This window comes from Hibiscus syriacus, unplaced genomic scaffold (genome assembly GCF_006381635.1).
Source record: "Hibiscus syriacus cultivar Baekdansim isolate YM2019G1 unplaced genomic scaffold, ASM638163v2 tig00011761_pilon, whole genome shotgun sequence".
NCBI lineage: Eukaryota > Viridiplantae > Streptophyta > Magnoliopsida > Malvales > Malvaceae > Hibiscus > Hibiscus syriacus.
The window spans coordinates 1016090-1088178 of record NW_024062256.1 but is presented as its reverse complement, the minus strand read 5'-3'; the positions used below and the strand labels follow the sequence as shown (position 1 = coordinate 1088178).

The following is a 72089-nucleotide window of genomic DNA, read 5'->3' as shown; positions in this document are numbered from 1 at the left end:
GTCTTGGACCCTCCATTCCAGTTTATGCTGTTCTTAATGATTGGATAAGGCATACAGATGGGAAGTTAAGTTTCCTCGGGTTTGTGAAGTTGTCGCACTGTCCGTCAAGTCAAGCCCTCTCGAAGCCACAATAAGGTCGCTGGTAGATGTTGATGACTCTAGACACTAACAAAGTCGTGTCGGTCGAATATTCGAATGCATTTGAATGTGATGTAAAACCGGTGCAGTGTAAAACCTGATATCGGCATCGGTTTTAAAGTTGGGAGATTGGGGAGGTATTCTTCCTTTCTACAGCCAGGCCTGAGATTATGAGGCCTGCCAATTCTTTGATGAGTTTGAAAGTTGTGGGAAAATTGGAAAATCAACAAAGATATTATCACTATGTAGAATATAGATATGTATTTAATTGAGCTTTGCCTGAATGGGTTAAATACATTTGCTTATTTGATTATTCTAGTGATGGTGTGTATTTTTCAAGATAAAATTAATTTTAAGATAATAAATGTGGGATATTTTTGAAGGCTGCCCGATTTTTGAAAGCTCATCTCCCATTACCATCGATTAGTTGAATAAAACATTTGTTTAAGTTTACTAACCACTTGACTAATCACTTGATAAACTTAGACACGACTGATATTGTGCTGAGCCAACCAAGATTGATATTGTTTTTGGAGGAAAAAAAATAGCCAATTTGGCCGACAGTCATCATTGTATATATTGAAGTGACGGAATTTTTTATTTAAAGAATCATAAACATTCAAATTCGTTTCTATGAAGCAAATTAATTGGAAGATGAATGCAACTCCATATTAGATGTATTGAATAATCATATTATGGTCCTAAGGAATACAAATTGTATTCAAATGTCTACTTTTGATTTTCTTACAATGATATAATGTGAAGAAAAATGCGATTTTGAAGTTTTTTTTTCTATATTAATCTTTTATATATATATATATATAATAGATTATTTCCTTTTCTTTTTTTCTACCAACCTTTTAGAATTTTGGTTGGAAACAATGCACCACAACCTAATGATTATAGTATAGAAGAGGCTTCCCCTCTCCCATGATCCATGCTTTGTGCTAACACATTCCAACTTTGCTGAGATTATATAAAACCGTTTAATTTAAGATTAAAAAATAATAAATAATGAGCGAAATCGAAAATATTAAAAAATAAATAATTTAGATTGCGTTCAATAAAAATGTTATACTTTTATTACATTTTCAATTATGTTTATTTCCTGTTGTTTCTTTACCAAGTTTGGCAGTTGTTCCTTAATCAACCACAATTCGTCTACATCCACATCCAATGGCTGATGTGGCACGTGTGCCATGAAACATAAATGACATGTCATCCACGTATAGTTTAAATGATATTTAATTTATTATAATGTTATTTATAAATACAAAAAAAATATAAAATTATATATATACCATAAAATTTATAGAAAATCAATTTAAATTGAAATTAACTAACATTATAATATTATAAATAATTATATTAAATTTCTTTTGATTAATATTTAAATTTGAATAGTGACTTACACAAATATATTTGATTCAACTTCATTAAAAAAATTAAATAAAATTTAAATAATAGAATAATACTTGTATATCCGACTAATTTAATTTTTCACTCGATTTGATTCAATCAATGTATATTATTGTACATTAAATTATTTTTATTTAAAATATTTTTATTAAATAAAAAGATATTACATTTATAATACAAGTATGAGGACTCAAACTCAGACGAAGTATAACATTATGATCGATTATCAGCATTTAAAATGTTTATATTACATGCTAATATAGCTTGTCAAATATATATACATATATAATTGTTCATTCTTTATTTACAGAAAAAAAGTGAAAATTCACCTTAAAAAATAGATAAAAAATATTATTGATCAATACCATTAATAATGATTAGTTGAATCCATCTAATAATTTTTCCGATTCCATAAACCTTGATCATGGACGTTTGAAAGATACAATACCCCTGGAAAAGTCATGTATTCCCAAGCATCCAAGAAGGCTCTGCCTGTATGGCAAAAATGTCTTCCTCCTTATCTCCTCCGACACGGCCCGGTTCGCCTTGTAATGCAATTCGTGAGCTGAAACCCGCCCCCTCCGTCTCGAACTCGACCCCACACTCTCCGTCGACCGGAAGCTTAAATTGTTTACATCCTCCGCGACTTTCTTAGACAACAAAACATCATATTTTCTGAAGCAATCATTACTCGTCGTTGCTCTCCCTTCCGATGCACTTCTGAGCAACAATAGATCTTTCAACTTCCACTTCCAGTTGCCTTTGGAGAAAGAAATAGAGGACAGGATCGAAGAGACATAGGATTTGGGATTCTCCTGCTCGAACGTGGCGTCATCGGGTGCTCTAAAAGGAGACAACGATCTGCTTTTCTTGTGAACGTAGTTGTAGCTTGATGATGATGATGAAGAACAAGCGGAGGATCGATCCCTTCCTCGCTGCTTCGGTTCTACTGGTACCGATCCTTTACGAGACTTGCCGATGGGTGTTTCTAATGGATCGAAGTCGTTCAAAGGCCGAACCTTTCCACCTTGGAAGAGCTCATCGGCTGACAACGAACTTTTCTCTAGCTGCCCACTAAACTCGAACTCGAAATCTTCATCGTCGGATTTTCGATGGAAACCTTTTGTTTTAGGGATACCAGGCTTTCCTCCCATTGAAAGGAACCGCAGCTGAAGCACGAGTGGGACTTGGGGGAGCACTGAAGAAGAAGCTACTGCCAAAGCGTTGAGGACTGGAAGGAGCAGTCATGTAGGGAGACGAGCATGCACTGTCGAAATTGAAGTTCACCGCCGCCGTAGGCACCTGCACCACCACTTCCATGGCTTCTTAGTAAAGGTAGAAATGGAGGGTTTTTATAAGGAAGAATTATGGGGGAAGGTGAGAGGAAGAAGAGGGTGTAAATTTTGGCAACTTGTCCGATGGGAAAATTTGGTAACGGTTCCCGAGAGAGCCGCCTCTATAAGTCTATCTGGTGTTACATAAAATTATTGTATTCTCGTGTTGGACGTTTTGAATATAAATCTCCTGTCCCTATCTATGCCTCTTTCTTTTAACTTTTTGACACCTGTTTTCCTTATTAAATTATTTTAAGCCTTATTTGATTTAGCATTAATGATTTTACGTTTCTCCTTCTTTTGTTTATATAAGTATCATTTATATATATATATATTTAATAATGTTAACTAATAAAATATAAAATATAAAGATACTATTTTTATAATTTATTTCTATACAAGACAAAATAGAATAAAACATTTTTATTATTACAATAACTAAGATTAAAAATACAATTTTTATTTTAGTACGTAATCTGGATACTAATATAAATAAAATACTTCTAAGTGGGAAAAGTTTAGGGTTCAGGGTTTTCTTGTATAGACATATAAGTTATAAAAATAATATTTTTCATATTTAATAATTTTTTATTAACAATATTTTAATCTTTATGTAATTGAATTTTGAAAAGATTTCTTACAATCTATTATAAGTGACAATTAATAAAAAAAATAACGCAAATAAAATATATTATATTTAAAATATATTTATAAATTATAAAATAAATTGATCTCTTGATTTGATTTTTTTATTTAGTATTACTTTCTTTTATTTCTTATACAATTAGAATTTTAAATAATTTTATAATATAAATTATACTTTAATATAAATAATAGAAGGAAAAACCTAAAAATCACAAATGTTAAAACAAGAAAGGCTTAAAATAATTTAATAAGGAAAACAGGTGTCAAAAAATTAGACAAAGAGGCAGCAATAGAGGTAAGCAGAGGGCGCAGGAGATTTTTATTCTGAAGGTTTAGTTGGTTTTACTTGTAACCGTTCATTTTGTACCCTTGTGCTTAATTTTCCATTTTTTTTTAGTTTTGACTAAATTTAGGAATATTTTAAGTTCAAGATAATGCAATCTTTGGTTTTGTCGGTTTATATGAATTTATACATGATAATTTTTCAAAAATTATGCATGATACTTGATGATGTATTAATATTTTTAAAATTTTAATTAGAAGGTTGAGAAAATTTGTATGATATGTTTGTAAGCTATGATGTTACTAATAGAATAAATTTAATTAAAATGATTATTTACATTAGACATCAAGTAGAAGTTATTGAAGAACATTAGGTAAATTATCTATCTAGTTACCTATTTATTCTCGTGGTTTCGTTTGTCACCAGTAATATTTTTTCAAAATCACACTTAAAGTTACGTTTTGGTCACTCATCTTTAAAAAATAAAAAAAAAGCTATTCTCGTGATAATGTTTTTTATCTTGTCCAATAATGATGTGACATTACCTTATGGTGATACATCAATAATTTTGTTTATTTTAAACGACGGGCGTCCAAAACATAACCGAAATATAACACTAGATATAATTTTTAAAAAATATTTGTCATAACGTCTCCCTCGGGGATCTATTAGACTTAAAAAAATTATTTCAGGAAAGGCGATGAAATTCAATTTGAAAAACAATTTAATTTTGGAGTCGCCACCAACCTTTAAGTTAGGTTGGTTGGAAACCTTAAACGAAAAAATGGTATGCGTTTTACCAAATATTCATTTTTAAGAGTTTGAAAGACGATTACGTGTGGGGAAGGATGAGCACCCCCACAACGCCCAAATTTTGGTACCTAAACAAGTATATGTTGTTTAAATATTAAGAATTACAAACTCAAAAATATATTTAAATTGCGATCCTTCTATTCATTTGACTTTATTCAAAAAGTGTTAATTTTCGGATAACGAATGACTTTTTGTGTGAACAACTTTTGGGAATGCACTTCCCTTGTAATTAGAAGACTTTCCCTTATATTCTTCTCACAAAAAGACATTATTTCACATTTTTCACAAAAATAAAATAAACAAAATAGAAGTGAAAAGAGATGAAAAATAATCAAAATAAATAAAAGTGGAACAAAGAAAATTATTGAATATAACAAAAACATTTATGCGAAAAATCCTCGTAAAGACACCTTCTCTTGTAGTTGGGAGATGTCTTCGTAGATTTCTCTCACAATAAAATTTTCCCATTTTTCGTATATTAGAGAACAATGATGATTTATAAAAAAAACAAGGTGGAAATAATAATATAAAAATGCACATGCAGAACAAAGAAATAAATTTCATACAAAGAATGCTTACAACAACTACATAATTTATATACATGCATAACAAAGTTACCAATTTTGGACTAAAATAGATATGTATACAAATATGATATGCTTAAGATATAAATTAACCATACTTGATACCATAAAGGATTAAAATAAAAACTAGCAAACGTTACAAACCATAATAAACTGCCAAAAATAAGCATTTAAGGGACTAAAATGATTAACAGAAATTTAAGAACTGAACATCAAATAAAAAAATCCAGAGCCAAGAACAAATATTAAACAGTACATATACTAGAAATGCAAATAACCTAAAAATAATATTAGGGACCAAAATGAAATGAATAGAAACATAAAGGACCAACAATAATTAAACCAAATGCCCAAACATTGACTAAAATAAAAGATTTACAAATGTCATGGCTAAATTCAAACGTCAAAGAAAATATCATATCACATGAAATCAATGACTAAAATGAAACAATTACAAACATTGTGGCCACACTCAAACATTAACAAAAAAATATAAGATATATAACAGGACCAAATATAAATAATGAATATAAGTGCTCGAAATAAAATAATATAAAGATTCATTAATGACTCAAATAAAATACTACAAACCAAGAGGGGTCTAAACTATAATTAGCCCTTCATAGAACTCATTGAGAACCCCCCAATAACTGCTAACCTTCATTTGTTTTCATTTTAAAAGAGAGAAGAGAGAGAGAGCTCTAAAACTCTCTTAACTCTCATCAGAAGAGAAAAATGCCGTCCCCATTGGTGCACCCACGCGGGCTCACCCTCAACCTAAATCCCAAACTATCTCAACCTAAAAGTGACCTAACCCCATAGATCTACTACTTACTTTCGAAAAGAAATAGAATATTCGTTCGACCGGGCCACGGTCCCAAACAAGTAAAAATTCCCCTCTCTATTTTTCTTTTTCTTATTTGATTTTTGGGGTTTGAATGGGTAGCTTTTTCTCTTATCACTCTTTTTTATTTTCTCTCTCAAACCCCAATGGTTCCCGTATCCCTCTCTCATCTTTATCTTCTTTCTTTATGTCTCTCTCTGACTTTGTGATGGATCTCTATTTGTTGATAATTCCATCGAAGAGATAGCTTGTGGCAGGCTCGATTTCCCTCGGGATATCACTGCTAGCAAATAGATGATAACTTTGATTTTTATTGTTTTTCCTTTTACCCCCATTTTCATGTAAGGACTGTTGAGGATGGTGGTCACTGTTAGGTGCAGGTAGGACAGTCGGGCAGCAGTGGATACTGCTAGGGTTCAGACCCTATACATCATCAAAAACTGTTGGATCTGGATAGATCCAACGGCTGAATCCAGATCCAACGACTGAAATAAGGCGGCTTTGGAAGTTTCCTGACACCCTAATGTGCTTAGGATTTCGGTTGGGTCAGGTCGGTCGGATCGGCTCTATTTGGGTCTTGTAAATGGGTCGGTTCGGGTTGAGTTCTGGGTCTTGTAAATGGGTCGGTTGAGCTGTTAAAACTGGGCTCTTGTTAGGTAAATTCTGGGTTTGACTTGTGGGTTGTCGAGTGTGTGTGTTGTATTTGGGTATTGATGATGGTCATTTGGGTCTTGTAAATGGGTCGGTTCGGGTTGAGTTCTGGGTCTTGTAATGGGCGGTTGAGCTGTTAAAACTGGGCTCTTGTTAGGTAATTCTGGGTTTGACTTGTGGGTTGTCGAGTGTTGTGTTGTTGTATTTGGGTATTGATGATGGTCATCAGGTTTGTAAATGGGCCCCATTTTTGGCCTACAAAAAAGTAATTAAATAATATATTAAAAAATAATACTAATAATAATAATAACAATATAATAATTAATATTAATATTTAATTTTTGTAGACCCGAACAAAAATAAGTTTATAATATTAATTAACAAAAATAAAAATTGAACTTAAAAAATAGATGAGTGATCAAATACGTAGTTTACCCAAGAACATTTTAATCTCTTTCTAGCATTATAGGGACAAAAAAATGGAAATCCGACGTATCAGCTAACTCATTTCATACCAATATGAACTTATATGATAGAACATTTCAGACCTTAAAATTTGCAGGTCTATTCAGCAACTCATCTAGAACACGAGGAAATATCAAATAAGATGGCTCAATCTCTGCATTATCTTCGTTGTCCAGTTTTCGACATTAGGGTTTCTATTTCTTCTTGTGGTTGGACCAGTAGCCAGGGTTCAATAAAGACAACCAACCCAGACCTTAATTTCTATTTATTAAAGTCCATAATAATGTTTTTCTTATAAAAAAATTGTAGCTCACTAAAGCTTAATTGCTAAATATATATCACAAAAGGATAATGAAAATACTTTTTAATTAATTCAAACGATGACGTAAAAAAAACGACAACTGAAGTAGGAAAAAAATCAATTCCAAACCCACTGAAATTCAAGTTGGAAAAATTCACCTAAGAAATAAAGAAATGAAGATATATCTGTTAACTATTTATAACCTCTCTCGTAAAATTATATCCGATAAGAATATTTGTATAAGTTTTTTTTCTAAAACTCTTTTTTAAACATCAAAGAACGATTAAAGTGTTAATTACGACACTTCTAACCCTTTCCTGTTTTATATGTTAGAATAAATCCCCAAAAAATTTCATCCCGATGTATACGTGTTAACTAAAGAACTCTTAGATAAAAACTCCTCACCAAGGAAGGATGAGGAGAGATAAATGAGAACAATCGCCTTCTTAAAATTTTAAATTATTATGTATTTAGATATTTCTTTGAATTTTCTATTGATAATTCATTTTTGTCCCTTCAAAATTTTAGAGGTTTGTATTACCTTACAAATTTTAGAATTTCATTCCTTAACATAAAATTCAACGTATGCGACTATATCCTCAAACCTAACTTTTATCTCATCATCAAAACACTCATCTACAATATTCAATTAAGCCTAAAACCATAGGGCTACACCATTCATATCCCTCAATACATAAAGTTTCATTGGGACTTGATGTTCACAACAAATACTTAACCCATCATCAGTCAGTCTTTCTATCAGCATCGTCAATTATACCTAACTAAACCCATAAACCATATCAATTCCATACCACTATCACCATCTTTTGTAGCGTTTGGGAGAGTTCTATTTTCCCAGAAAACTGTTGAAAAATCATTAAAAGAAAGAATGGAATTTCAATTTGACAGCTTTCGTCACCGAAAACAACGTTGATGCTGATCCAACTCTTATGCGATGGATTTGAGCGAAATGAAAATGTTGGTCCACCTCCTTCTGTGATGGAATCGAACGAAATGTTGGTGATGATCTACCTTATTCTGTGATAGAATAGAGCAAAAAGTTGATGTTGATCCAAATTCTTATGCGATGGATTTGAGCAAAATGAAAATGTTGATCCCTCTCCTTCTGTGATGGAATCGAACGAAATGTTGGTGCTAATCTACCTCATTCTGTGATAGAATCGAGCAAAAAGTTTATGCTAATCCAACTCCTTACGAGATGGATTTGAGCAAAATGAAAATGTTGATCCACCTTCTCTGTGATGGAATAGAACGAAATGTTGGTGCTGATCTACATCATTTTGTGATATAATCGAGCAAAAAGTTGATGTTGATCTACCTCATTCTGTGATAGAATCGAGCAAACGTTGATGCTGATCCAACTTCTTATGCGATGGATTTGAGTAAAATGAAAATTTGATCCACCTCCTTCTGTGATAGAATTGAACGAAATATTCTCTCTCTCAAATTCTTGTTGCAACCATAAATATGAATTTGATGCCCTTTTCTTTTGAAACTTGTCTACTTTATCAGCGTTGCTTTTTCGAGTTTCTTTACTAACTGAAGTAAGAATGGTTTTGTTTTTCGACATATGCCTTCTTGTCTCTATTACCTTCCCTTGATACTTTGAGCAAAGTTCATCCTCAATATATTCTTGATTTGAAACAGGTTATCCAACATGATCGAGTCTTTGGTCATGCCCTAATGTGGGTATTTATGAAGTTGTCATTGCCAAAACTCTTTATTTCAAACTTGCTCAAACAAGTGACCAATATATCTAACACAGGAATGCTCTAAACATTTATTAAAACTCGAGATATTAAAAAAATCTCAAAAAAATACTTGCTCGGCAGTTGCCTGCTTCTTGGTTGGTTATTGATGATGTCATAAACAAGTGAAAAGTTTTATTCTTGAGTCTTCTGATCTGTCGAACTTCATGGTTACAAGGGTTGGAGAATGTCTGTAACACCCCCAACCCGTACTCGACCCGGATACGAATATGAGGTGTCACATTGACTTTTCAAAACGTTTACTCTTAAAAAATCATGGAAAATATAAACTTTCATTAAAATAAAAGTGAAATAATTTACATAAGTATAATAAAAAATATTTACAGAATCCATCAGAGCATATGTGATTTAAACTTTAATTACATGCCAACATAATTAATATAACAAAATGACATATTGTTTGAATCACTTATGATCTGATCTCTTTAAAGATATGCTGCCTTGATAGATCCTAACTCTGACCTTCCTGCTTCTTGGTACTACGTGTGAAACACTCACATGCAAAGTCAGAGACTTAATGAGACATATAATACAATAATGCAATACTTAAATCATTAACATGCAATCCAATAATATTAAAGTGTAATGATAATCATTATCTATCTAATTAACTAGAACATACATGGACATGCATTTAAATAATCATAACATGTCACATTATTCAATATCATTTCATATTATATCTTTTATTAGCCCATGTACATTACTGAGAACATAAGGTAAGTGAGTGCATTGAGGTTGTGCACAAATGCTGTCACTACAGCTCGTATAAATTTGCACTGAGTGCCATATAAAATTGTCCTGAAGGACCTCGTAGAATTGTCCCCAAGGACCACATATATATTCCGAAGGACCTCGTAGAACCCTCGACTCTTGGCATGCCAATTATACACACAACTCTCATATCACATAACATGGACTTTATTACTTATATGTTTCACATGTTCACATAGTCAACCAAATCATCCCATACATGTACTCATATAACTCATATCATTTCTCAGGTAATCCCATAGGTCCTATTTCATAACATATATCACTTGTGAATATAACTACTTATATCGTATCATGTGGCTTATGTTTTGTTCTCTTATGTTCACATAGATCACGTAACATATATCATAACATATAAACATATTCCACTTATGCATGTACTCATAATAATCATGACATCTATATGTTTATAACTATAGAACCATGAAATCAACTTAGGAAATAGACTTATCACAAGTCATATTTCCATAAAATACTATCTAATATAATATGCACTCACCTTAACCTCACTTAGTCCAATCAACTCCTATAACTCGTTTTCTTTCTCTCGATCGATCTTAACTCTTTGACGGTTCCTAAACTTGCTTATGTACGATATCTACACAAATGTACATTTGATACAAATATTAGAATTCTAAACATTATGAATCGATCATCAATAACCTAAGCTAAAAGAAGTACTTAATTCACATTTTACTTTGGAATAGTATCGGTACCCAAGGTATGGTACCGATACTCCCTTATTGTGGTATTGATACTATACTGCAGTATCAATACCTTTTTTCGGTTATGGAATTCCTTCTAAAAATGGTATCGGTACTTACATAATGGTATCGGTACTACTCCTTCGGTATTGATACCCCTTGAATAAATTATCAACTTTTAGCTTATGGTATCGATACTGTTCATACAGTATCGATACCCTTACCCCAAATATCATCCATTTTCTCTTTGAAGTATTGGTACTGGATGAACAGAACCAATACCCCCTGCCCATAATTCATTCTTTTAACCCGAAAATTTACCAACACCTACTTAAACCTTTCATTTTGAACTACTTTCAAACCATTAAACTCAACTACACTTACTTAAACCATCTTATATCCATATAACACATCATCATCTTCAATATCTCATCATAACTCTTACAATCAAGAATCTTACTAAATTTTCAACATGTTCTTTCATTTTTAACACTTTATACTTCTTAATCTAACTGATGACAAGTCAAATTAATCTCAAAACCCATTTACTAACTCATTTTCACAATTTTAATTAACAACCTCTTATATTAAATCCTCCATAACTTCCTCATCTTTAGTTTAAGAAAACTTAGTTTTCCTTAAGCTTAAGTATTACCTAAAGAATCTAAACCAAGCTTATTTTAATAAATAATCAACTGATACGAAATTCTCCTTGTCAAATGGGGTTCATGGCTAAATGAGGAAGAAAGATGAAGAGTTCTCTGGAAATCTTTTTCTCCTCCTCTCCTTGACTCTACGTGTTTATAAAATGCCCATGATAAATTTTTAATTCATTTACTTGTAAAATGACCATTTTGCCCTTTCATTCATCATTCTTTGCTATTCAGTCCTACATAAAGATATTCCACTTAAGTCCCTAAACTTTTTTATTTATCTAATTTGGTCACAAAATTCTAAAATTTTATAATTTGATCACTAATCTAGTGTTTGGGATGTTACAATGTTCCCTTGCTCTTATATTTTATTCGAGGCAAAATAAACCTCATCACCTTCAAGGATCTCTTTCATTCTTGAGAAATCATCTTGTTTATATGCCCTAATCAAAGTATATTGAAAAATATCTGATGGGGATCGAATAGTTTTCTCATGAATTTAGCTCGTATAACTTCTCTTGTCATACACACTTACAAATGAATACGTGTATCAAGATTTTGGGATACTTTCAGATTTCTTGCAATTTAAAAGATTAGTTCAAAGTAATACCAATAAATCTTTTGTTTTCTTTTGAACTATGTTGATCTACTTATAAGATGCTTGTGAATGAAAAAAAAGAGGCTCGAAAATGAGAAAATTGGAAATTTTACAAAGTCGTGGAAACTATGGAAATGATAAAAAATCAAGAAATAAAGTCAGATGCCTCAAGCATCATTAACATGAACGTTCCTGAATAAATCGATTTGATATGATTTGGAGTACTGATGTAAGCTTCTGTTGAGAAAATCTCAAATGTTGCCAAAATGTATATATGTGAAGCTCCTCTTAAAATATCAGACTCTCTAAATTATTCAAATGGATACATTCCCGAAGCGTAGAGGTGAGTTTGTGTCGAAAGGACTTCAGATGTTGCCAAAATGTTTGCAGCTGTAAAGCTTATCTCAAAGTACCGAACTCTTGAGAGAATTTTATTTGCCTTTTGAACTATGTTGATCTACTTATAAGATGCTTGTGAATGAACAAAAATAGGGCTAAAAATGATAAAATTGGATTTTTTACAAAGTCATGGCAGCCATGGAAAGGATAAAAAATCGAGAAATAAAGTCAGATGCCTCAAGCATAATTAACATGAATGTTCCTAAATAAATCGACTTGATATGATTTGGAGCACTGAGGTAAGCTTCTGTTGAGAAGTTCTCAAATGTTGCCAAAATGTATGTAGATGTGAAGCTCCTCTCAAAATATCAAGCTCTCTAAATTAATCAACTGGATACATTTCCGAAGCGTAGAGGTGAGTTTGTGTCTAAAGGACTTCAGATGCTACCAAACTGTTTGCAGCTGTAAAGTTTATCCCAAAGTACCGAACTCTTGAGAGGATTTTTTTGACGGATGCTTATTATCAAAATGCTTTTGAGCTCCCTTTTCAGGTTTTCAACTCAAATCATTCCTTTGGTCTCAGGACGCCCTTTGCGAGTTTTCATCTTGAACCCCCTTTCAATTTTTTTCAATTTTTTTCTTTCTTCAAAAGAGTTAAATGATAACCATTTCAACTGATAAACGAAGCCAAAATCAAGCCATTGGAGAAGAGGACTATGGCTAGTTAACAACCATTCACATTTATAAATAACATTGGCAGAACCCCAAAAGGTTCAAAACAGGTCTACTTCAAAGACAACTTAAATAAGTCTTAAGTTGGCTAATTGCAAAAGCCTACACGAGATGATGGTCTAATTTGTCAAGACAATTCGTCTAATTTTTATTAGGGATTTGTCTTGATATTTTTAAATAATTGAACATCCCTTATCTTTTCTAATTAAATATAATTGGTTTATTCTCTTTATTTATTGGTTGAATCAAATTATTTTAATATTGAGTTCTTAGGAAAAATATTATATTCTTTTCATTTCAGTTGGAAAGAGAAATATTCGTCCTAAAGTATTTGGGGAGAAGAAACATTGTGGATAATACTTTGCTGGCCCATGAATTAGTTAAGGGTTATGCCTGTAAATCCTTGTCTCGGAGATGTGCTATTAAGGTGGACTTAAAAAAAGCAATTGATAGTCTTGATTAGGGCTTTGTGCTTGCTGTTTTGGAACTGTTGGGCTGCTAGAAAGATTTCGAGCTTGGATACGGGTGTGCCTAAATGCACCTCGTTTCTTGATTTCTTTTAATGGCTCACCGGTTAGCCTTTTTAAAGGCGTGAGAGGGGTTAGTAAGCATGTAAATGAATCGCACGTTCAACGAATCATTCGTAAATCGTTCGGCGGGAAGTTCGTTTATATTCTTTTATTTATTAAATGAACGAACATGAACAAGATTTTATGTTCGTTTAATTAAATGAACAAACACGAACAAAAGGCTCGTTCGTTCATTTATGTTCGTGAATAGTTGATAATCATTTCTTTAGGTTTGTTCATTTATGTTTGTTTGTTTATGTTCGCTTGTTTATGTTCTCCAGACTCGTTTGAAATATAAAAGACTTAATAAATTTTAATTTTACTCATTAATATTTGTAAACTCAATTAATTTTAAACCCAAATAAAAAGTACTTAAATCAATTAAAAAATAAATCCTAAAATTATTTGAAAAGAAAAAAATCCTCTCAAATATAAACCCAGTTAATTTTATGTTTGTTCCTTTTATGTTAGTTTACATTTCGTTCATTTGTGTTTGTTTACGTTCGTTTATATTTGTTCGTTTATCATTCAAGCGAATGAACATGAAAGAACACAGACTAGCTAAATTTATTAAAAAATGAACACGAACAAAAAATTTTGTTCGTTTAGCTATTCGTGTTCTTTCGTTTGTTCGGTTAAAGTTAAACGAACGAACATGAACATTCCTAGTTCGTGATCGTTTACAGGTCTAGGGGTTAGGCAGGGTGACCCTTAGTCCCCGTACTTCCTCGTGCTGGCGATGAATGTGTTTAAGCTCTTGGACTTCGCTGTGAAAAATGACATTTTCCAATTCCACCCATAGTGTAAAAGAGTTACTTTGACCCAACTTTATTTTTGCAAACGACCTTCTCAAGGGATCGATCGATTCGGTGATGGGCGTCCATTATGTGTTGGAGCGGGTTTATGAGATGTTCGACTTGAGACTGAATGGTGGCAAATGTGAAGTTCATACAATCGGAGTCTCCAACGAGGAACTACGCAGAATTGAAGATGATTGTCGTAACATTTTTTGGTTGATTGTTGTTGATTTTTTTATGTTTTTCGATTGATACATGTTATATGGGGAGGAAACTTTTGTCCCCTTTCTTCTCTCGTGTGCCTCTTCCAAACGGTTGACAGATTCCATTTTTCCTGGCAATGCTCGTATGATGGAGGCCCAATGGTCCTTAGGGTGACATGGAGAAATCTGTTAGGGCTCATGTATGCGTGGATTGCTTGGGTGGTGGCCCTACTGAGATGGCCGACGTGCACGTGAGGCGGTGCTGTCATGGAGGCTCAGAAGCGAAGGGGACGACCGGTGCTTGCAGGCGCGCGCATGAAGGAGTACAAAAGCCTCCGCGTGAAGGCCACACGCGACAACTGTACCCACCTCCTTGGAACCTTCTGGAAGGCGACTGAAGATGGGATTAGGGTTTTCTGATAACCCTAAGCTCCTTCCTCCAATCTGATTCGTTGGATCTTCAGCACTCAGATCCAATGGTTGCTTCTCTCTTGACGTTGACAAACTCTAAACGCTGATCATCTTGCACCGTTAGATCTGGCTCAGATCTAAAGGCTTCAGCTTTGGCGTCTCCCAAGGGAAAAGTTAGAAACCCTAGCTCTACTTGATTAACATACACGGGCTGCTGCTGGTGGGTCTTTGTTTTGGGTTACTTTGTAATGTTGAGCTCCTGTGTATTAACATTTGGGCTGATCTTGTATAATCTACAAAACAAAAATAAATAAATAAATAAAACTATTAATGTTCCATTTTTATTTAATTACTATATATCTTATAATTAATATTATATATATAATAGCTTTATAACTATATCCTAATTGAAACATGTATATCTACAATTTAATTATTATAAAAAAATATTAAATAATAATTAATGTTAATCTCTAACCCTATACCTATATGTAATTATAATATAAAAACCTAAAAGTTTATATTTAATAAATATAATTAACAAAAATTCTAATTAATAATAATAAGTAATAAAATGTAAATAAAAATAGTAATAAATTAAATTAATATAATATGAAATTGAAATAAAACATTTAGAAAAAGACTGTCGAAAATTAATGTCTACAACTACCCCTCTTTGTCCATTGGTGTGAAGGCATGAATAGGTCGAAGACAAAAAGAGAAGCAATTTTCGTTCTGTTCTATCTTTTGCTTTGAAATTCAATGTTGTCTCAAGCAAAACTGGAAACGATCTTATCTCAAAGGAGATTGAAATTTTTATTTCAAGGTTCGTATCTTGAGAGAAATAATCTCAAGGAAGATTATATTTTATAGAGACATAATTTTAAAATTCTTGTTTCAAGAGAGATAAATTTTCTTTCCTTATTTCTGAGTAAAACATATCAAAAGTTGTATTTCAAGTGAAATAAATCTCAAACGAGATGATTTTTTTAAGAAAAAATGATTTTCAAGTGAGAAACTTTTTGTTTCGATAGAAACTATATCAAAGTTTGTCTTTCGAATGAAACTATCGCAAGTGAGACGAAATTTGTTTTTAAGAAAACGATCTCAAATGAGACAAAATTTGTTTTAAAAAAATAATCTCAAGTGATATTGAATTTGTTCTCAAGCATGTCTGTGAAAATGGACTAATTGTAAATAATAAGAGCTTTTGTCTCGAATGAAACTTGTTCTATGATATTCATCTTTAGGATCAACACCCTTTGCATTTTGCATTTGCATCTTTTTATTAATTTGTTTTCTTGTCATTTTGTTATCTTATATGCCCTAATTTGTTTCCTTGTGTTTTCTTTTTATTTTTTGCATCACGTGATCATAGTATAATAAAAAAGTGTTAATTTGTGAGTGGGCTTCAAAGTAAAAGGTTTTCATGATGAATAAGGGGTTTTGCGATCAAAGTAGTAGGAAACGTCATATTGAAGAAGCTCCAAGGAAAATAAGAGGTAATCCATTCAGAGGTAACATGTTAGATATATCAGAACGGGCTATCATCGATGATGAGCAAAAAGAAATACAAGAGATGAGAGAATAAATGTCCAGGATGATGGATAAAATAGTTGCTTTAACTAGAGAAAAAGGGTTTTCTTCTTGAGAAAGGAGAGAGCTCGATGAAAATAATCCTGTCATGTTAGATGCGGTTAAAAATTAGCATTAATTATTATTTAAAGGTTTGCGTCTTTTGGTTAAATATCTTGGGATTCCTCTAGTTACGAGGAAACTTTTAAAAAGGATTGAATTAGTTTGATTAAGAGTGTGAAGGAAAGGGTTAGAGCATTGGTCGAATATAAGGCTTAGTTTTGCGGGCAGATTACAACTGATCTGCTTAGTTCTATTTGATATCTCCACTTTTTGGTGTAGACAACTTGCTTTGCCAAAAGTGGTGGTGAAGTGAGTTAACAAATTTTTATACATTTTTTTAAGAAAATAATGTGGCTGCTTCGGGAGTCAGAGTAGGGTGAAATCAAATTTGTGCTCCTAAATTGAAAAATGGCATTGGGTCAAAGGACTTGACTTGTTAGAACAAAGTTTGCTTCTTCCAATTATTGAGGAAGTTGCTTGCGGACGAGGGATCGTTGTGGGTTACATGAGTTAAGGTGTACTTTTAAGAGTGTCGATGTGTGGAATTTCGAACAAGGGGGCTGGTGAGTTGGTGTTTAAGAAGATACTAGGGGTGTTTGGCAAATAACTGATAGCTAAAGTTGATAGTTAATTCCAATAGCTGGCTTGACCAACTGATTTGAGTTGCCGATCTGAAAAACTGATTTGATTAACTGTTTATATATAAGTGTGTGGTAAAATTTAACCGATATGGATAAAATGATAAATAAATGTATGATACATTTAGTTGTTAAGTACATATATGTTTTATAATAATTTAGCCTTTATTGGGGTGAAATTATTATGATAAAATGCTTTTGACAAGGAATTAAAAGTTCCTTAAAAAACTAGTGAATAATTTTGATATATTTATTAAATTTAATATTTACAAATATTAATATTGTGAAATTGATACATACTACTAACTTTGTATTAAATATCAACACTACATTTTTTCTTTCATGTTTTGCTATATTTTCTTAACTAAAATATATTTGAGAATCTACAACTAAAAAATAAAATAATAAAATAAAATTTCAGCTTAAATATATTAGCATGAAGACTATTTCATTATATTAGGTTTTATGGTAAGACATAATTATGGAAAAAATAAGATCAAATATATTATTTAACCATCTTATTTTGCAATCAGCTCTTCCAAACCACTAGATTTATCAACGTTTTCATTTTCAGCTTATTTGCACAATAATCTCTTTCAAAAAGGTGTTTACCAAACACTAAAAATGAAGGATTTTACTACCAATAAGCTATTTATACTCGAATAAACTAAAAGTTCAAAAAGCTATTTGCCAAATATCCCATACTGTTTAGAGAGGAAGCAGCTTGAACCTTTGGTGTGGTGGGAGAATGAAGGGTTCTTGACTTGTGAGATTTGGGATGAAGTTGGAACAAAAAAGGACAAGATCGTATGACACAAGCTTGTGTGGTTCTAGGTACACGTTTCGAGGCATGCTATTATGGTGTGGATGATCTTCTTACATATAGTTGTCCACCTGTGACTGACTGATGCATATTGGACTTCCGGTGTCGGGTGATCTTACAAAAATCAAAATTTATAGCAATAGAAAGTAGACGACTATGACTCGCAAAACAACATAAAATTCAATCTTTTGATTTGCTCAAAAATGGAAAAAAATTAATGATTAAGCTCACCCTCTTTCATTGTTTGTGAGTTTTCAAACAAATAAAATAACATGAAAAAAAAATAAATGCTTCCCGAGCACACCCAAAAGAAAGAAATAAAGAGCACACAACAAAATCTAAAGTTGTAAATGACATATCAATACAGTTCTAAAACAACTCCAAGGTTTAAAAATAATAAATCCAGCAACAAATTTCTTTATCCTGTTAAAGTAGCAAACAAAACCCCATCCTGCTTAAATTATAAATCTGATGGAAAATAAACTTCACCTGATAGTTCATATTAGATAGCCACCCGTAATCGTCAATATATGCTTTGATCCATCTGTTACGCCCCCTGTCAAGATGCACCAGGAATAGTAGCTGCAGCAGCAGCATACGTGCTCGGATCCTGATTTGACGGCATACCATACCCGTAACCATAACCACCATACCCTTGCCCTTGGTAATATCCTCCATCCCACTGGTTACTGGAATTGCCTCTCCACTGTCAAACCGGTTTTACGAAGTCAGTAAAACAATAGCAGAAGGGTGTGCATCTCCACCTTCAGGAGACTATATAAATCATGCTATGCAATAATATTACGTAGCCTCAGGCATATTAATTAGGACTTAGCCAAGAAATTCCATTTTCTCAATAATATAAAATAACTTTGTTGTATTCCTTTTCTCCAGGGACAGATGGCTGGCCATTTTGCAATGAGCAAGGCAAAAAATAGGCTATAAGACAGTTGCCTAGTAAGAATTTACCTGCTTGTTTCCTACATTGCGACCCCAAGAAAGACGGACAGTCTGCTTGCCTATGGTTGTCCCGTTCAAACTTTGGATTGCTTCCTCAGCATTTTTCCTACAAAGCATACACAATACATTACTATAGGCACCATGAGTAGCTAATAAATTAATAATGCAGCCATGACACTGTCTGTCAGAAACCTATCATGTGCGCCGCTTAAATTAAAAATGTTCATAATACTTTGATGATATTATCACTAGAGGAGCTGTTAACAAGAAGCTTGAACAATAGTTACACACTTCGACAAATGGTGAATTGCAATGTGGTGAAGTTGAGTACATATAGAGAGGCACCTGTTCACAAATTGCACAAACCCACATCCTTTTCCGGATGGTATTTTGACAGAGATGATCTCACCAAACTGGGAAAAAGGTTGTCTCAGATCTTCATCAGTAACATCAGAGTCAAGTCCTCCAACAAATATCTGCAAGAAACATAACTGTGATCAATGGTAGATATAGGGGAGAAGATATCAATGGAGGACGGAAAAAGACTCACGGTAGCATTATTGGATTCATTATCGTATTGAGAACCTTGTGCTACAACACCATTTGCTGCATGTCCACCAGCCAATACCACAGCTAACCAAAAAAGAAATGAAAATATAATGATTCAATTAAAACTCACATCAAGCTTTAAGATACAGATATAATACATTCAACATGATAGAAGGACTAGGGAAAATTCTGAGACCTCCATGCTCAAGAAACAACAAAAAAGGACAGATTATGAACATTTGAAACACCGTACTCCGCCATATCAAACAAGCCTGAGATGAAGACTTTATTCTATGAAAAATATAAAAAGGAAAAAGAATCACAGTTTGACTCCACTTAAGTTCCAGTTTTCACTAGTGAATAGATCAGGATGTTGCACCAATGTTGAAGAGAAATATTTACATCAAAGGCCACACAAGAATCATCACCCTTGTGGCAGAAATCATACCTTGTGAAGAATACTGTTGCTGATATCCAGATGCTTTCTTGGGAGTAGCAACACCGATCCTCATAGGTCTACTTGTGCAATATACACCATTCATTTCAGTCATAGCCCTTGACCTTTCATTTTCATCACCAAATCTAACAAAACCATAACCTTTTGAACAACCTGTATTTGAATCGATAACAACTTTTGCTCCCTTGACAGATTGAAATCTACTAGAAAAGGTTTCATGCAATATCGTATCAGTTACATCTGCAGCCAAATCCCCTACAAAAATAGACAGCTCAGAACCCATTTCAGGTCGCCTTTCATTCACACTGAATGAAGCCCAATTGAGTCGAAAAGGCTGTTCTGTATTTGGCATTAAAGAACCATTATAACTTTGCAAAACTTTTTCCGCTGCAGTCCGTGAGTAAAATTCCACAAAGCCGTATCCTTCAGACTGACCGGTTTGCTTATTGCGTATAATCTTTACAGAAGAAACCTGTATTTGAAATGCAAAATGTCAGAAACAAGGTTATTTTACTCACAAAAGCCTGTCTTATGATATAAAAAGTAAAATATTCAAAAATGTATTGGTCGCTCATCAACGCACGATACACAATAAGCATCTAATGTTCAAAAGAAATAAAATCGACAGAGTATTACGAATAGTCGAATACAATTTTTTGTAGATTTCAAGATTCCAAATAATAGTAAAAAAAATAAACTATTGTTAGCGTCTAACCACTGCTTTTCTTTTGTGAAACTTTCCTCGTTACAAGCAAAGAAATGAAGAGTGCTTTTTACAAGGTCATGGTACATGACAGCTATTCTCATAAATAAATAGTTCCAATATGAGTTAACCACTTCCTTCAAATGCTGTCTGTAACTTTAAACTACCACATAACCATCTCGGTAAACTTTGAATCCAAGTCAAGAGGGCTCTATTTCCAGTGCTTATGAACAAGTAATCTATGTTAAATATCTTATATTAATAAGTCCACGTAGCAAGACAAAACACAAAGAAAGTCGATTGTCGAATGGCCAACCTCCAAACCCCCACCCCAAATTAACACCCAGCATGAAAAGACATTACATTTATAGTTGTAAACACCCTTCACATGCAAGTCCGCTAATCAATTAACAGGTTTTTACATGAACCCAAGTACAGAAAGAAAGCTTAAAGAATCATTATACCAGTGGAGGATCTAGAAATTAAAGAATGGGGTTCAACATTTTAATAATCTATTTTCTAAGAAAAATGGGTATGCAGACTTCTTTATTTTTTTCATTCCCCTTAATAAATTAAACTAGATTTAATAATTTTTCTAAATAATGGGTATGCAATTGACCCCATCAAGGCCACATACACCAGCCCCTGCATTATACAGTCAAAAGGCAAGAAGGCAATTGGTAAAGAATCGTAAAAGGTAGAAGTGTTTCTAGTATTCAAACCGAGAGCTTGTACCATGTTAAATTAAAAGACCAATTATTCTTAAAAGCTTAAAATGATAAGAAAGGATCCAACTATTCCATTAAATGCAAACAGTAACCACATGAAACCCTGCTACAGCTTCAGGTTTTGATACGGATTGTGGGTTTTTTAAATATATGATTAAACCGATTCTAATTCATTGTTTAAATGAAATTCAACCTAACATTAACCAGAACCTAATCCTCTAGATATAACAGCATAGACAGATTTTCTCCACATTTATTCAGTATTACCTTACTATGGCAAGCAACAAACGTCTATTGATCTGTTTAGCTTGAATTGAAAACACTGTGTCTATAAATAAACCACAAACTTATAATTTCTTATATCATGTATATGAACTGAACCACAAATTGTCGACAATACGCTTTAATGATCAATATAGAGCATCTTCCTCTATCGTAACATTGATAAGAACAGCTTAATTATAGGGAACAAGCTCTGAACTGCAACCCATTTCATAAATCCTCTTTAATCAATCAATTGATTACCACTTTCTCTAATCTAGCATAAACCTCGAACCTCAATTACAATCAAACCCCATAACACATACAGAACAGAAAGATTCACTCATTAAACCAACAAAAAGATCTAAAAGTAAGATTCACATATAAGGCATACATCTATATGATTTCATGATATATGTAGCTGCTATCGTTTTTGTAGTTTTACCTCTCCAGTTTGAGAAAAGCAACTATGAAGATAAGTTTCATCCATCCAATGAGCAAGGTCGCCAACCCAGATCGTCTTGACCTCATCCGAGTTAGACACTTGCTGCTTCTGCGAGTAGCTTTGCTGCTGGTACGGGTGTTTACCTTGCTGCTGCTGTTGATATTGTTGGTACTGGAACTGAGGATTGTTGTAAGCCATATAATGGTGAGGGTACATCATCATCTGTTGCTGCATCATTGCCATCGCAGCCGCTGTCGGGTACTGCATGGCTCCCATCCACTGGCCCGCCACCCACTGCGGTTGTTGTTCTTGTTCTTGTTTCGAGTTCAGATCAGTACCGCTGGTCGACTGCATCTTGATGTATAGATAGATGAGACGATCAGATCTAATACTTTGGGTTTTCTTCTGTTTTTTTCTTTCTTTCTCTTTCACCGTTGATAGGCGAAGGAGAGAAAGAAAAACAAGCGGAAAGAGAGAAAAACTATTGTCTGAAGAAACGTAAGTTTATAAAGTGGGCGGTGGATCTGAGTTTGTGACCTCGGTTATAACGTTGGTTGTTGCTCGCGTTTTCCTTTTTTGGTTAAACTTTGATTTTGGTCCTCGTACAATGATTAATATACACGTGTCTTATTCTTTACAATGCCATTAGCTGGATGGAATGGAATTAGCCGTTTCAACAAAAAATATTAATGCAACCTTTTAATAAAAAATTCTTCAACATAAAATAAATTATGTCAGCAAGGAATTCTAAGAAAATTCACTTCAACATTATTAGGATAATATTAGTGAGTACATAATTGATTAAATTAGTTAATGATATTATTAAAATGGAGACAAATTGTATTAAATCAAAATATAAATAATAATTTATTGGACTAACTGATAAGGGGCTAGATAGTATTAAATTAAAGTATTGGGACCAAATTTTAAATTTGAAACAAAATAAGTGGACCAAAAGCAGAATTTGACCCCATGTGTAGTTGCCGTCCCATGCCGTGAGTTGAACCGGGGGCTGGGCCACTTGGTTGTCGTGTGGGGTCGTACCATGCCGTCTAAATAGATCTGTTTTACTTTTTATTATTATTTATAATATTAACAAAAAGGAAAAATATACTACTAAAAAAATGTTATCGTTTTTTTTATTATTTAAATAATAAAATCTGTAAAAAATTATCGAAAATATTATTATTTTTATCTGTTTTGTTATTGTTGGGAATTTTATAAAAAATATTAAAAAACATTGATGTTTTAGTTAAAAATAATAATGTTTTAGATAATTTTTTATCGATTTTGTTATTTAAATAATAACAAAACCAATAATATTTTTTTAATTGTATATTAAGAATGCTTCACCGTATAATTTCTATAACAAATAATGATTAGTTTTAAGTAACAGAATTTAGAGAGCACCACTTGCGATTATAAAATCCACACCGTAAACTTTATAATTTTCCAATAAAGCATTTGGTTTAAGGGTTTGACAAAGTCAGGCTCGGAGTAATATACATGGATTTGTTAATTTCTTTACTTTGTTAACCCTTTGTTTGACCATCTTTAGGTCCAATCTTTATAATATATTTTAATTTAGTTATTTATTTTTAATTTTTTTATCTTAATACGAATGATAAAATAATTAAATTATTATAATATTTAAAAAAAAACTAAATTTATGGCTTATGTGAGGCTTATTGTTTGATATTTGTCTCCTGAATTATTATAATTAAATTTAATGGAGCAGGCAAACCTTTTTAAAGTTGTTGAGTATATTGTAATCATATTTTGTCGACGTAATTATTTTAGGGGAAATGACAAAGTTGAGGAGTTGGTGGTCAAAAAGGAGGGCTGTGGTGTGGTGTGCTAAAAATAAAGAGACCCAATGCCCCAACAAAGGGGCTGCAAACCCAACCCTGAAAATTGAATGTCAGGCGCGTTAATAACGTGTTTCCACATTCTTACTTGTTTACCAAAGCCAAAATGGATAAGAATTATCAACATATGCATTGCAATAATAAAGGCACTTCTTTTTCCTTTGATTGAAAACATACAACATTGCTGATGTGTTGAGAGGGAAATGAATGAATAGAATCGTCCGTGTGAAGCTAATTTGAAACAATATGGCCAAAATTCCAAGAGGGTGGTTTGGTGGGCTACCCTACCCCCCTCCTGTTGGCTCCCCTGTCATTTCGAGATCGAAACCGAAAAGAGAAGGAAAAAAAAAGGGGGGGGATTCAAGAATAGAATGTACATCATGCTGATGCTTTACCTCCTGTAATCTCCATATAGGTAACTTTCGTAATGCGTTCCTTTCAGTGCTATTTCTACATCGTTCCAGTTCTAGATGTGTTTCGACAACGATCCCTTGTGTATCTTTGCCTGTCGACTCCTTAACTCGAATTCCTGAACCTCATCTAATTTCTGCATAACGCCACAAGTAACAGAAAATGATTCTCTTAATAACCCTGGATTGGACCGATATTCACTAAGAAAATATCTCAACTTTTTTCTGGTATTTGTTTTCTTACAGTTCGGTTCTTAACTACATCCTCGTAGTGAAGTATGATATGCCGGGTGCTTTTGAAGTACTCCAAAGCTTTTTTTAGTTGTCTCTTCAACCTGCCTTATATTTGGAATGAGCAATGTTGCATTGATTACAGGCTTGTAACGAGCAAGTATCTCAGCCTGAAAATCGTTATGTAAGAGTGTTTAAACTTTTAGAAAGGTGCATGAGTACAACAGAGAAAGAGAAGCAGAGGGATGAAAACCTCATGAGGCGAATGAACATGAGACTTGTGGGTTCCATTCAGTAGCTTAGCATCCCGATCATAAGAATTTGCCGGTATTGAAATCATCCTCCGCAAAAGATTCCTTCGGAAGAGAAAAATAGCTGAAACACCCCGAGTATTAAAGTATTCCACTATTTGTTTATGGTAGTGCATCAGTCCCTGCAGTGAAGGATTATGATCATGAAAACATCAGAGACGAGCATAATCACAAATTTAAATTATGAATTCAATACTAAGAGCAATGTCTGTTCATAAAACATCTTTATATTGTTCTGAACATAAAGAAAACTGTTTTCATTAATGAATAATTTCATCAGTGCAATTTTCTCAAGTCATGAAGAAGTTGCTATCTCAAAGGCTCAAAAAAGAAATAGGGCTTTACTAAGAACATTGAATACATTTTCTCGGAGTCCCCGGCATGTCAAATAAGGGGATAATCTCCTTTTGATACACACATTTTCTCAACTTCCCAGCACAGATTTCAACTATCTGACCCCCTCAGAATTGCTTAACCTCTGCCATCTCTTCTTTCTCCTGTTTTCCTTACATGATTTTGCTAATGTCTCAACCTCATTCATTCAAGGTTACAAAATTTTATAGTTGCTCCCCATCAATATAATGGTAAATATTTACCAATAATTGTGCTTCTCATTAGAAAATGAATAAAACCAAAAAGTATGAAGAGCTTATGCAACAGTTCTTCTCTCTTTAGTGAGGCACTTACGAATTATTCCCTAAATTATTCTCAGATGTGAAATACTATATGGTATCTGATAATTATACCCAACTTCATGCAAAAAGAACCGGAACATGCTGTCCAGGTAGAAAAGAGTGTCTAGATGCTAATAAGGCTCCAATTAGTGGCAGTTATACAGAAAGCCATTGGCTGGATTAGGAATATATATGATTGGTGGTATTTTGGAATAATAACAAAACGAATAGGATAAATGGTATTTTTCTTGGTGAAACAAGCTAGGATGATCATACTTTTGGGGAGCAACAGGGGCTGTTAAAAGAAAACTCGTGAGGCAAAGAGCGTAAAGACAATTCAACAAGACCACGGATTTCTGTTTTAACAATGTTAGCAAATTGCGACTAAACTTAGAAGCTACATTTCTTCCATGAAAGAAAACTCACCTGATTAAGCATCCACTTCAAACCAAATGCAGCTGTGCACTCATTTTTCCTGGCACTGCTCAACCAGTCCAAGTTATAAGCTCTGTCCAAAGTCTCAAATATTGTCCACACGTTAGTCCTCCTAACTTTGACCGAGAATATCTCCCCATTCGAGGTTATGTTAGTATGATTGTTCAACAACGTTTCAAACCATCCACTCCCAGATCTCTGCATCGACATAATGGCAAAATACCGGACAGGATTGCATGCACACTCAACCCTAATCACACACACAAGAAAGCTCATAATTAAGTCATAAAAAACCTCAGGAGCAATAAAATCAGTTTCAAACCTGCTAAAAGTTTTGGGGTTCGGATGGTGCATGTAAGGAATTTCCCATGGCTCAATATTAGGCTCCAGACACGGCTTTTGGATCACTCCAATGTTCAAAAACTCAGACGTGCTGTTAGTGCTAATTTGCTTCAAACAAATAGAGCATATATACACACCACAGACCATTACAAACAACAATACAACCATCCTCAACCAACGAAGACTTATTTGGCAACTTTAGGATGAAAGAATCCTGAAATTTAACGAGTTGTTAAAAACAAAGAAAAGATACCATCTCCTCACTGATGATAATCCATTCAATGAGGCTCTTGGAAAGATATGGTCTGGGTATTGCTGTGGCACTAAAGCCTCATCAAATTTAGCTAGAAAATCTCAGCTGTATGCTGAAAAAGACATTAGTTTCATTAGTCTAATCAAAATTGAACATTAATTAATTGATTAATCACGTTTCACGTGAAAAAAAACACACATCAACATCGAAACTACAAGAATAGAGCACACATCTTTCATGAAAATAAAATCTGGGTGTTGCTTGTATCATAATGAAGCGATATATTTATTTATTTAAGAATGTAAGAAAGAAGAATTGCAAAATTTACTTTCAAAAAGATTTGACTAAATAATTAGTTCTGCTATTATCGGATGAATTTAATGAGCTAAACAAAAAGGTATTTTTGAACCAAAGCCAACAGTTCAAGGACCTGGTTGCAACAACTCTTATTGGGCCACAACGACGCCCATTGACATTTCTAAAGTCATTCTTTAGAGTTTTTTTTTATGAAATGAATTATTTTTGTTGTTATTATTATTTATATTTTTATTTATTTTAAAAATCATAATTTATTTTTTTATTGAAAAGTGGGCCTCATTAAAAACCCCTTATCCCAACACAAGGTTGGGGTCATATAAGAGGAAAATAGTGCCCAAAATTCATAAATCAATCTAGTAACAAATCGTTCTTTACAACATTTACAATGAACTCAGGATACTCAGTCTCGAAGAAAAGAAATAATTTCAATTAAGGGCTCAATTAGTTAATGTATGAGCAACCTTATTCGCTTCCCGACAAACATATGTTTTCGAACAACTATTAAAATCATTACAATTATCCCGTATAGGTTGTAAATGGACACCAATCATAGAATCCACACCACTCGCATTATTGTACATATTAACTACCGTGGTGGAATCCATCTCAATAATGATGTCCCGCCTCCCCTCAACCAAAGCCAAATTCACAACTGCAACAAGGTTATGAAGCTCATCTAAACTTGGCTCATAAATACCACCAGATGTAGTGGCTAAGCCACCGAGAACGGAACCAGATGCATCACGGGCAATAACGCCCACGAATACAGTCTTAGTTAACAGATTGTAAGCACCATCAACATTTATCTTTATAGTCTGACCAATCGATAGTCTCAAATGGTTCAACGTAGGAGCTCGTGGCACATTAGATAATGGTATTTTTCAGACTGAGAAAATCATAATGCATGGCCTTTGCATTGGCCGCAATGACCCAAGCAGGCTTGTAACGTCTCGAAACCCGGGTCAGTAGTTTGGGTTAACCCGAGATCCATTTTATAGTCCAAAAGATTTATTAAAATAGTTTGGACCAAGTTTATTTGGAATTTGGGCTGAGTTAGCCCAAAAGATTTATGATAGGTGATGATAATTTTATGATTTGGAAAGTGTAGGGGTTAAAAGTGTAATTTACCCATTTTTAGTTATTTTGAAAGCTGAAAACCCCTTAGTATATGACAATTTACGTGAACCCCCATAATATCTTACTAAACTTTCTTCTTCCCCATTCCATTATTTTCGTTCCCTCTTTCTTTCATAAGTCAAATTAAGCATTTCCATTCTAGTGTGGTTAAGCCAAGGTAAGAATATGAATCACCATTCTTCAAGCTTCAATTTAAGCTCCACATTGTAGAATTTTAACCATAGTTTCTAAAATGGGGTTTTAAAGGGTTTATGAGAATCTTTAGTTTCTAACCCATTTTTAGTAAGATTTAAGTTGCAGAAGTGTTTTAAACCCCAACCTAAGGATCTAGCTACGTTAGTAATCTCTTTTATTAACTTTGTTTAGTGAAAGAAGTGGGTGAAAGTTCAAAAGCTAAAGGAAAGGAGAAAGCACCATTTGAGTGAGTTGGGAGCTTTGTCATTAGCCAATAACCTTATTCGCTTCCCGACAAACATACATTACTGAAAGACTATTAAAACCATTACAATTATCTCATATAGGTTGTAAATGGACACCTATCATAGAATTCACACAACTTGCATTATTGTACGGATTGACTAGCGTGGTGGAATCCATCTTAATAATGTTGTCTCGCCACCCCTCAACCAAATCCAAATTCACAATTGCGATAAGGTTATGAAGCTCAGCTAAACCTGGCTCATAAATACCACCAGATGTAATAGCTAAGCCACCAAGAACGGAACCAGATGCATCACGGGTAACACGCCTACGGCTGCAGTCTTAGTTAACAGATTGTAAGCACCATCATCATTTATCTTTATAGTATGACCAATCGGTGGCCTCCAATGGTTCAACGTAGAAGCCCGTGGCACATCAGATAATGGTATCTGTTAGGCACAAAGAAAATCAGAATGCAGGGCCTTTGCATTGGCCGCAATAACCCAAGCAGGCTTGTAACGTCCCAAAATCCTGGTCAGTAGTTTAGGTTAACCCGAGATCCATTTTAGAGTCCAAAAAATTTATTAAAATAGTTTGGACCAAGTTTATTTGGAATTTAGGCTGACATGGGCCCAAAAGATTTATGATATGTGATGATAATTTTATGATTTGGAAAGTGTAGGGGTTAAAAGTGCAATTGACCCATTTTTATTTATTTTGAAAGCTAAAAACCCCCTTATTATAGGTTAGTTTACGTGAACCACTCCCCCATAATATCTTACCAAACTTTCTTATTCTTCCTTCCATTATTTTCATTTCCTCTTCATTTCAAAAGTTAAGAAATTAAACATTTCCATTCTAGTTTGGTTAAGCCTAAGAATATAAATCACCATTATTCAAGCTTCAATTTAAGCTCCAAATTATGGGATTTTAACCATTGTTGCTAAATGAGTTTTTGAGGGGGTTTATGAGAATATATAGATTCTAACCCATTTTTAGTAAGATTTAAGTTGCGGAAGTGTTTTAAAACTCAACCTAAGGATCTAGCCAAGTTTGTAATCTCTTTTCTTAACTTTGTTTAGTGAAAGAAGTGGTTGAAAGTTCAAAAGCTAAAGGAAATGATAAAGAACCATTTGAGTGAGTTGGGAGCTTTGTCATTAGCCAAGAACCTTATTCGCTTCCCGACAAACATATATTACTGAAAAACTATTAAAACCATTACAATTATCTCATATAGGTTGTAAATAGACACCAATCATAGAATTCACACAACTTGCATTATTGTACAGATTGACTAGCGTGGTGGAATCCATCTTAATAATGTTGTCTCGCCACCCCTCAACCAAATACAAATTCACAACTGCGATAAGGTTATGAAGCTCAGCTAAACCTGGCTCATAAATACCACCAGATGTAATAGCTAAGCCACCGAGAACGGAACCAGATGCATCACGGGTAACAACGCCTACGGCTGCAGTCTTAGTTAACAGATTGTAAGCACCATCATCATTTATCTTTATAGTATGACCAATCGGTGGCCTCCAATGGTTCAACGTAGGTGCCCGTGGCACATCAGATAATGGTACCTGTTAGGCACAAAGAAAATCAGAATGTAGGGCCTTTGCATTGGCCGCAATAACCCAAGCAGGCTTGTAACGTCCCAAAATCCTGGTCAGTAGTTTAGGTTAACCCGAGATCCATTTTAGAGTCCAAAAGATTTATTAAAATAGTTTGGACCAAGTTTATTTGGAATTTGGGCTGACATGGGCCCAAAAGATTTATGATATGTGATGATAATTTTATGATTTGGAAAGTGTAGGGGTAAAAAGTGCAATTGACCCATTTTTATTTATTTTGAAAGCTGAAAACCCCCTTATTATAGGTTAGTTTACGTGAACCACTCCCCCATAATATCTTACCAAACTTTCTTATTCTTCCTTCCATTATTTTCATTTCCTCTTCATTTCAAAAGTTAAGAAATTAAACATTTCCATTCTAGTTTGGTTAAGCCTAAGAATATAAATCACCATTATTCAAGCTTCAATTTAAGCTCCAAATTGTGGGATTTTAACCATTGTTGCTAAATGAGTTTTTGAGGGGTTTATGAGAATCTATAGATTCTAACCCATTTTTAGTAAGATTTAAGTTGAGGAAGTGTTTTAAAACTCAATCCAAGGATCTAGCCAAGTTAGTAATCTCTTTTCTTAACTTTGTTTAGTGAAAGAAGTGGTTGAAAGTTCAAAAGCTAAAGGAAATGATAAAGAACCATTTGAGTGAGTTGGGAGCTTTGTCATTAGCCAAGAACCTTATTCGCTTCCCGACAAACATACATTACTGAAAAACTATTAAAACCATTACAATTATCTCATATAGGTTGTAAATAGACACCAATCATAGAATTCACACAACTTGCATTATTGTACAGATTGACTAGCGTGGTGGAATCCATCTTAATAATGATGCCCTTCCACCCCTCAACCAAATCCAAATTCACAGCTACAACAAGGTTATGAAGCTCAGCTAAACATGGCTCATAAATACCACCAGATGTAGTGATTAAGCCACCGAGAACGAAACCAAGTGCATCATAGGCAACAACACCCACAGCTGCAGTCTTAGTTAATAGATTGTAAGCACCGTCAGCATTTATCATTATAGTTTGACCAATCAGCGGTCTCCAATGGTTCAATGTAGGATCCCGTGGCACATTGGAGAATGGTATTTGTCAGGCACTGAGAAAATCAGAATGCAGGGCCTTTGTATTGGTTGCAATGACCCAAGCAGGCTTGTAACTCCCCGAAACCCGGGTCAGTAGTTTGGGTTAACACTACATCCATTTTAGAGTCCAAAAGATTTATTAAAATAGTTTGGACCAAGTTTATTTGGAATTTGGGTTGAGTTAGGCCCAAAAGATTTATGATAGGTGATGATAATTTTATGATTTAGAAAGTGTAGGGGTTAAAGTTCAATTTACCCATTTTTATTTATTTTGAAAGCTGGAAACCCCCTTATTATAGGATAGTTTACGTGAACCACTCCCCCATAATATCATACCAAACTTTCTTCTTCTTTCTTCCATTATTTTCATTTCATCTTCCTTTCAAAAGTCAAGAAATTAAGCATTTCCATTCTAGTTTGGTTAAGCCAAGTAAGAATATGAATCACCATTCTTCAATCTTCAATTTAAGCTCCACTTTGTGGGATTTTAACCATAGTTGTTAAAATGGGTTTTGAGGGGTTTATTAGAATCTTTAGATTCTAACCCATTTTTAGTAAGATTTAAGTTATGAAAGTGTTTTAAACCCCAACCCAAAGATCTAGCTAAGTTAGTAATCTATTTTCTTAACTTTGTTTAGTGAAAAAAAGTGGGTGAAAGTTCAAAAGCCAAAAGAAAGGAGAAAACACCATTTGAGCGAGTTGAGAGCTTTTTCATTAGCCAAAAAACTCAAGGTAACCACACTTACAACCCTTCCATACTCATTAGAGGTTCATTGAAGTGTATTTTAACATAAAGGTTTATATTAAAGCTTGGTGAGCATGTTAATGGTAGATTTTATGTTTTATGTTAAAAACATGTTTAAAGACTTATTTATAACCCTACTTGATCACATAAAACACTTAGAACTTTTGAGAACCTCTAGGTAGTAATGTGGGTGAATTTAAGTGCCTAAATAAGGCAATTTCGAGGGAATGTATTGGTACTGGAGGGATTAATATCGATATTGTTCTTATTCTGGCCTAAATTTAAGAAGTTTATGAATGCAATATCGATACCCCTTGAAAGAGTATCAATACTGAAGGTTCGGTATCAAGACTGGGGTGCTTGGTATCGAGACCTATATTCCAGTATGCCATTTTGATATCGATACTCTAAGAAGTATTGATACCCATAGTCCAAATGTCGATACTCCCATATGAGTATCGATACTTCCTCTTTTAAAACAAAAGAGTTTTGTTCTGAGGTATCGATACCTTGGGTAGGGTATCGATACTCGATAGGCTATATCGATACCGTATGGCCAATATCGATACCAAAGAGTTGTTTGGGCTATAGGATCTTGAGGATTTGTAAAGGCTAGTGAGGCTCCCAATAAGCTCTAATTACTTGTAATTAAGACTACAAGTGAGAACAATAATTAAGCTTAATCAAGAATAGAAACTAAAATAATTAAGACCACATAAGACGAGCCTTGTTTGATGCTTGGGAAACATTTCGATCTCTCGAGTTCCTTTAGTTCAGGGTGTCGAAGATTAGAATCAGTTCGGATATCCTTATAGAGTATACATGGCACTTTAAACTGACTAGCTAGGGCGCAAGGTTCGACACTCGCAAGGGGTGGGCTAGTCGAGTGTGTGGTGTCCGATGTAGAGATTTTTTGAGGGCTACATCCTTGGTAGACTAGAGGGCTACTTGAGCTCCGAGATGCAGAAATCCCTCAGTAGCACCATGATGTCTACCATAGCGTAAAGAGTGAGTATTTGAGTATACTCAATATATTATTTTATTGGTTATATGAACATATTATTAAGTCATTTTTAGTATGTTTTAGTTGTTAGGGTGACACTAGGCTAGTTAGATCAGCGTTGGAATTTATTTCCTTACGTAGATTCTTAGGTGGAACACTTGAAGAACTTTTGTGCAGAGTAGATCCAGACACATACTTTTAGAGAAGAGTACGTCTCGGTTTCTTCTTATAGTGCATGTATATTTGCAACCCTATTTTTCATAATCGAGTCACAAATTATTTTAAATGAATGGTCTGTATATTTTGGAAACATTAATTTTGGGGAGCTCTCGATTTTAACTTATTTGTATAAAGGTAATATTTATATATTATGAGCATTTTTCGAATGTACGTTTTCCATGGAGTATGTTAAAGAAAATTTTTGGTTAACTACTCTGGTGGTTCAGTATAGCACTCTCATCGGTCGACTGTGTGTCGTGATGGTGTAAGGCGTTACAAGGCTGAAAAAGTCAATCACGCACCAAGGAATTCCTTTCATTCCAAATGTTCCATAATAGAACTAAGAAGCCTGCAAACTCGTCAAGTCCAATCGTAGCAAAAGATGATTCCAACCATAATAAAGGAGAATAAGAAATGGAGGTAAGGAATGTACCTGGTAAACCTCTAACCCTAGAAACTTCCAACACAAATGAACAATCCCGAAACACATGGACTACGGTCTCAATTTCTATCTTACAGAAAAGACAAATCACATTGCCTAACCCATCCACTTGCACTTTAATTTTTATCGGGAGGGCCTCTCGTGCCAACCTCTAAGCAAATATACGTACCTTAGAAAGAACTTTTATCTTTTCTACAGTCCACCAAAGAGATGAAATCGCTTTATTTCTGTGGGTTGGCCACTGAAGCCACCAATATACGAAGCGAATATAATATATCCCCGAATCATGGTTCCCCACACTATACAATCATTGAAACAAGGTGCAATACGAGTTTGAAGAATTTGTTCAATATCATGAGTGTCAAAAACCTCACGTATCTTGTCCTGTCTCCATAGCGGCCGATCCCTATGCATGAAGTCTCCACATCGGATATCCCGTAATTGTGGGATGTTGTAGGTACCTGTAAGGGTTAATGGTTTTGTTTCTCCCCATTTATGATGAAATGGACGAGTATCGCTATTACATTCCACTCTCCAAAAGAAGTTTGGTGATAATTTCTGTAAAGTCTTATAAAGACCCTTCCATGCGTAAGAACTTTTGCATCCAAGTTTAGCATGTAAAAGATCATTGTCTGGGTAATACTTAGCTCGAAACACGCGAGCAAACATGGAATTAGGTTCTTTAATAAAGTGTCATAGCTATTTTCCTAGCATCATAGTATTGAATGATTTGAGGTTTTTGAATCCTAGACCACCCACCCTCTTCGGCTTACAAATGTCTTTCCAGGATACAAGCGACCAACCCCTTTTATCTAACTTTCCTGTTTTCGGTGATTGATAACAAGACACGGCATACTAAGGTAAAGCCTCAGCTACCGCTTTCAAAAACACTTCTATATTGTCATAGGACAAAAGTCTCTGTGTCCACCCCGTTACTCGTGTCAATACTCTGTCACGTAAATATCCAAATGTTGATGTTTTATTCTTGCCTATGTGTAAATGTAATCCCAAATAATGTCCAAGAGTATCCACTTCTTGAATACCCAATATATTTGTAATCAAAGCGCGATGTTCTAGTAAAGTCGTCGGGCTAAAGTAAATAGCAGACTTCGTTAGATTGATTCATTGAGCGAATGAAGTAGCATAAAGATTTAGGATCACTTCATCTGGTCAACAAATCAATATAATGAAGTCTGTTATTTATACCGACCCTGAATGTTAACTATAGTACCAATAATTAAAAAAATCTCAAACACTAAATTGTTCACAGATTGTGGTTCAATTTTATTATTTTCACTTTTATTTTAATATATTTATAACAATATTTTTTCTAGATCATTTCCTTGGTAAAGATTATCATGACTACTGGTCTCTTCGTACTCTCGGTGCAGGTTTCTTGAATTATTTTTCTTCTTAATCTATGTTTCTATGAGATTTATTGGTTGATTGCTTTTTCGATGTTTGGTTTCTTAGTTCGCTTTCATATGATATTATTATGGCTTCTAGATATATATGTTGGTTAGTGTTTTTTAGACAAGTATTGATTTATTCGTTCTCCATGAGTCTGTGCAAAGTAGATATTCTACTGTTTACTCAGTTTCTGCTCTCGATCTTCTCATGATGTCAACTCTTGATTGTGTTTTCTTTTATATGGGCCACAACTTCTTTTCAATGATCAATACTTTGTCTTCCCTCAATTCTTCTCATGTTGGTAGGATGAGACTATGATTAAAGAGGAATTGGGCTTTCATTCGTCTACTTTGAATACTCTTCAGATTCTTCAAGTTCACTTTTATTCATTAAGTAGTCATTAGTCATTCACCGTTATATTTTATTTATGATTATCTCAAATGTATTCAAATATTGTTCTAAATGATATCTTTTATAGTTAATGTTGTAACCCCCTAGACCCGGTCTGGACGTTATGCCCAGGTCTAGGTGATTACGTATCACATTTAGAAATTTCTTCTTATATTTAAAACAATGTTGAAATCCATGTCTCAATAATATATGCAATTTATCCATAATAAGGATTTATACGATAAACATATATGAATACATACTTTAGAAAATCGAGTAAAATACATACATATTAAAATACTAGAAATACAAATATCATGACGATAGTAACACATGTCACCAAAATATAGTAGAAAGACATATAGAAATATACTGTTTTACAAAAGTAATAGTAGTTGATCTCCCCTGATGCCAAGTCTTCTAGTTTATAGTTTGTTGCTATCTGAAAAGGTTAAAATTTACAAAATTAGCTGAAAAGCCAGTGTGCTCCTTGCGGTGTATGAAAACATTCATATAAAAGTAATTCAGTAAAAAAAATTCAGTTTATTAAACATGCTTTAAAAACATGAACATTACCCCCATCCAATCACCAGAATGTGTAGGTTCCCCATAACCGTACACCCACCTGTACACTCGGTAAGGTCTTACCCTGTGCACAAAGCAGAGGAGCCTGCGGTAAGGTCTTATCCTGTGCACAAAAAAGAGGAGCCTACTACTGTAATATGTATGTATGTATTGGAGTACAAACGATAATTAATACAACAATAAATATGTATGTATTGGAGTACAAACGATAATTAATACATTAGATATGAAAATGTTCCATATTTAGAAATCAATTACAAAAATACTGTAACCAGATATCATATCAGAAATATGCGGCAAATCAGATATCAAATAATATGTATTCAAAACATCGAGTATTGTCTCATAAAAATATTTAGCATCCTCAGAAATATAAAACAGTAAGGTAACATCGTCAGGAAACACACCTGTAATAGTCTGAGAAATCGGATAGGGAAGCCTACTACTGAGTCTGTTGATCAGGCTCTGCTGCAGCGCTAGATCCTACGAATCGGAAAGATCTATATTGGAATCCTAATATGAATAATCTTAACCTTTATTTAAATAATTTACGAAAACCTACAAGTAATTCATGTAGTATGTGGATCGGGCGGATATGACGAATGGACAATACCGGACCTAACTGATCCTCGCTCAGGTGAAACACGAGTACCTTCATAAAATATCTTATTGGATCAATTCCATAACCATATCTCAAATAAATAATCAAAAAAGCTAAAAATACTAAGCATTTTTGGGTTAACGAGCTTGATTCGGGGCTTTCGGGGTCAGAATTTGGCAAAACGGACTTCAGAATCAGATTCAGGACATCAAAAAACATAAAATGACTTTTTGAAAATTTTGACTTTTCGGTCAAAGTTAATGGTTTTGACTGACAATTTCGAGGCTTTCGGGTTCGAATTTTGAAAAACAGACTTCAGATTCGGACTCAGGACGTTAAAAAACATAAAATATGACTTTTTGAAAATTTTGACTTTTTGGTCAAAGTCAACGACCGGTCAACGGTCAACGGATCGAGTCAGGTCAACAGTCGGACCGGGTCAAATAGGTCAAACGGGTTTACAGGTCAAAGTTGCCCCAAACAGTTTCGAAGCTCCCCCACGCGCAGGGGCGGCGCGTGCACAATCCTATGGCATCCAAAAAATCCCCGAAAATTTTCTAAAAATATTTTAAGCGATTTTAAGACACTTACCAAACTCGGTTCAAAATTTTGAACGGTGGAGATCTCGATTTCAATACATCGGATAGTTTAACTACTTCACCTCCCTCACGAGCCGGCCGATGACGGAGACAAGGAGGACACCGGTGGACTCGGAATGACACAAGGAATACGATGGTGGAGAATGTGTTGAAAACGGAGCAACGATCGACGATGAATTGACGATTTTCACGGCGGTGGTGTTAACAAAACATTGAAACTTTGAATCGAAATTCACGTCGTTTGACAGTGTTTTGCTATGATCGATTTATGGGGTTTTATTCACTGGTCGACGACGATCACGATGGTGGCTTTGGATCGACGATCGGTGGCCGAACAACGTCGGGATCGGGTTTGAAAGGAGGGGTGCGGGAGAAGGAAAGTTTAGCAATTGTTTCTGGTATGAAACCAGAAAACACATTGCAAATATTTATCATAAAAGCTGCTGACACTCCATGGATAAATTCAAGGCTTGGTCCCTAAATTTCCTTTTACATCCAAAATAGCCTACAAGTTTTGAAAAATTTTAATTTAATCCCAAAATTTCACCAAATTGCTTAAATATAAAGATATTTTTTTTCATTTTTCTGGGTTGTTACAATTCTCCCCCTCTACAAAAAATTTCATCCTCGAAATTTACCTTATGAAAATAGATGAGGGAATTGTGCATCCATTGACTCCAATGTCTCCCAAGTAGCTTCTGAGGGGCCACAGCTACTCCACTGAACTTTGACCATTGACATACGCCTATTACGAAGAACTAACTCATTTCCTTTCTAAAATCTGAACGGTTTCCTCCTCGTATGACAAATCAGGTCTCAGCTCTACCTCATCAACATAAATGATGTGACCTGGATCTGGACGGTATCGCCTTAACATAGATACATGAAAAACATCATGAATACGACTGAGTTGGGGAGGCAACTCAAGCTTATAAGCAACAGGTCCGACTTTCTTCAGAATACGATACGACCTAATAAATCTTAGACTCAGCTTACCCTTATATCCAAATCTCAATACCTTCTTCTATGGAGATACCTTGAGAAAAACCTTATCCTCCACCTCAAACTCGATATCCTTTCATCGTTGGTCTGTGTATGATTTCTGCCTATCAAATGCCTCTCTTATACGAACACATATCAATCTGACAGTATCTTCAGTCTCTCGATCGAAGTCTGGACCTAAAGTTTTTCTATCATACAACTCTGTCCAACATATAGGAGTACGACATCTACGTCCATACAGAGCCTCGTACGGTGCCATGTGAATACTTACCTGATAACTATTATTATAAGTAAACTCGGCTAATGACAAGAAATCTTCCCAACTACCATGGAAATCAATCACACAACCCCTAACATATTCTCCAACACCTGAATAACTCGCTCAGACTGACCATCAGTCTGCGCATGAAAAGCTGTACTGAAATTCAAACGAGTACCCATAATCTCGTGCAAAGCCTTTCAAAACCTGGAAGTGAACCTCGGATCTCTGTCAGATATGATAGACAACGGAACACCATGAAGTCTAACGATCTCTGAAATGTACAATCTAGCCAATTTTTCCAAAGAATAATTAACCCGAACAGGGATAAAGTAAGCTGACTTGGTGAGTTAATCAACAATCACCCAAACATAATCCTTTTTGGAAGGATTCAGAGGAAGACCAGTAACGAATTCCATCGTAATGCTCTCCCATTTCCACTCAAGAATCTTAATTGACTGTAACAATCCAGACGGATGCTGGTGTTATGCTTTAACCAGCTAACAAGTCAAATACCTTGCCACAAAATCTGAAATATTATTCTTCATACCAGTCCAAATGTAGCGCTCTTTGAGGTTATTGTACATTTTGTCCCCACTAAGATGCATAGCATAAGGACAACTATGAGCCCCCTGAAGAATAACCCGTCTTAACTCATCATCTTTAGGGAAGTAATAACGTTCGTGAAAGCACAAAATACCATCCTGATCTAAAGTATAATCTGAACTAGATCTCTGCTCAACTTGTTCAATAATGGGAAGTAATGAGCTATTAAGGAGCTGTTTGGCCTTAATATCCTCGTCCAAAGTAGGTTTAACTTGTAACTCTGCTAACAGACTATTACCATCAAATAAACTTAAGTTAGCGAATAAGGCTCTGAGATCTTATATCGCCTTACGGCTCAAGGCGTCAGCCACCACATTAACCTTCCCTGGATGATACTCTATCTCAAAATCATAGTCCTTTAGAAGCTCCAACCAGTGACGCTGTCTTAAATTCAATTCTTTATGAGTAAACAGATACTTTAGACTCTTATGATCGGTATAGATATAACACTTTTTCCCGTAAAGGTAGTGTCTCAAGATCTTTAAAGAAAAAACCATGACAGCTAACTCCAGATCGTGAGTAGGATAATTACGCTCATGTGGCTTTAATTGACATGACGCATAAGCGACAACCTTCCCATCTTGCATCAAAACACATCCTAATCCAAAGTGCGAAGCATCACTGTAGACATAAAAATCTTTTCCAGACTCAGGCTAAATCAGCACTGGGGCTTGAGTTAGGACATTATTTAGTTTCTCAAAGCTAGCTTGTTGGTTCTCAGACCAGACAAATGAAACATATTTCCTTAATAGTTTCGTTAGAGGAGTAGAAAAAATAGAGAACCCCTCAACAAAATGACGGTAGTAACCAACTAAACCCAAGAAACTAAGGATCTCTGAGACATTCCTGGGTTACTTCAAGTTTAGAATAGCCTCCACTTTGCTCGGATCTACCCGAATACCATCAGTAGAAACGATATGTCCAAGAAAATCACTTCGCTGAGCTAGAACTCACACTTTCTCAACTTGGCATATAACTTATTTTCTCTTAAAGTATGCAGAATAATCCTGAAATACTCCTCATGTTCTTCTTCAGTTCAAGAATACACCAGTATGTCATCAATGAACTTAACTACAAACTAGTCCAAATAAGGTCGAAACACCCGATGCATCAAATATATAAAAGCAGCATGGGCATTAGTTAACCTGAATGACATCACTAAAAACTCGTAATGTCCATACCGAGTACGGAAAACAGTTTTTGGGACATCAGAATCTTTCCCCTCGAAATTGGTCAAATAGATCATCGATCCTGGGCAGAGGATATTTATTTTTAACTGTGAGCTTTTTATGTTTCGTATAATCAATACAGAGTCTCATTGTCCCATCTTTCTTATTGACAATGAGAACTGGGGCTCCCCACGGTAATACACTGGGTCGAATAAATCCTCTATCCAACAACTCCTAGAGTTAAACTTTCAGTTCCTTAAGCTCATTTGGGGCTATACAATAAGGAGCAATTGAAATCGGGGTGGAACCATAATAGACTTCAATCTCAAACTCAACTTCTCTATCTGGTGGTAATCCAGGCAACTCTTCAAGAAAAACATCAGGAAATTTCTTGACAATCTGGATGCCTTCAATATCAGATTGAGAACTCCTAGTGTCCAAAATATAAGCAAGAAACACCTCAGAACCCTTCCTGATCATCTTCTCAGCTACCAAAGTAGATACAACATTTGTCAGAAATCCACGACGTTTCCCAGTCATTACAATCTTTTTGTTATCTGAGGTCCTCAGAACAACTCTCTTGGTCTTACAATCGAGATTGACTCGATGTTTGTTCAACCAATATATGCTAGGAATCAAATCAAAATCTTCCAAAGGTAACTCCATCAAGTCGGCCAGAAAAATCTCCCCATGGATCTCTATAGGACACCCTCTAAAAATACGATCTAACACTATATACTTGCCTAAGGGACTTTGAACTGTCACCGAATTCTCAGTATTCTCAACAGGAATATTCAGGCATTTAGATATGGAATACGATACATAGGAATTGGTAGAACCACTATCAAATAATGCAAAGTAGGGAACTGAATGAATAGTAATAGTACCTGCAATCACATTAGGCTCATCGTGATCTTATCGAAGTCTAGCAGTGTATACCAATGTAGGCTGTCTGGCCTCAAATCTGAATGAACCTCTACTCTGAGATGCTCGACCTCTACTAGCCGATCCTGATGCTTTGCCCTGACTACGACTCCCTGCTGGAGTCTGAACAATACTCTGAGTACGAGCGGGAGTACAAGATGGTGTCTAAACTGAATGAGCTGACTCTGGAAAATCCTTCAGGAAATGGTCACCAGAACCACATTTAAAACAGGTACCCGATTTCTTTATGCACTCACCAAAATGACATCTTCCACAGTGCACACATGTCGGCAAAGGTTGTAATCCAGAAGAACCACCCTGACTAGGAGGCGCCATAACTAACGAACCTGATGCTATAGGCCTTGCACTCACACCTCCTATCTGAAAAAACTCACCCATTCCTTTCTGACTAGGTGACACGTTTTTAAAAATATCAAAATTTCTTAAAAATCCAGAGTTTAGGACTTATCCACAGTCCGAGTGTTTAAAACTGAAAGCTCTGATACCACCAAATGTAACCCCTAGACCCGGCCTGAACGTTATGTCCAGGTCTAGGTGATTATGTATCACATTCAGAAATTTCTTTTTATATTTAAAACAATGTTGAAATCCATGTCTCAGTAATATATGAAATTTATCCATAATAAGGATTTGTATGATAAACATATATGAATACATATTTTAGAAAATCGAGTAAAATACATACATATTAAAATACCAAAATACAAATATCATGATGGTAGTAACACATGTCACCAAAATATAGTAGAAAGACATATAGAAATATATTATTTTACAAAAGTAAGGGTAGTTGATCTCCCCTGATGCCAAGTCTGTTAGTGTACGATCTGCGACTATCTGAAAAGGTTAAAATTTACATAATGAGCTAAAAATCTCAGTGTGCTCCTTGCGGTGCATGAAAACATTCAGATAAAAGTAATTCAGTAAAAAAAATTCAGTTTGTTAAACATGCTTTAAAAACATGAACACTACCCCCATCCAATCACCAGAATGTGTAGGTTCCCCAGAACCGTACACCACCTGTACACCCGGTAAGGTCTTACCCTGTGCACAAAGCAGAGGGGCCTGTGGCAAGGTCTTATCCTGTGCACAAAGTAGAGGAGCCTGCGGTAACAGTGAGGTCTTACCCTTGCACATAGCAGGGAAGCCTGCGGAAACGGTAAGGTCTTACAAGTCATAGACTAGGCCTGAAATACTTCCTCCAATCATACCCCCAATGACAATAATAAACATGTATGTATTGGAGTGCAAACGGTAATTAATACATTAGATATGAAAATGTTCCATATTTAGAAATCAATTACAAAAATACTGTAACTAGATATCATATCAAAATATACATCAAATCAGATATCAAATAATTTGTATTCAGAACATCGAGTATTGTCTCACAAAAATATTTAGCATCCTCAGAAATATAAAACAGCTGAGAAATCGGATAGGGAAGCCTACTACTGAGTCTGTCGATCACTCTCTGCTGCAACGCTAGATCCTACGAATTGGAAAAATCCATATTGGAATCCTAATATGAATAATCTTAACCTTTATTTAAATAATTTACGGAAACCTACGAGTAATTCGTGTAGTACGCGGATCAGGCGGATCTGACGAATGGACAATACCAGACCTAACTGATCCTTGCTCAAGTGAATCACGAGTACCTTCATAAAATATCTTATTGGATCAATTCCATAACCATATCTCAAATAAATAATAAAAAATACTAAACATTTTTAGGTTAACGAGCTGATTCGGGGCTTTCGGGTCAGAATTTGGCAAAACGAACTTCGAATCAGATTCAGGACATCGGAAAACATAAAATATGACTTTTCGAAAATTTTGAATTTTTGGTCAAAGCATTTTTGATTGACAATTTCGAGGCTTTCGGGTTTGAATTTTGAAAAACGAACTTTGGATTCGGACTCATAATGTCGAATAACATAAAATATGACTTTTCAAAAATTTTAAATTTTTGGTCAAAGTCAACGATCAACGGTTAACGAATCGGGTTAGGTCAACGATTAACGGGTCGGGTCAACGGGTCAAAGCTGCCCCAACAAGTTTCGAAGCTCCCCCATGCGCAACCCCTACGCGTGGGGGCGCGTGCACAGTCTTATGGTGTCCGAAAAATTTCTAAAAATATTTTTAGCGATTTTAAGACACTTACCAAGCTCGGTTCAAAATTTTGAATGGTGGAGAGTGCGATTTCAACACGTCAAATATTTTAACTACTTCATCTCCCTCACGCGCCAGCGACGACGGAGACAAGGAGGACACCGGTGGACTCGGAACAACACAAGGAACACGATGGTGCTGGAGGTGTTGAAAATGGAGCAACGATCGGCGATGAATTGACGATTTCACAACGGTGGTGTTAACAAAACGTCGAGACTTTGAATCAAAATTCACGACGTTTGACAGCGTTTTGCTACGATCGATTTATGGTGTTTTGTTTACCGATCGACGTCAGGATCGAATTTGAAAGTAGGGGTGCAAAAGAAGGAAAGTTTAGCAATTATTTATGGTATGAAACCAGAAAACACATTGCAAATATTTATCATAAAAGCTACCGACACTCCATGGATAAATTCAGGGCTTGGTCCCTGAATTTCCTTCAACTTCCAAAACAGCCTATAATTTTTGAAAACTTTTAATTTAATCCCCAAATTTCACCAAATTGCTTAAATATAAAGATATTTCCCCCTTTTTCCGGGTTGTTACAAATGTAATTTATGTTACCTATTTCAAAAAAAACTCTTAAAATATTCTAAAAAGCGGTTAAATTATCTCATTGAAAAATTTACTCAAATATACCCTTAATTTTAAGAATTAAAAACTAAATAATATGAAATAATAGTAAAAAATATTTTTTAAAAATTATAAATATCCAAAAAGTTCTTAAGAAATTATAAAATATTGTGTTGTAAATGACTAAATATGGTATTCTTTCTAATTTAATATTGTTTGAAGAAACAACAATTAATACATTAAAAATTTAAGTTAGGAGAACGTACCTTTTAAAATATTAGGAATTAGGAGATGTGAACTTATAAGATTTTAGGGGAGAAACAAATTATCAATAGAAAATATAAAGAGCATATCTAAAATATATGATTATTTGAAATTTGTAAGAGCTAACTTTCTCTACGTGTTCCTCTTTCGGTGTATCCCCGTATTTTGCTCATTAAAAAATTCGACTATTTTTTAAATTTATTATTGAAAAATACAAGTGCGGATTTTATTTAACATAAACTGCTGGACGTTACAGAGACTCCAGCACGCTTAGAATACTGATACCATGCAAAGGGGACTCTTCAAAGTGAAAGTTGCAAGACAGACACAATGGCTTCATTAGACTTTAGAGTACTGAAACAAACATAAAAGCGTTAACTATGCAGTCAAAAGAAAAATGAGTAAAAGTAATGCAAAATGTGAATTGTACCTCCACACTTGTAACCAGCAAGACGATCAACAATGTTGCAGCGTTTTAAAATGGTCACTGCAATTTACAGTGCAGCAAATATCGGAATCTGGGGCTCTCTGATGCTGTGCAACGTATGTACATGGTCATTCATACTCACAAGAAACGCGAGAACGCACATGTACTTCACTTGTGTTGATATTCCATGAGTTGATGCTATGTTAGCCTAGGTTTATGCTATTTTTATTATGTATTTGTTGTTGAAAAGTCAACAATATAGGCACCGAAAGTGCCTATAATTAATGCACCGAAATTTTAGTTGAATTTTGGAAATAGTACAATCTCACATTTAGTCATTGTACTTTAGGGTATTTTCAAGATTAGTCCTTAAGCTTCAACTATAAATACCCTAAATCATTTAGCTTCAAAAGCATCACAAAGCATTCTAGTTTTCTTCCAATACTAGAGAATCTAGAAAGTTTCTTGAGAGTTGTTTTCTCCTTTTTATCAAGAGATAATTATCATTGTTTTCTCCTTGGTAGATCGAGAGAAATTGTAATTCCTATTTTCGCATAGTGAAATTCTTCTACCGTTGCCCGTGGGTTTTACCCTATATTATTTAGGGATTTTTCACGTAAATTTTGTGTCTCTTTTATCTTTAATTTTTATTTTCTCAAATTATCAGTTGCGTTTTTGCTCTATCCGATAGTCGTCTTCTGCAACAATTGGTATCAGAGCCAGATTTGAGTGTGTAATATCTACTTATTGTCTTTGTGGTTGCCACCAAAAGATGGATCCTCCAACATAAGAAAGTAAGAATGTATTACCCATTCTTTGAAGGTTCCAGAGAACTATTCACGACAGTGAAATTGTGAGAGCTATCCGTAATAGAAGCTATGATAATGAAATTCGATATTGAAAAATTCAATGGGAGAAATTTCTCATTGTGGAAATTGAAGATGAACGCCATCATGAGGAAAAAATGGTTGTCTAGCAGCTATCAGTGAAAGGTCGGTAGATTTCACAGATGACAACAAATGGATCGAGATGGACGGGAATGCTATAGCAAACTTTCATCTAGCATTAGCAAATGAAGTATTATTAAGCATCGAGGAGAAGAAACAGCTAAGGAGATATGAGATCATCTCACCAAACTGTACGAGGCCAAATCGCCACACAATAAAATTTTCCTTAAGAGGCAATTATACACTCTTCGAATGCCAGAATCTACTTCAGTGACAGAGCACTTAACACGCTGAACACTTTATTTTCTCATCTTATATCCCTAAGATGTACAATATGAGAACAAGAACGTGCTGAACTTCTACTTCAAAGTCTACTTGATTCGTATGATCAACTCTTCATCAACTTGACAAACAGTAATGTCACCAGTCTAGTCTTTGATGACGTTGCAGCTGCTGTTCTACAAGAAGAAAATTGGTGCAAGAACAGGAATACAGACAAGTAAATTTGCAACAAGCAGAAGCGTTGATAACGATGAGAGGGAGATCAACAGAATGTGGCCAAAGCAGCAGTCACAAACATGGTAGATCAAAGTCAAGAAGCAAGAAAAATTTAAACTATTACAACTGTGGAAAGAAGGGTCACTTGAAGAAGGATTGTTGGAGTCTAAATAAAAACTCCAATCCACAAAGCAATACCACAAACACTTCAGATGATAGAGATGCTCTATGTTATGAAGCATCAACCACCGTGGAAGGTAGAAAGAGATATGCAGATATATGGCTCATTGATTCAGGAGCAACATATCACATGACCTCAAGAAGAGAATGATTCCATCATTATGAACCTGTCTCAGGAGGATCTGTGCATAGTTGCAATGATCATGCCTTAGAGATCGTTGACGTGGTAACCATCAAATTAAAGATGTATAATGAAACAATTAAAGTTGTTCGAGATGTGCGGTACGCGAAAGGCCTGAAGAAAAATTTATTATCCTATGGATTGTTGGATAATAATGCATGCAAGATTGAAACACAAAAAGGAATCATGAAGGTGTTCCGTAGAGCACTTGTGGTGCTAAAAGGTGAAAAGATAGCTACAAACTTGTACATGCTGGAGGGAGAGACTTTGGTAGAGGCAGAAGCCTCTGTTGCCTCATGTAGTTCAGATTCTACAATGCTATGGCATCAGAAACTTGGACACATGTCAGAACAAGGAATGAAAGTCCTTGTGGAGCAAAAGCTGCTTCCAGACTTAACAAATGTATCACTTACTTTGTGTGAGCATTGCATAACAAGTAAGCAGCATCAGTTGAAATGTAACACATCAAATTCTAGAGCCAAAAGTGTTATAGAATTGGTTCAATCTGACGTATGGCAAGCACCAGTTACATCCCTAGGTGGAGCAAAATACTTTGTCTCATTTATTGATGACTACTCCAGGAGATGTTGGGTGTACCCTATTAAGAAAAAGTCAAATGTGTTTTTAACTTTCAAAAACTTCAAAGCGCGGGTGGAACTTGATTATGAAAATAAGATTAAGTGTTTTAGAATAGATAATGGAGGAGAATACACAAGCGAAGAATTTGATGTCTTTTGCAGGAAAGAAGATATCAAAAGACAGTTCACAATGGTGAACACTCCTCAACAAAATGGAGTGGTAGAGCGGATGAACAAAACCTTGTTAGAAAGAACAAGAGCAATGTTGATGGATGCATGCCTAGAAAAATCATTCTGGGCAGAAGCAGTCAATACCGCCTGTTATTTGGTGAATCGAGCCCCATCAACTGCAATAGAGCTGAAGACACCAATGGAGATGTGGACTGGTAAACCAGCTGATTATTCAAACCTCCATGTATTTAGAAGTATTGTGTACGTGATGTACAACTCCCAAGAAATTTCAAAGCTAGATCCAAAATCCAGGAAATGCAAATTCTTGGGGTATTCTGATGGTGTAAAGGGGTATCACTTATGGGATCCCACTGCCCGCAAAGTGATCATTAGCAGGGATGTTATCTTTGTAGAAGATAAGCTACAAAGAAAAGAAGAAGATGGTAGCGCTGAAAAGTCAGAGACTACACAAATACATGTAGAAAAGGAGTTTGAACAATGAGATTCTTCTGAAGCAAAACACATGATGAACAAGAACTAGAGAGTTCTGAAGCTCCAACAACTCGTCAATCAGATCGTGTGAGAAGACGTCCCAATTGGCACTCAGATTATGTTATAGAAGGTAATATTGCATACTGCCTTTTAACAAAGGACGGTGAGCCATCAATATACCAGGAGGCAATAAACAGCTCAGATGCTTCACTGTGGATGATGGCGATGCAATAAGAAATCGAAGCCCTTCATAAAAATAATACATGGGACCTTGTGTCACTACCGCAAGGAAAGAAGTCAATTGGTAACAAATGGGTCTTCAAAATCAAGCGAAATGGTGACGATCAAGTTGAGAGGTATCGTGTAAGACTGGTGGTCAAAGGATATGCTAAAAAAGAAGGTATTGATTTCAATGAAATATTTTCTCCCGTGGTTCGACTAACAACAGTTCGAGTAGTTTTGGCAATTTGTGCTACATTGAACTTACATTTAGAGCAGCTAGATGTTAAAACAACTTTTCTTCATGGAAATCTTGAAGAAGATATTTACATGCTCCACGTGAAGGATTTGAAGAAAAAGAAAAGAAGAACTTGGTTTGCAGGTTGAACAAATCTCTGCACGGTCTAAAGTAGGCACCGAGGTATTGGTATAAGAGATTTGATTCATTCATTATGTGCCTTGGATACAACAGACTTAATGCAGACCCTTGTGCTTATTTCAAGAGGTTCGGTGATAACGATTTTGTTATATTGTTGTTGTATGTGGATGACATGTTGGTTACATGACCCAACAAAGATCATATTGAATAATTGAAGGCACGACTGTCTAGGGAATTTGAAATGAAGAACTTGGGATCAAGAAACAAGATTTTAGGGATGCAAATTCACCGAGACAGAAGTTATAGGAAGATTTGACTTTCACAAAAGAATTACTTGAAGAAGATCTTGTCACGATTCAACATGCAAGATTGTAAGCCAATTTCTACCCCTCTTCCTATTAACTTCAAATTTTCCTCCAGTATGAGTCCTAGAAGTGAATAAGATAGGATGGAGATGTCTCGAGTGTCATATGCATCGGCAGTGGGAAGTTTAATGTTCGCTATACTATGCATAAGACCAGACATTACACAAGCAGTGGGAGTGGTTAGTCGGTACATGGCAAATCCAGGCAAAGAGCATTGGAATACAGTAAAGAGGATCCTGAGATACATCAAAGGGACCTCAAATGTTACATTATGTTACAGAGGATCAAACTTGCTAATCAATGGGTATGTAGATTCTAACTATGCAGGGGATTTGGATAAAAACAAATCTACTACATGATATTGTGTTCAAAGTTGCTGGTGGAGCTGTATGCTGGGTTTCAAAATTGCAGTCAGTTGTGGCTACATCTAGAACAGAGGCAGAATATGTAGCAGCTACACAAGCCAGTAAAGAAGCAATTTGGTTGAAGATGCTATTGGAGGAGCTTGGGCATAATCAAGAGTATGTCTCTCTATTTTGTGACAGTCAAAGCGCCTTACATCTAGAAAGGAATCCATCATTTCATTCAAGGACAAAGAACATACGATTTCAATACCATTTCATTCGTGAAAAGGTGGAAGAAGGGACGTTAGATATGCAGAAGAGCCATACCAAAGACAACATAGAAGATTTCATGACAAAGGCGATCAATGCTGATAAATTTACTCGGTGTTGATCCTCTTGTGGCCTGTCAGAGACGTAAGCAACATGATTGTACAAGGTAGAAAAATGGTGTGAAGATATGATTGTTCCAATCAAATCTTCAAGTGGGAGATTGTTGAAAAGTCAACAATATAGGCACCGAAAGTGCCTATAATTAATGCACCAAAATTTTAGTTAAATTTTGGAAATGGTACAATCTCACATTTAATCATTGTACTTTAGGATGTTTTCAAGATTAGTCCTTAAGCTTCAACTATAAATACCCTAACTCATTTAGCTTCAAAATCATCCCAAACCATTATAGCTTTCTTCCAATACTAGAGAATTTAGAGAGTTTCTTGAGAGTTGTTTTCTCCTTTTTATCAAGAGAGAATTATCATTGTTTTCTCCTTGGTAGATCGAGGGAAGTTGTAATTCATATTTTCTCATAATGAAATTCTTCTACCGTTGCCCGTGACTTTTACCCTATATTATTTAGAGATTTTCCACGTAAATTTTGTGTCTCTTTTATCTTCAATTTTTATTTTCTCAAATTATCAATTGCGATTTTGCTCTATCCGATAACCGTCTTCCGCAACATTTGTTACTTCAAATGAATCACATCTTATGCCGACAAAAGAACAAAAACAAAAATTGCAGTTGTGGACATCATTCTCACCTACCGTCCCCAAAAGAACATTTTGTTTTTATGCTCAAAGAAAGCATTCAGCTCAGGGTTTCTTTGGTCTTCTTTTCTGAGGATGAAAAGATGTTTATGGCCTCAAAAGAAGACTTTATTTAAGTTTTTTTTTGGACTATACGAATGTCTATACATATTGGGACTGGTTCTGAAATTGAGAGGACCCTTCGGGAAACAAATGGTCCAGCAGCTTCATGCCTATGTTTTATTGGAATTATTGAGGGTTGGTGTAGTATTTGCAGAAGATTCCAAATTTCAGACTCTTCTTTTCTTTGGCATTCAGAAACTTAAAAAATTACTGAGCCAATTGAATGATGAATTCACAGACTGTGCACGAGGCATTCTGTGTTTTTGGATATATGTAATTTATATATAAAAATAGACGACTAAATGATACTCAAAGTCAACTTTTCTGGTATCTAAAGAATTTTCCGTTAAAAATAGATGTTTAAAAAATTTTCATTACACTTTTAGGTGTTTACCTTTAAAACAAACCGTTAAGTAACACGTATCATGTTTAGATTCTTTTTAAAAGTTTAAATAATATTCTATTTTTAATAAAATTCAAAAAATAAATATAAACATGACATGTACCGATCATCTTTAGACACCAAAGTTAACTTCGAATATATTTTGATAACTTATTTTTATATTAAGCTTTTATATAATTGTTTTAAAATTCAAATATAGATGGCAGGGGGAATTTTTTTTTCCAGACACATTGGTGGTACACCTTGTGGTCATTATTTAACGCACTGCTGCAATTAACTAATTATGTACTTTTCACCCTTTAGTATATAGAGGGAATTACCTTTTCCCCTTTTTCTCTCTTTAGGAATCCTAGGAATAATAAGGTAAATCTCAGATATATATTAAAAAAAAGAATAAGAAAACATGCTCATGAAGAACTAGTTGAGTTAGATGGTTCATAAATGTGTGCAAGTAAGGAGAGTGCTCTGCAACATGTGCAAGCTTTCAAAGCCTTACCTGATTTACCAGGGCGGTGACAGTGGATATATCGATGGGACCAGCCGTGATTGCCAATCCAAAAAGTGGGTACATGTATTATGTATATTTGGTACGTTGTTCATACTAGTCGTCATCTTTTAACCTAAAACCTAGCCCATTTGTCTACTGTCTCATTCTAACCAGGTCTAAACAGCTAGCTGGAGGACTTAATATGTGTTTCAGAAGGTTTAATATCGCATTCATATAGATAGACATATTTAGCTGTTTTTGCGATCGTTTGAAAACCATTCGGATGATTCATTGCATTTATCATTTGAATGGTCGATGAAAGGGCATTGCAGCATGCATGCAATATGATGCTAAGTTTCCAAGGCCTTTGTGATTGTGATAGTGATTAATTATGTCTTTTTAGTTTTGAAATTAGGTAAATTATGTTTTGATTTTGTCCCAGGAAGTTGGATGTTAGTTTTAATCTCATTAGATGTTTTTTATGAATGATTATATATATAATATGAGAAGGATACACTTACACTAGTGTAAGAGTACTTGAATTTTACACATTTTAATAATTCTTTGTACAATTAATATTTTAATAATTTGAGCATATTTCATGCTCTATTTGTATAAAAATATTAAATTTCGAATGAATCAAAGTACCCAATAGACTATTTGATATAAAATAAAACTGCAACCCTTTATATATATATATATATATATATATATATATATATATATATATATATATATATATATATATATATATATATATTGAAAAATAATAAAATTCTCAACCAATATAATGGAAATATAAACAACTAAATTATTAAAATATAATTTATATAAAATAATAAAAATGTGTAAAACTAAATCGGTGTTATAATATGTAAATCCCTTCCTAGTTATTCCAAAAATTTGATGCTTAAAAGTAGAAGCCGAGGTGGGGCATTTAATTAAGGGACAAAGGGCTTCACCTTCACCTTTAATTAAGGGACATTTATAGTCTTGTATTGCCTCCTAACCCAAAAATAATTTGAGGTAGTCAGTGGTAACGGTTTGAATTTATATATACCTAAAACGCTTTATAGAAATTAATTCCATAAAATATATTTATTATTGAATTTTTTGTCATTTTTTTAATTTTTGACTAGTTATTATTTAAATTTTTTATTAATAAAAATATGTGAAAATATATTATAAAAACCTTCCGTCAAGTAATTTTAAAATATATATTTTATAAAATTTAATTATTTAAAATAATCATAGTCAAAGTTTAAACATTTGATTTTAAATAAGTCAATAAGGGACATTTTTTATTGAACGGAGAGAGTATTTAAAAATCAATGTATTAATGAACTTATCAAGTGGACTTACTAGTAAAAAGGAATATTATTTTTCCTAAAAGTTTTGAGTTCGAATAACTACGATTACAGGGCGTACATGCGTTATTAAATGATTAAGAAAATTCTAAACAGATACTACATTATAATTATCTCAAACTATTTTTAAAAGAAAAAGTAATGTATTAATAAATTATCAATACATAACTTTTTTTATATTTTTCTGTGTAGGGTTTGATGTTATTTCTCTTGCTGTTATTTTAAGATTTAAAAGTAAATTTATTTTTTTAAAATTATAATGTGTTTTTATCGACGCACTTAATATTCGTTATTATAAATTAATTTTAGAGTTATTGTGTTTTTTGGTCCTTACTTTGGATTTGAGCTTTAAATTGGTCCTTGAATTTGACATGGAGTTGGAAGTTTTCCCTTAACTTTTACATTGAGTTGAAGTTTGACATTTAACTTTGATTTTAATATGTAATTTGGTTCTTTCTTATTGTTTTTTACAATTTTAAATAATGATTAGAATTTTTTAAATAAAAAACAAAATGATAAGATTTATATTTTAAATTTTAATTTAATATAAATTCAAAAATTAGATTAAAGATAATTTATATTTGAAAATTTAGAAGCCAAATTTCATATTAAAATAAAAGGCAGACGTCAAATTACACATAACAAAAAGTTAAGGGTCAAGTTGCAAGAATCAAACTGCATATATATTGAAGCTAAAGCTAGGGGAAAGTCCATTAACACTTATTTTTATACCAAAAATTATATATTTTACAATTACTTTAAATAAAAATGAATTAATTAACAAAATGTCATTGGATTCAAATTTATGTTTCACTGTTTAATTATTGTTTGGGAACAAGCACAACTTGATTGGAGCATTCAATTAATGTATAAATCCCCATCTGCTACAATCCCTATTCTTTTATGACATCTGATCACTTTAACAACTACAATAACTAAGCCACTTTGATATTTGCAGCAAAACATATCCCACTATAGTATTTTAGGCTATTCTATATATACACAAGATTAGACATAAAAGTGATTAAATTTATAGTTGTTACATGTCTCGAGCTTCCATCTACCGTCATTGATTGTATCATCTTATATTAATTCGTTACTATTTATATGTCATCATATCCATCCAACATATTAGGTCCATTATTATAGGGTTCCCATATATCATATTTTTTAATTCAAAAGAGCCTAAGACATTAGGTTAAAGTTAATAGGCAGGATTCTGGTATATTGAGGCAGTGCCTGAGGCAACAAGGTTTTCAACTTCTACGGGGTGAAACATGTTGCATCAGGTTGAAGTGCTGGTCCGAGACAAGCTTGACAATCCGATTAGCCAATCCATTTGAAATTTTATTTCCCATACGTATAACCATACCATACCTAGTGTTACTATTATACTATATATATAAATTCATTCAACGGACTCAGTGGATAAAGGATGTATTGTTCTCTCTAGAGGTCTTAAGTTCAAGCAGTTATGTATATATATATATTCCTCATAATATTACATAATCCCAGCACATATTCTCAAACTTTTTTCTTAAAAAAGTTCCATTTGTTTGTTAGTAATTTGTGTACCAAATTATAGTATATATATACTTCTACCAAATATAACATTTATTTATTACAAAAAGGCTACTAGAATAATCAATATATCTTAAACCTTATGTGCTGCACTTCTACACTAAGATTGGGTTGATAAGAAATATCATACCTACATGACTTATGGCACCTTTACCCTAGTACAGTTAAATGATAATTTTTAAAATTTATATAATATAATACTTTATTATATCAGACAACTAAGTTCCCTTAATTGATAGAAGATCCATGTAATGTTAGTTAAATATATATATATATATATATATATATATATTTAAAAAGTATGAATATAATTGTTATATATTTATCTCTGGTTGGATCAATACTTATAATCACTACAGCAGAATAGGTCTGACATTATTAGCGGCGTTGGATAGAAAACGCCGCTAACTTTACACATATAACGGCCAAAACGCCATAAAATAGTAACATTTGCGGTATTTTTAAACAAATGCCGCTACAGACTCGTAGTTTAGTGGCATTTTTGAAAAAACATCGCAATAGATTAAACTATAGTGGCGTTTGTAATTAAAAACGCCGCAAGTGTTGTCGTCCCATACCCTTTAGTGGCGTTTATCAAAAATGCATCTATAGACTAAACATATAGTGGCGTATGGAGTTACAAACGCCACAATAGGTATGTAATTCGTGGTATTTTTTTAATAAACGACGCATTAGTCTCATCAATTTGTGGCATTTTTTAAAAAACACCGTTATTGCAGTTATTTTGTGGCGTTTGAATTTACAAACGCCACGAAGGTTATATCTTTAATCTTGCGAAACCCTTTCCCCCTTCCATCTGTTTCTTTACCTATTTTCAGTCATCCCCGCCGTTTACTCCACGAAACTGCTGTTGCTCGTTGTCATTTGAAGCCGTCATCACCTCCAACGTCATGCCGTTCAACGCCGTCGCGAGACTACCGCCTCGAGGTAAACATTTACATATTGCGTTTTCAAACATTAAAACCCGGCTGCTTTGTTTTTACAAAATTTGCAGAGCCATTGTTTGAATCGACTTGTCCATTGTTTTCCTCATAACTTGAAATCCACCACCAATTCTTCCCAAACGGAGCAGCAAGGAGGTGGTTGTCCATGTTAAAGACGAATGTGTAGTAAAAAAAGAAGAAGCATTCAAGCATTGTTTTCTTCAACCACCAAAAATAAGGTAAACAAAATTTTCCAGAACAAAATCCATTGTTTTGCTCTGCAAATTTACAGCCCATTTTTCTTCACTATTTCAGGGATCAAGCATTGTTTCAGGGATCTTTAATGCTCACGATGATTCTTCAATTAAACTGTTTATATTCCATATGAAGATGAAATGAAAATATGACTCTGAAAAATAACTTATTTTTTTCCTCGACGGAAGTATGATCAACAGAAGAATAGAACATTAACAAATAAATTGTAAACATGCTTAATTATTATTCGTTAATCAAAATAAATGGTTTTAAATATGCTTTTAATTTCATTCAAGAAGGTTTATGCTCGTGAAAATACTCATTTTTTGTTTATATGATCGCTTAAAACATCAAGAAAATTTGATTGAGATCACGAGCATAATTCATTTAATATTCGTGAAGCAGTTCATACACTTGTTATGCCACACAAGGGCAACCGAAGTAGCCCCTCACTCCCCACAATCTCACTCGTTCTCTCATCTAGAACACTATGTAAGAGCTTCTTAGTCTTCTAGTGTTTTACGCCCTTAAGGCAAGTAATATTCCTTGCTACCCACTTGGTATTTTACTACTAGCCCAACACTCGATTGGGGTTGGTTCATTGATAACGACTCCCTAGTCTATTTCATCACATTTCCCATCTGTTCACCCTTAAACCGGTAGGGTATCTTGCTAATCTTTGAGTATGGGTGTTCACGTGGTACTTGATTTCCTCTATCTTGCTAATCACATCCTTCATCGCCTCATTCGTTGACACATCTTACGCAACGATTCTTCACTCGAGACTACTCAACACGCTCTCGATTGAAGATACTTGGGAGTGTTACACCTAATATGGTTATTTCGACAGTAACCTACATTTAAGAGTGTTTATAGGCACCTTTTGTCATTTAAGTCCCTCACAGACTAAGTTACAACATTACGAGTCATCCTTAACTCTTACGGGCTTTAGCGAAGTCAAATCTAAGCATACAAAATGAGTAGTTTCGATACCCCACTTGTAGTATCAATACCCCTTGGTCAAGTATCGATTCTCCAATGAGTATCGGTACCAAAAACAACTTATATTTGTTAAAAAGTGGTATGGTATCGATACTGTTATTTTTAGTATTGGTATTGAAATTCCAGCGTTGGTATCGGTACCCTTTTATAGCATTGGTATCGGTATTGTTCTTTCAGTATCGATACTCAAACCCCAGAGATCTCTCTCTTAGGCTCGGGGAACACCCAAAAACCCTCCGAAACACGCTAATTTGGTCCCAAGTCATGCTCTAAAGCTTAGAAAAGTTACTTAGGGTCATCTAGCACCCTAAAACACAATCTAAACAACTAATCATCTATGACATGAATCAAGCAAAAACCCTAAAATACTCAAATCTCAACAAATCTTCATGATTACACTACAAATGATTAGAAATACACTACCTTAGCTAGAGAATCCAAAATGAAGGAAGATATAAAATCCTCATCTTTTCACAGATGGGAGAATCACACTTTTGGTCCTTCGCGTTTTGTCTTATATTCAAAAATACCATTTTTTATAACCTTTTGGGCCCGATTCCAACCCACTTAAACTCATTCGGCTCAACGACTTTAATTATGAACTCCACGAGGTCCATACACCTCTTGGGTAAATTCGAAACTATTAACCTAGAATTTGGGTGTTGCATATACCTTCATGTAGTGACAGATCTAAAAATATTTTTTAGTGTGAGCGTGTATATATTAACAACAGATTTTTTCGTATGAATGGACATAAATAAAATTTTAAAGCGGAAGTGTTTAGTAAAATAAATAATTAACATAAAAATTTCATACTTCAAAGCATACTCGAAACTACACTTGCATCAGCCACTGCCTTCATTTTTGTATATATACCTCATTAGATCATCGATATTTATCATTCACACGTTAACTCTGTTGATGTCGTTGAATATATTAAATTACATTCGAGACCTACCTAAAATATTTTATAAAATCAAAACATTTATAAAACAAGCTATTTACAAAGGGTTTTCCATTAATCCCGAAGATATATAACACTTCAAAATCATAAAAAATACATCCTTAAATTCCCACATAAGCCACTAAACAAGACGTTTTAACACTTTTACTCATCACTATCAATTGTGCATGGACAACAGTTTACTCCATGTTTATCACCAACAATTAATAATAAAATATTTTAAAATGCTAATATACTGTCTATTTCAAAGACTATGCAAAATTGCTTTTAGTTTTTTGTTTTTCACGTTTTGAATGCGTAAGGTAAGAACGGCGTCGTTGAGGTCCCCGGTTACGGTGACACAAATAACGGAGTAAGGACCACGTACATCCCACACAATAACAAAAGAAAAGGAAGAAACAAATCAAATCTCAACCGTTGAGAAAGTCAACGGCTCAGAATGCTTCATCTTCACTCTCGACTGCCTTTTTAACCCTCTCTCCTTCGTTGAAACCCCATAAATTTCAAAACCAACGGAAAAAGAAAAAAGAAAAAAGAAAAAAAGAAAAACAAACTCAGCTTTTTGAGGAAAAAATGGGTGATTCTTTGAGGAACTGTAAACGATGTGCAGAAACAGCAGAAATGGAAGCTTCAAGCACGAGCTTATCATTATCAAAGCGAAGAAAAGCCGTTGGTCCTCGTGAATTACAAGAATTGGAGTTAATATCACCGGACATTGAGCTCGAAAACCCTTGTATCCCTTCAAATTCGCAGAACCAGCCTATTAACTTGGCCACTTCCTCGGATTCTTGTGGGGTACAGGCCGGAGATATGTGTTCCGGTCTCTTCTCCGGCGATTCATTGGCTTCTCGTTGTTCGAGCAATGAGTCATGTGATATTCTCAAGGATAGCTTGAGAGTTGTAGATCTAGAGGTTCGAATTTATGTTTCGTTAATTTTCTCCTCTTTTTTTGTTTCCTCGTTTGGTTGCTGAGAAGAGAAAAATCAATTGATCGCTTTTAAACATTCGTTATATATGCAAATTAATTACCTGATCATGGTTCATGAATGCGTTTTTTTTTTTTTTTGCAGCCAAAGAGTTTTGAAACTGAAATCTCAACGTGCACCAACATCAACAACTTCAGGTTAATTTTCAATAATTCTTCCATTAATTACTAAAACGTTTTAATTCATTATGAGGTGAGAAAAACGAATCGTTTCCCTTAACTATCCGTTTTTATAATCTCCTCTCTTTTGCATTTTTTTCTTTCTTTCTTTTTCAGTAGAGAAACAACTCCCTTAAGCGAGCTTTGTGGCGACTCAGACGAAATGGAATCGCCTGCGAAAAAGCCGCCGAAGATGCCGTCGCAAGCCGAGATCGATGAGTTCTTCTCCGTCGCCGAAAAGTATGAGCAAAAACGGTTTGCAGATAAGTAAGCTTGTTGTCTCATTCTCTTCCGTTAGGTGCGCAGGATAAGGACATAATCAGCAAGAATCTCCATCTCTAAGTAACAAACATTTTCAATATCTGTTATTTCCTCAGGTACAATTACGATATCGTCAAGGATGTGCCTCTCGACGGTCGATACCAGTGGCTTCGTCTAAAGCCAAAGCCCTGAAGACGGACACGGGAGGAAGACGATGACGTGGCGGTGTCTGATCGGATGTAATTCCCTAGTTTTGTACAGTTTTCCCTTTCTAGCCACCGTTTAATTCAAGAATATTCCAAAGAAGCTTACTGTGAGAATCATTTGGCAAAAAATAAAGAGTTTACTATCTCTATTTGATTTTGTCGTAGTAACTGTCAGTAATTTCTTCCTTGTTTAGGAATTGGAGGGCATTTATGAGGATTTTTGGTTATATATATAATTAAAAGGTGTTTTTTGTTTGAGCTTTCATTGGCTTTTTTTTAGCCTTCCCCTTGATAGGCTAAAATATTGTACTCAGTTTCAAAAAAAGTTATAAAAATGTGATTTCATCTATGATATAACGGTTTTGTCATAGTTCGAGTTATCAGTTACACCTATAATAACACCCACGATAGCCGTAATAACGCTTGCAACAGTCATAATTACGATAAATTCAAAATGATTTAAAACACAACTGTGCACGTAATTTAAAACCTTGTTCCTTTCCTTTTAAAAGAAAGTGAATACTTTTGGCTTCTCATTTTCTATTAATTTTTTTTATTCATAAGATTTAAATTTAATATTTTATTAATAAAACATAATTTTTTTTATTTAATTGAACCAACGATGGTTATCATTGGTGTTATTGATTACATGAAATGGGTGCAAAAAATGAGGGAAAAGTTTAATTCTTTTGATGAACATGTGTACCCAAACGTACTGCCACTGATAACCGTTAAAATTAAAGGTGCAGATAAAATATTCAACATTGAGATGCGAGGGAAAAAAATGAGACTTAGTGATAGAATTTAAGAATAAATTAAAATTTTAAAAAATTTAGAGATTTAAATCAAAATTTTAAAAAATTTTGAGATTTAAATCAAAATTTTAAAAAAATTTAGAGATTTATATTAAAATTTTTAAAAAATTCAAAAGATTCAGTTTATATTTTTTTAAAATAGGGTTCTACTTTTTTTTTGAAAATTTGAGAGACTTAATAAGAATTTTTAAAAAATATAGGAGGAGTTTAATTAAAAACATTCAAAATTTTAAAGTTTAATCTGAACTTTTAAAAATTTTATTGGGGCCAAATTATTTTTTTTAATTTAAAAGAACTAAATTATAATTTTTCAATTTTTTTAATTTTAGGGGTAAAAATTATCAATATGCTCATTCTTCTTTTAAAATGCACAGATCAAGGCATGCACAATACCAATCTAAGCTAATTCATAAAGCTTACATACAATTTCATTGGTAACAAATACACTTGCAATGACTCTAACATAACTATCATAGTATTTTAACTTACTCAAACTCACATAACAAACACATCATGTCTTAGTTGCATAGCATAACAAATATTAACCAACATGGCATCAGAATAAGGTTCAAGATACACATCAACTATGAATTGCAAAAATAGACAAACCAGTATTACTTATACATGCATAAGAGGGGTAAAACTGGATATTTTAAATAAGAAATTGAAGATGTTTTTAGGTTAGAACATCAGTTGAATTTGTAACACCCCCAACCCGAATATAAGTCTGAGGTGTCACATTGACTTTTCAAACTTTGACTCTTGAGAAAATTCAAAGAAAATTTAAAACTTTCATTAAAATAAAAGCGGTTTATTTACATAAAGCGACCAAAATAACCAAAATCGATCAGAGCATATTCAACTCAATCAATTAGCACTTGCCAACTATATTCAAAATAACCAAACACATTTAAATTATCTAATTTCTGATCTGAATTTTTGTAAGGGAGATGCTGAACTGTCTTGCTCCACTTGGCTCTTTACTCTTCTCACTTCTGTAACTTACGTATGAAATAATCACACGCTAAGCCTATGACTTAGTGAGGCAAATAAGCATATAATATAAACAATAGCTTGTAATCATGCATGACCAATTACTGCTATCACTCATACCCTTATTCATGTAACAAATCCCTATAACATCTATGCAATATATCATTACATGTAAGAACATATACACACACATATACTCATCACCCATCATTTCCATCATTAGCCTTATTTTGTTATCAATATTATTATCGTTTATATCACTTAATACATATCCTCTTATACCTATCATTTTAACCAACATTTGACTCATTTAATCAAACAATCCACATATCATCATATAATATCATTCATAGCACAAAAACATACAAGTCACATGTACTATATGTTTGTTGTTATTTCTTTATTAGTCCATGTACACATGTGAGAACTATGGATATGTGAGTATATAGAGGTTATGCACTAATGATGTCACCACAGTTCGTGTAAATGCACCTAAGTGCCACGTAGAATTGCATCGAAGTGCCGCGTAGAATTGCACCGAAGTGTCATATAAAATGTCCCTAAGGACCACGTAGAAAATTCCTTAAGAATCATATACATATACAAAGGATCAAGTATGTGTCTCAAAAGACATCACACATGTTGAAAGGAATACATATATGTCCCGAAGGACCGCGAAGACCCTCGACTCTTGGCATGCCAACTATACCTCTAGCTCTCAAGACACATAACATGGGCATTGTCATTTCACATATTCATATATACACAGAGTTCACTTACGCGTAGAACATTTTCATATGATTCACTTTTACATGTCACAATGCTTATATACTTTCTCACGTAGTCACATAGATCCATGTCATATAACATATATCGAAAGTGCATATAATCACGTATATCATATCATATAACTTAGATCATTTCTCTGGTATTCATGTAAACATACATATCATATCTTGTTCACATATGCTCATATATACTTCATATAACACATAGAAATACCTATAACACTTTCACATAGCTTATATAAATTTTCAGAGATCACATCCAGTCACGTAGTTTATTTCCATATAATTCACATGCACATATATTTTTTTCCATATAATTACTTAGTCATATAATATTTCAGATGACCTTACATATCACATCACATAGATACATATTCAAATACTCATAGTCACATAGCACTTAAATTGTTCTTATTTACAAAATTCAATGTCATATGCTTCTATCACAAAGTCACTTATTTTATCTCTTATTCTCATATGCTCATATTTATCATATAACACATAACTTTTTTTTCATATTTATATCACATTCCTACATCACTAAGTCATAATATAGTTTATATCGTATCATCTATCTTGTTCTTTATTTCTGGGTATGCACTGATATTACATAACCTATGTCCTATTTATAAACATATATCTTATATTATATGTGCATATCATCACTTTAGATTCAAGTTTCCTAAGTTATATATTATTCCCAGTTTATTCTATAATTCAATCTTATCTAGTTTTCTTCAATTCTCCATAAATCCTATAACTCTAATACACTAATTCTCATAATTGATCATACCACTAGTATTGGTCTAACTCATGTTTCTATTATGCATATAAACTTTACACATGTTTACCTAGTTCCTATTGTTCTCAGGAATTCACTTTCATCATATTCTCTTGTTATTACATATTTTATCTTATAATCATATATTCACATAGTCTTATATTTCACTATCATATAACTTATATTTGTTCTCTTATAACTCTTCATATTCATATATATTTTCATTTCCATAAATTCCATAAATCTTATCACATGACTTATCTTTTATACTCATATAATTTCATATTTATTCTTATATCATCATATAATTTATGTAAACATATATATATTACTAATATCGGTCCCTATATCTTATCACACTAACATATATTCATACAAATCATAACACGCATATAATAACATATTACTCATACACTCATAACAAACACATGCTCAGATTCATGAATTCATGCATAATACTATAGGAAATAGACTTGTCGCAAGTCTTATTTCCATTAAACATCATATAATATCTAATATGCACTCATCTGGCCTCACTAGTCAATTTCAGTCTCTTATCTTTTCCCTTGATCGATCTTACTTGTCAATGATTCTGAAACTTGTTTAGGCTCTAAATCTACATAATTATACATAGATACATATTAGTATCCAATTAATATACTCTAATCTATTATTTCTTAGACCAAAAGAAAGGTTTATTTCTATTTCCCCTTGACGTGCATCGATGCATTCTACAGTGCATCGATGCATTCTTTAACATGTGCATCGATGCACTACCCATGCATCGATACACAAATTACCTTCGATGTTTTCATCTTAAAGGGATGCATCGATGCACTCCTTATGCATCGATTCACCAATTACATTCGATGTTTCCATTTTTTAAGGGGTGCATCGATGCGCTTCATGTGCATCGATACACACTGAACAATTTCTGGAAATTTACCCTTGATGCATCGGTGCACATTGAATATGCAGCGATGCACATAGCCTAGAATTCCAATTTATGCCTGAAAATCCACTCTTTTCAGCTTAATTACTTCATATATCATCCCCTTTCTTATTCTTAAATTACATACTCATATTCAAACTCATTTATATTCATTAATCACCTCTTTAACATCAAAATCCTATTCTCCATATGTAATTCAAGAATTACACTAAATTTTAACATGTTCCAAATCCACTTCTAACACTTCATATTCCTTAATTTAACCATTGACAAGTCAAATTCAACTTCAAAATCTATTTACTCCTTTCTTTTCCAATAATTCTCTTAAAAACTCTTTATATTTAATCCTCCCTAACTTATCCATTTTGAAGTTTCAACATACTTTAATCTCTAAATAATCTTTCTTAGCACCCAAAGAATCAAAACTAAGCTTAAAACTCAAGAATTAACCAACTAAAATTAGACTTACCTTTGCCTTGGAGCTTACGGGAAGATAAGAGGAAGGAGATAACCCAAGCTCCAGACTTTTCTTTTCTTCTCACCCTTTTCACGTGTTTTATAACCTTAAAAGAAAGATAAAAATCTTTATGGTCAAATGACCATTTTACCCTTTATTTCCTTTAATAATTACTAAATAACCTTCATCACATTTCCAATAAATCATTAAACTATTCAATTATCCTACGTTAATCACCAATTTCTGAAACTTTATAATTTGGTCACTAACCCCATATTGAGGATGTTACAAATCTCTCATCCTTTAAAGAAAAATTCGTCCTCGAATTTTCACTAAACAAATCAATAAGAACATATCTTCTATTGTTCTCATGTTACCTCATTTACTTAATCTTTTTTGTCATCATTAAAAAAAACTTACTTTTCAATCCTTTAACTTTTCAATTACCTTTTCCTTTATACATTTATATCATGTCACTTATCACATAAAGAGTAACATCCATTTCCATTACTCCATATCATAAATCCATATATTTCTTCATCAATCTCTAATTATCTTATCACTATACCAAGCTTTTATTCCATCCTCATTTGACCAAAACACTACTTTAAATCTTCTTTAATTGTGATTAAACACATACTTTACAGAATCAAACAATCTTTTCACATTACTTTGCACACTTTTCGTATTTCTATATCGAACTTATCGTCTACACTTCCATATAACGTTTATCATACTTAACCCTTTAATTTCTTTATCCTTTTATCCCTTCACAATTCAAAATATTCTTATAACATATATCATATCTTTTTATTCAGTATTTTCTATATTTTTCATATCACTTAGATTTATCCCTGATTACCGATCTTCATCACATCTTTATAACTTTGATGATCTGCTTTACTTATACATAACATCATTCTTTACTATCTCTTGTATTTGTATTTCCTTCCTCAAGGCTCCCTTTTTAAACATACAAATACTTATTTCCTTGCCTACATCATATCTATATGATCACAACCATATCCAAATCCACATCATACTTGATTAACTTAACTTTATCTTTTCTTCAAATCTTATAACTTTATTACCTTTACTCTGACAACTAGTCAATAACATCTGTTCAATCTAGGGCACAAGCCCTAGTCAACCAATCATATACATTCTTTCCAATTGAAATTATCTCAAACTTCGTTTACTTAACTTGTCAATTTCATCTCTATTCTTATACATCCTGAAATTTTAGTTATTCAACTCAACATTATGACTTCCTTTGTCTTATAAACTAATTATTGATATACACATTCTCAAACTCTTATTATCAATTTTCAGCTTTACTCAAATATACAATTGTATCCAGATCCATTCCATATTTGGTTATCTTACAATCTTATAATTCCAGTACATTTTTATCACGTACTCTGGTTAGCCAACGCTAACTTTTTCCGTCTTAACTGCAAACCCTTATCATATAAACACTCTTGCTTATACACAATGTTATCCCTTCGTTTCGAACTCATAAGCTCTGACTTATACATCTTATACGTTTGTCACTGATGCACTTATTCTTGAGCTCTTCTACCAATTCTCGCTGCATCATTTGATCTTTTAACGCTCTTATGGTGACACTTGTTCACCATATTCTATCTTATCCACGAAATAATAAACTACTCCATATAACTTTTCCGATTCAAAACAGTGAAAAAAACTTTCTATCATTATTCATATATGATTTCAACTTTCTGAAATCAACATTTAATCTTATAATACACTTTCTGAGGTTTCTGCTCTTCATCCTGCCTGGCAGGGCAGGTGAATTGCTATCACCATCAGATTTGTTAGCTATCGATTCACTTTGACAATTTCTATAATCAATTTCTACTATATCATACAAATCTTATTCTATTAGCAAGACAACATACTCCTTACACTATCAGATCAGAAATTTTTCACTCTCTGTTGGCATGTACACATTTTACGACACTTTGGACTTCGGTTTATGCCGAGAATCGGCTAAACCTTAGCTCTGATACCATTAAATATAACACCCCCAACCCGTACCCGACCCGAATACGAGTCTGAGGTGTCACATTGACTTTTCAAACTTTGACTCTTGAGAAAATTCAAAGAAAATTTAAAACTTTCATTAAAATAAAAGCGGTTTATTTACATAAAGCGACCAAAATAACCAAAATCGATCAGAGCATATTCAACTCAATCAATTAGTACATGCCAACTATATTCAAAATAACCAAAAACATTTAAATTATCTAATTTCTGATCTGAATTTTTGTAAGGGAGATGTTGACCTGTCTTGCTCCACTTTGCTCTTTACTCTTTACTCTTCTCACTTTTGTAACCTACGTGTGAAACAATCACACGCTAAGTCTATGACTTAGTGAGGCAAATAAGCATATAATATAAACTATAGCTTATAATCATGCATGACCAATTACTGATACCACTCATACCCTTATTCATGTAACAAATCCCTATAACATCTATGCAATATATCATTACATGTAAGAACATATACACACACATATACTCATCACCCATCATTTCAATCATTAGCCTTATTTCGTTATCAATATTATTATCGTTTATATCACTTAATACATATCCTCTTATACCTAGCCTTTTAACCAACATTTGACTCATTTAATCATACAATCCACATATCATCATATAAATCATATAATAACATTCATAGCACAAAAGCATACAAGTCACATATACTATATGTTTGTTGTTATTTCTTTATTAGCACATGTACATATGTGAGATCTATGTATATTTGAGTCTATAGAGGTTGTGCACTAATGTTGTCACCACAGCTCGTATAAATGCACCGAAGTGCTACGTAGAATTGCACCAAAGTGCTGCGTAGAATTGCACCGAAGTGCCATATAAAATGTCCCTAAGGACCACGTAGAAAATTCCTTAAGAATCATATACATATACAAAGGATCAAGTATGTGTCTCAAAAGACATCACACATGTTGAAAGGAATACATATATGTCCCGAAGGACCGCGAAGACCCTCGACTCTTGGCATGCCAACTATACCTCTAGCTCTCAAGACACATAACATGGGCATTGTCATTTCACATATTCATATATACACAGAGTTCACTTACGCGTAGAACATTTTCATATGATTCACTTTTACATGTCACAATGCTTATATACTTTCTCACGTAGTCACATAGATCCATGTCATATAACATATATCGAAAGTGCATATAATCACGTATATCATATCATATAACTTAGATCATTTCTCTGGTATTCATGTAAACATACATATCATATGTTGTTCACATATGCTCATATATACTTCATATAACACATAGAAATACCTATAACACTTTCACATAGCTTATATAAATTTTCAGAGATCACATCCAGTCACGTAGTTCATTTCCATATAATTCACATGCACATATATTTTTTCCATATATTTACGTAGTCATATAATATTTCAGATGACCTCATATATCACATCACATAGATACATATTCAAATACTCATAGTCACATAGCACTTAAATTGTTCATATTTACAAAATTCATGGTCATATAGCTTCTATCACAAAGTCACTTATCTTATCTCTTATTCTCATATGCTCATATTTATCATATAACACATAGCTTTTATTTCATATTTATATCACATTCCTACAACACTAATTCATAATATAGTTTATATCGTATCATCTACCTTGTTCTTTATTTCTGGGTATGCGCTGATATTACATAACCTATGTCCTATTTATAAACATATATCTTATATTATATGTGCATATCATCACTTTATATTCAAGTTTCCTAAGTGATATATTATTCCAGTTTATTCTATAATTCAATCTTATCTAGTTTTCTTCAATTCTCCATAAATCCTATAACTCTAATACACTAATTCTCATAATTGATCATACCACTATGTATTGGTCTAACTCATGTTTCTATTATGCATATAACCTTTACAAATGTTTACCTAGTTCCTATTGTTCTCAGGAATTCACTTTCATCATATTCTCTTGTTATTACATATTTTATCTTATAATCATATATTCATATAGTCTTATATTTCACTATCATATAACTTATATTTGTTCTCTTATAACTCTTCATATTCATATATTTTCATTTCCATAAATTCCATAAATCTTATCACATGACTTATCTTTTATACTCATATAATTTCATATATATTCTTATATCATCATATAATTTATGTAAACATATATATATTACTAATATCGGTCCTTATATCTTATCACACTAACATATATTCATACAAAGCATGACACACATATAATAACATATTACTCATACACTCATAACAAACACATGCTCAGATTCATGAATTCATGCATATTACTATAGGAAATAGACTTGTCGTAAGTCTTATTTCCATTAAATATCATATAATATCTAATATGCACTCATCTGGCCTCACTAGTCAATTTCAATCTCTTATCTTTCCCCTTGATCGATCTTACTTGTCAATGATTTCGAAACTTGTTTAGGCTCTGAATCTACATAATTATACATAGATACATATATTAGTATCTAATTAATATACTCTAATATATTATTTCTTAGACCAAAAGAAAGGTTTATTTCTATTTCCCCTTGAAGTGCATCGATGCATTCTATAGTGCATCGATGCATTCTTTAACATGTGCATCGATGCACTACCCATGCATCGATACACAAATTACCTTCGATGTTTTCATCTTAAAGGGATGCATCGATGCACTCCTTATGCATCGATGCACCAATTGCATTCGATGTTTTCATTTTTAAAGGGTGCATCGATGCACTTCATGTGCATACACACTGAACAATTTCTGGAAATTTACCCTTGATGCATCAGTGCACATTGAATATGCATCGATACATATAGCCTAGAATTCCAATTTATGCCTGAAAATCCACTCTTTTCAGCTTAATTACTTCATATATCATCCCCTTTCTTATTCTTAACTTACATACTCATATTCAAACTCATTTCTATTCATTAATCACCTCTTTAACATCAAAATCCTATTCTCCATATGTAATTCAAGAATTACACTAAATTTTCAACATGTCCCAAATCCACTTCTAACACTTCATATTCCTTAATTTAACAATTGACAAGTCAAATTCAACTTCAAAATCTATTTACTCCTTTTTTTCCAATAATTCTCTTAAAAACTCTTCATATTTAATCCTCCCCTAACTCATTCATTTTGAAGTTTAAACATACTTTAATCTCTAAATAATCTTTCTTAGCTCCCAAAGAATCAAAACTAAGCTTAAAACTCAAGAATTAACCAACTAAAATTAAAGTTACCTTTTCCCTAGAGCTTACGGGAAGAGAAGAGGAAAGAGATAACCCAAGCTCCAGACTTTTCGTTTCTTCTCACCCTTTCCACGTATTTTATAACCTTAAAAGAAAGATAAAAATCTTTCTAGTCAAATGACCATTTTACCCTTTATTTCCTTTAATAATTACTAAATAACCTTCATCATATTTCCAATAAATCATTAAACTATTCAATTATCCTAAGTTAATCACCAATTTCTGAAACTTTATAATTTGGTCACTAACCCCGTAATGAGGATGTTACAAATCTCTCATCCTTTAAAGAAAATTCGTCCTCGAATTTTCACTGAACAAATAAATAAGAACATATCTTCTATTGTTCTCATGTTACCTCCTTTACTTAATCTTTCTTGTCATCATTAAAAAAACTTACTTTTCAATCCTTTAACTTTTCAATTACCTTTTTCCTTTATACATTCATATCATGTCACTTATCACATAAAGAGTAACATCCATTTCCATTACTCCATATCATAAATCCATCTATTTCTTCATTAATCTCTAATTATCTTATCACTATACCAAGCTTTTATTCCATCCTCATTTGACCAAAACACTACTTTAAATCTTCTTTAATTGTGATTAAACACATACTTTACATAATCAAACAATCTTTTCACATTACTTTGCACACTTTTCGTATTTCTATATCGAACTTATCGTCTACACTTCCATATAACGTTTATCATACTTAACCCTTTAATTTCTTTATCCTTTTACCCCTTCACAATTCAAAATATTCTTATAACATAGATCATATCTTTTATTCAGTATTTTCTACATTTTTCATATCACTTAGATTTATCACTGATTACCGATCTTCATCACATCTTTATAACTTTGATGATCCGCTTTACCTATACAGAACATCATTCTTTACCATCTCTTGTACTTGTATTTTCTTCCTCAAGGCTCCTCTTTTTAAACATACAGATACTTATTTCCTTGCCTACATCATATCTATATGATCACAACCATATCCAAATCCACATCATACTTGATTAACTTAACTTAACTTAACTTTATCTTTTCTTCAAATCTTATAACTTTATTACCTTTACTCTGACAACTAGTCAATAACATCTGTTCAATCTAGGGCACAAGCCCTAGTCAACCAATCATATACATTTTTTCCAATCGAAATTATCTCAAAATTCATTTACTTAACTTGTCAATTTCATCTCTATTCTCATACATCCTGAAATTTTAGTTGTTCAACTCAACATTATGACTTTTTTTGTCTTATAAACTAATTATTGATATACATATTCTCAAACTCTTCTTATCAATTCTCAGCTTTACTCAAATATACAACTGTATCCAGATCCATTCCATATTTGGTTATCTTACAATCTTATAATTCCAGTACATTTTTATCACGTACTCTGGTTAGCCAACGCTAACTTTTTCCGTCTTAACTGCAAACCCTTATCATATAAACACTCTTGCTTATACACAATGTTATCCCTTCGTTTCGAACTCATAAGATCTGACTTATACATCTTATACGTTTGTCACTGATGCACTTATTCTTGAGCTCTTCTACCAATTCTCACTACATCATTTGATCATTTAACGCTCTTATGGTGACACTTGTTCACCATATTCTATCTTATCCACGAAACAATAAAACTACTCCATATCACTTTCCCGATTCAAAATAGTGAAAAAAACTTTATATCATTATTCAGATATGATTTTAACTTTCTGAAATCAACCTTTAATCTTATAAGACACTTTCTGAGGTTTCTGCTCTTCATCCTGCCTGGCCAGGGCAGGTGAATTGCTATCACCATCAGATTTGTCAGCTATCGATTCACTTTGACAATTTCTATAATTAATTTCTACTATATCATACAAATCTTATTCTATTAGCAAGACAACATACTCCTTACACTATCATATCAGAAATTTTTCACTCTGTGTTGGCATGTACACATTTTATGACACTTTGGACTTCGGTTTATATAGAGAATCGGCTAAATCTTAGCTTTGATACCATTAATTGTAACACCCCAACCCGTACCTGACCCGAATACGAGTTTGAGGTGTCACATTGACTTTTCAAACTTTGACTCTTGAGAAAATTCAAAGAAAATTTAAAACTTTCATTAAAATAAAAGCGGTTTATTTACATAAAGCAACCAAAATAACCAAAATCGATCAGAGCATATTCAACTCAATCAATTAGTACATGCCAACTATATTCAAAATAACCAAACATATTTAAATTATCTAATTTCTGATCTGAATTTTTGTAAGGGAGATGCTGACCTGTCTTGCTCCACTTGGCTCTTTACTTTTCTCACTTTTGTAACCTACGTGTAAAATAATCACATGCTAAGTCTATGACTTAGTGAGTCAAATAAGCATATAATATAAACTATAGCTTGTAATCATGCATGACCAATTACTGCTATCAGTCATACCCTTATTCAAGTAACAAATCCCTATAACATATATGCAATATATCATTACATGTAAGAACATATACACACACATATACTCATCACCCATCATTTCCATCATTAGCCTTATTTCGTTATCAATATTATTATCGTTTATATCACTTAATACATATCCTCTTATACCTAGCCTTTTAACCAACATTTGACTCATTTAATCAAACAATCCACATATCATCATATAAATCATATAATATCATTCATAGCACAAAATCATACAAGTCACGTGTACTATATGTTTGTTGTTATTTCTTTATTAGCCCATGTACACATGTGAGAACTATGGATATGTGAGTCTATAGAGGTTGTGCACTAATGCTATCACCACAGCTCGTATAAATGCACCGAAGTGCCATGTAGAATTGCACCGAAGTGCCGCATAGAATTGCACCGAAGTGTCATATAAAATGTCCCTAAGGACCACGTAGAAAATTCCTTAAGAATCATATACATATACAAATGATCAAGTATGTGTCTCAAAATACATCACACATGTTCCAAGGAATACATATATGTCCCGAAGGACCGCGTAGAACCTCGACTCTTGGTATGCCAACTATACCTCT

At 33.6% G+C, this 72089-nt stretch overlaps 2 protein-coding genes and 3 pseudogenes across 3 annotated transcripts; 2 read left to right on the top strand and 3 right to left on the bottom strand.

The window, feature by feature from the left end:
* LOC120204915 overlaps positions 1-446 on the top strand; it is a 4919-nt pseudogene extending 4473 nt beyond the window's left edge.
* Positions 447-1960: 1514 nt separating this feature from the next.
* On the bottom strand, positions 1961-2914 carry LOC120204935 (annotated as a pseudogene).
* Positions 2915-18698: 15784 nt separating this feature from the next.
* Positions 18699-22758, bottom strand: LOC120204966 (polyadenylate-binding protein RBP47B-like). Its single transcript, XM_039204943.1, has 6 exons — positions 22250-22758; positions 20104-20584; positions 19657-19739; positions 19452-19582; positions 19116-19212; positions 18699-18852 (listed from the first exon to the last, which is right to left on the bottom strand). The coding sequence occupies exons 1-6, from the start codon at positions 22601-22603 to the stop codon at positions 18706-18708; spliced, it is 1293 nt and encodes a 430-aa protein (XP_039060874.1). The 5' UTR covers positions 22604-22758; the 3' UTR covers positions 18699-18705.
* Positions 22759-24691: 1933 nt separating this feature from the next.
* Positions 24692-26028, bottom strand: LOC120204931 (annotated as a pseudogene).
* Positions 26029-57803: 31775 nt separating this feature from the next.
* LOC120204930 (cyclin-dependent kinase inhibitor 7-like) lies at positions 57804-58902 on the top strand. 2 transcript variants are annotated; one of them, XM_039204919.1, is made up of 4 exons: positions 57804-58194; positions 58353-58405; positions 58544-58693; positions 58804-58902. In XM_039204919.1, exons 1-4 carry the CDS (start codon positions 57856-57858, stop codon positions 58877-58879), a joined length of 618 nt encoding a protein of 205 aa, XP_039060850.1. In that variant the 5' UTR covers positions 57804-57855; the 3' UTR covers positions 58880-58902. The 2 variants fall into 2 exon arrangements, with proteins under 2 accessions (XP_039060850.1, XP_039060851.1); XM_039204920.1 differs by having other exon boundaries at positions 58547-58693; positions 58804-58901.
* The last annotated feature ends 13187 nt before the right edge of the window (positions 58903-72089 follow it).

What these genes read in the sequence shown, in the direction of transcription:
- LOC120204930 (XM_039204919.1), top strand. Translation starts at nt 57,856, where the DNA reads ATGGGTGATTCTTTGAGGAACTGTAAACGATGTGCAGAAACAGCAGAA. An exon ending in TGAGAGTTGTAGATCTAGAG is followed by an intron (nt 58,195 to 58,352) that starts GTTCGAATTTAT and finishes TTTTTTTTGCAG; the next exon opens with CCAAAGAGTTTTGAAACTGA. An exon ending in ACCAACATCAACAACTTCAG is followed by an intron (nt 58,406 to 58,543) that starts GTTAATTTTCAA and finishes TTTCTTTTTCAG; the next exon opens with TAGAGAAACAACTCCCTTAA.
- LOC120204966 (XM_039204943.1), bottom strand. Translation starts at nt 22,603, where the DNA reads ATGCAGTCGACCAGCGGTACTGATCTGAACTCGAAACAAGAACAAGAA. An exon ending in GCTTTTCTCAAACTGGAGAG is followed by an intron (nt 20,585 to 22,249) that starts GTAAAACTACAA and finishes TTTCAAATACAG; the next exon opens with GTTTCTTCTGTAAAGATTAT. An exon ending in GCAACAGTATTCTTCACAAG is followed by an intron (nt 19,740 to 20,103) that starts GTATGATTTCTG and finishes TTTTTTGGTTAG; the next exon opens with CTGTGGTATTGGCTGGTGGA.